Source organism: Rosa rugosa, chromosome 1 (assembly GCF_958449725.1).
Source record: "Rosa rugosa chromosome 1, drRosRugo1.1, whole genome shotgun sequence".
Classification (NCBI taxonomy): Eukaryota; Viridiplantae; Streptophyta; class Magnoliopsida; order Rosales; family Rosaceae; genus Rosa; species Rosa rugosa.
In genome coordinates, this window is record NC_084820.1 from 425,271 (window position 1) to 494,164 (window position 68,894).

General features: G+C 39.3%; 10 protein-coding genes and 2 pseudogenes across 10 annotated transcripts in view; 9 read left to right on the forward strand and 3 right to left on the reverse strand.

Moving 5' to 3' along the window:
- LOC133708173 (2-alkenal reductase (NADP(+)-dependent)-like) overlaps positions 1–1,666 on the forward strand; it is a 3,696-nt gene extending 2,030 nt beyond the window's left edge. The window contains exons 4-5 of the mRNA XM_062133631.1: positions 700–782; positions 1,115–1,666. Of these exons, the coding sequence (XP_061989615.1) occupies positions 700–782; positions 1,115–1,493 (462 nt within the window). The 3' untranslated portion in view covers positions 1,494–1,666. The remainder of the gene's footprint in view (positions 1–699; positions 783–1,114) is intronic.
- A 707-nt stretch (positions 1,667–2,373) lies between these two features.
- On the forward strand, positions 2,374–4,729 carry LOC133708175 (2-alkenal reductase (NADP(+)-dependent)-like). The gene is made up of 5 exons (XM_062133634.1): positions 2,374–2,780; positions 2,878–3,058; positions 3,642–3,808; positions 3,943–4,025; positions 4,127–4,729. Exons 1-5 carry the CDS (start codon positions 2,541–2,543, stop codon positions 4,503–4,505), a joined length of 1,050 nt encoding a protein of 349 aa, XP_061989618.1. The 5' UTR covers positions 2,374–2,540; the 3' UTR covers positions 4,506–4,729.
- Positions 4,730–15,771: 11,042 nt separating this feature from the next.
- LOC133726900 (2-alkenal reductase (NADP(+)-dependent)-like) lies at positions 15,772–17,463 on the forward strand (annotated as a pseudogene).
- A 586-nt stretch (positions 17,464–18,049) lies between these two features.
- On the forward strand, positions 18,050–19,712 carry LOC133708193 (2-alkenal reductase (NADP(+)-dependent)-like; annotated as a pseudogene).
- Positions 19,713–19,915: 203 nt separating this feature from the next.
- LOC133708186 (acetolactate synthase small subunit 1, chloroplastic) lies at positions 19,916–24,012 on the reverse strand. Its single transcript, XM_062133641.1, has 12 exons — positions 23,700–24,012; positions 23,403–23,619; positions 23,137–23,220; positions 22,970–23,038; positions 22,758–22,841; positions 22,499–22,651; positions 21,865–21,951; positions 21,461–21,565; positions 20,869–20,991; positions 20,529–20,681; positions 20,296–20,361; positions 19,916–20,172 (listed from the first exon to the last, which is right to left on the reverse strand). Exons 1-12 carry the CDS (start codon positions 23,954–23,956, stop codon positions 20,089–20,091), a joined length of 1,482 nt encoding a protein of 493 aa, XP_061989625.1. The 5' UTR covers positions 23,957–24,012; the 3' UTR covers positions 19,916–20,088.
- A 1,116-nt stretch (positions 24,013–25,128) lies between these two features.
- LOC133708202 (integrin-linked protein kinase 1-like) lies at positions 25,129–30,271 on the forward strand. The gene is made up of 12 exons (XM_062133655.1): positions 25,129–25,916; positions 26,117–26,191; positions 26,276–26,380; positions 27,007–27,092; positions 27,412–27,532; positions 27,631–27,710; positions 27,893–27,955; positions 28,073–28,191; positions 28,266–28,351; positions 28,691–28,815; positions 29,412–29,543; positions 29,711–30,271. Exons 1-12 carry the CDS (start codon positions 25,491–25,493, stop codon positions 29,715–29,717), a joined length of 1,425 nt encoding a protein of 474 aa, XP_061989639.1. The 5' UTR covers positions 25,129–25,490; the 3' UTR covers positions 29,718–30,271.
- Positions 30,272–31,486: 1,215 nt separating this feature from the next.
- LOC133726901 (small ribosomal subunit protein eS24z-like) lies at positions 31,487–33,506 on the forward strand. Its single transcript, XM_062154535.1, has 5 exons — positions 31,487–31,645; positions 31,833–31,874; positions 32,267–32,437; positions 33,068–33,154; positions 33,275–33,506. The coding sequence occupies exons 1-5, from the start codon at positions 31,571–31,573 to the stop codon at positions 33,305–33,307; spliced, it is 408 nt and encodes a 135-aa protein (XP_062010519.1). The 5' UTR covers positions 31,487–31,570; the 3' UTR covers positions 33,308–33,506.
- Positions 33,507–33,990: 484 nt separating this feature from the next.
- LOC133708208 (uncharacterized) lies at positions 33,991–40,208 on the forward strand. The gene is made up of 14 exons (XM_062133670.1): positions 33,991–34,668; positions 34,780–35,092; positions 35,465–35,611; positions 35,697–35,785; positions 35,872–35,964; positions 36,714–36,840; positions 37,055–37,119; positions 37,240–37,414; positions 37,773–37,967; positions 38,084–38,131; positions 38,566–38,715; positions 38,802–38,884; positions 39,455–39,570; positions 39,896–40,208. Exons 1-14 carry the CDS (start codon positions 34,202–34,204, stop codon positions 39,979–39,981), a joined length of 2,154 nt encoding a protein of 717 aa, XP_061989654.1. The 5' UTR covers positions 33,991–34,201; the 3' UTR covers positions 39,982–40,208.
- A 3,095-nt stretch (positions 40,209–43,303) lies between these two features.
- LOC133726853 (uncharacterized serine-rich protein C215.13-like) lies at positions 43,304–44,068 on the forward strand. Its single transcript, XM_062154499.1, has one exon. It carries the CDS (start codon positions 43,304–43,306, stop codon positions 44,066–44,068), a length of 765 nt encoding a protein of 254 aa, XP_062010483.1.
- A 460-nt stretch (positions 44,069–44,528) lies between these two features.
- On the reverse strand, positions 44,529–46,921 carry LOC133726902 (mogroside IE synthase-like). Its single transcript, XM_062154536.1, has 2 exons — positions 46,080–46,921; positions 44,529–45,395 (listed from the first exon to the last, which is right to left on the reverse strand). The coding sequence occupies exons 1-2, from the start codon at positions 46,857–46,859 to the stop codon at positions 44,664–44,666; spliced, it is 1,512 nt and encodes a 503-aa protein (XP_062010520.1). The 5' UTR covers positions 46,860–46,921; the 3' UTR covers positions 44,529–44,663.
- A 2,383-nt stretch (positions 46,922–49,304) lies between these two features.
- On the forward strand, positions 49,305–51,142 carry LOC133726903 (probable copper-transporting ATPase HMA5). Its single transcript, XM_062154537.1, has 6 exons — positions 49,305–49,318; positions 49,478–49,593; positions 49,829–49,837; positions 50,060–50,182; positions 50,308–50,790; positions 50,897–51,142. The coding sequence occupies exons 4-6, from the start codon at positions 50,132–50,134 to the stop codon at positions 51,056–51,058; spliced, it is 696 nt and encodes a 231-aa protein (XP_062010521.1). The 5' UTR covers positions 49,305–49,318; positions 49,478–49,593; positions 49,829–49,837; positions 50,060–50,131; the 3' UTR covers positions 51,059–51,142.
- A 13,898-nt stretch (positions 51,143–65,040) lies between these two features.
- LOC133708224 (mogroside IE synthase-like) lies at positions 65,041–67,224 on the reverse strand. The gene is made up of 2 exons (XM_062133687.1): positions 66,278–67,224; positions 65,041–66,014 (listed from the first exon to the last, which is right to left on the reverse strand). The coding sequence occupies exons 1-2, from the start codon at positions 67,064–67,066 to the stop codon at positions 65,277–65,279; spliced, it is 1,527 nt and encodes a 508-aa protein (XP_061989671.1). The 5' UTR covers positions 67,067–67,224; the 3' UTR covers positions 65,041–65,276.
- Positions 67,225–68,894: the final 1,670 nt, after the last annotated feature.

Genomic DNA, 68,894 nt, shown 5'->3' on the forward strand with positions numbered 1-68,894 from the left:
CTAACTAAGCTCACTTTCAATGGTATTATTAAGATGATACATGCACACATGATTCTTTTGTAAATTAGATATGAAATCAATTATGTTATTAGTTTACTACTTTATTTTTTGTGAAACATTTTGGCTGGTTAGTTTTCGCTTATTGTTCATATATCATTATACACAACATAAAGAATGGTAGCTTGCCATACTTTCTCGTCATTGATATAACATTATATATGGATCCAACTATCCATTGCTTAATTAAAGAAGAAGAAGAAGAAGAAAAAAAAAAAAACTAACCTACCAAAAACATCATAAGGATCTGTAAAATCTAAACAAATACTAGTAAATCAATCCATTAGAATCAATCAGAGTCCATATAGAATTTAAACAATCCGTGGATTAAGTAAATCCATGGATTATAAAAACTCAAACGAAGTCTTTTAAAATCTGAATTGAATATACCCCCCTTAGTCTTATTCTGGTACCTGCAGCACTCAATTAAAGCAGTTCTACTGTTGTGTCGCCTCATCTGATTGAACAACTCTAGTTATGAAAGTATAGCACATACATGATATGTCTCTACATGGTACATAGAAAGTAAATCCAATGACTTATATGGTGTCATTCTACGTTTAGTATCCAATATTCAATTGACCTTGTTACCCTTTTTATCTACTGTGTTAATATGTGGATATACTATTTCTTGGAGCTAAGGTTGATCTGCTGAAGAACAAATTTGGATTTGATGAGGCTTTCAACTATAAAGACGAACCTGACCTAGATGCAGCTTTAAGAAGGTGAGAATGTAATATATATATATATATATATATATATATATATATATATATATATATATATATATATATATATTCTTGGTCAGGATCCAAAATATTCTTAATGCTTTGACTTAGTCTAGGATTCTTGTTTATTCTAATTATGCTGACACTAGACTGGTTAGTTTGTCCAATATTGAATTTGGAGGTACAACCCCTCAACAGACTAATACAAGAGTCTGAATCCAATCCCAATCCAGAACACAAGGGGGAAAAAAAGTATCTTTAGTCTCATGGCATGTGCCTCATTATGGGAATTTACATCTTGTTTAAATGTGTTGTTTGCTTACCTGCAGGTTCTTTCCAGATGGTATTGACATTTACTTTGAAAATGTGGGGGGAAAGATGCTTGATGCAGTGCTACCAAACATGAGGCTGAAAGGGCGAATAGCTGTGTGTGGGATGATCTCACAGTACAACCTCGAGCGGCCTGAAGGCATACATAATTTGATGTCTCTGATTGTTAAGCAGGTCCGAATGGAAGGCTTCCTGGTCTTCAGTTACTATCATCTGTACGGAAAGTTTCTTGAAACAGTGTTGCCTTACATAAAAGAAGGGAAGATAACATATGTGGAAGATGTAGTTGAAGGCCTTGAGAATGCTCCAGCGGCTCTAATTGGGCTCTTTTCTGGCCGCAATGTGGGAAAGCAGGTGGTTGTAGTTTCCAGAGAGTGATTACGTACTCATCCAGCTCCATCCGTACTTCTGAAGTCCAAGTGTTTAGCTTTATGTTAAAAATTTAAGTTGTCTAAGCCTTCGTGTATATTAAGAACTTGTTAGCTTGCTCTAGAAATTGCATTTTGCGTGACGACTCTCCTTAAATAAATGTGGTATGATTTTCACAATAATATTTACACTATATTATGAAGTATGAAGAGAACAACAGTATGCGATATGAGAACAAGATATGAACACACACTCACCAATTTTTAAGCTGAATTGCAATTTTTGAAATGACACCATCCTTGTACATACAAGGTGAGTAGGCGACTCTTGTAGGTAGACCTAGTTCAAGCGAAGACATAACATGGTAAAACCCTTCAAAGCGAGTTTAGTGCTAAACAAGTAAAAGAATTTCCAAAAAGAGAAACGAAGAATAGTACATGCTCGGAAGAAAACGAAGAATACTGATAGTGCTAGGTTGATAGAAGACAAGCCCTCCGCCCTCCATTTCTGAAGGGAAATCAAACTCTTTTCTTCTGTGTTAACCGATCTCTGTGCAGTAATGTTATAAAATGGCAAATTGGCAAGTGGCAACTAATATTTTTTGTTTTTGTGTTTGTTTTTGGTCATAAAGGCCCATTGGTCGGTCGGGTTGTAGTTTATTTGGGCTCTGTAAGTTAGTCGGTAACGGCTGGGCTGGGCCCTCCGGAGGGATGGTGGATGACGTTGGCGCCAACGTCGTCTGAGTCTGAAGTGTGAACATATTTTTCTTTCGATAGCAAAGTCAAAATGGAGTAGCCATACCAGTCTGCCAGCGATACCCATATGTGGAATGTGTAACCATTCTGTCTTTTATCCATTTCTTTCCATATAAATACAGCTGACTACGTCTACACACACGTACGTACCAACAGCAACAACCAAAGCCTATCAGAAAAAACAGCAACAACGTACAAAAGCATTGCAATTTGATCACATCCTTTGTAGTTTGTAGTTTGTACCATCTCCATCTCGATCTCGATCTCGATCTCGATCTCAATCTCAAGAGCAACTAGCTTAATGGCGACTCCCTCTGAACTGATCAGCAACAAGCAGGTGATACTGAGAGACTATGTCACCGGCTTCCCCAAAGAATCCGACATGGAATTGCGCAGTTCGGCCACAACCACACTGAAGCTGCCACAAGGTTCCACCGGGGTTCTCGTCAAGAATCTCTACTTGTCCTGCGATCCTTACATGAGAAACCGCATGACCAAACGTGAAACTGCCTCTTATGTCGAAACTTTCCATCCCGGTTCCGTCAGTACTCTATCTCTACCTAATTTTCATTAATTTCGGAATTGATCGTATCCGGCATTTTGATATTCAAATTTTGTTTATATATATGCATGTGCAGCCTATAACCGGATTTGGAGTGGCTAAAGTTTTGGAGTCTGGGGATGCAAAGTTTGAGCAGGGCGACTTGATTTGGGGGATTACTGGCTGGGAAGAGTACAGTCTCATCACTGCAACACAGTCTCTCTTTAAGATTCACCACGACCCCAATATTCCTCTCTCTTATTATACTGGAATTCTCGGTATATGCCCTCCCTTCCCCTATTAATATATATTAATTTATTATATTGTACCTATTTCAAATTTGCAATTCAGTACTTGTGTCATTCAAAAATAAATCTTTTTACATAATTGTGTCACTGATTGCATGTATTGGATAATTGTTGTATGTTTATTTTTGAGAGTCAACTTTAATGGTCAGAATGCATGAGTCAGAATCTTCTCCTTTCCTTGTCTGATCAATGATGTTCCCTCTAAAACGAATTCTGCTCATTTTAATTTCCAGATGCCTACAAGTAACAACTAGTGTGATACTTAAGTAGATATCAATCCTCACACATCTTTCAGTGACCACATTCCTGTTCATATTCAAGTTAGGTAATTAAAGGAAATTGCTTCAGCATCAAAGAATTAATTTTGATCCTATTGGTCATGCTGCAATTTACTCACCTGGATGTATATGATATATTGTTCTCTGCTTGAGTGCACTTGTTGCTGTAATTAATGCATCCAACTAACTATAGTGAAAAGTGTATTCAACATGATATCTGCCTTCTTCAGGCTTGAGGCTTAAGGATCATCTACTCTATTCCTTCTGTTATGTAGGTATGCCTGGAATTACTGCTTATGCTGGTCTTTATGAGCTTTGCTCACCTAAGAAAGGAGAGACGGTCTATGTTTCAGCAGCATCTGGAGCAGTAGGTCAACTAGTTGGCCAGTTTGCCAAACTCATGGGTTGCTATGTTGTTGGAAGTGCTGGAAGTAAAGAAAAGGTGATCCATCAGTCATTGATTTTTGTTATCAATGCCAACTACAATATTAGTTTTCGTAAATCGTAATACAGTTTTACTATTTTCAATCAACTTGCCTTCCTGCTTTAACACTATATATCATTTCTGTGACTTAGGTTGATTTGCTGAAGAACAAGTTTGGGTTTGACGAGGCTTTCAATTATAAAGAAGAATCTAACTTGGATGCAGCTTTGAAAAGGTTAATATTCTTTATAGATATACATACTGGACTTCCCACATTGTCGGTGTTTTCTTGCAACTAGTCCTAGTCTGATATGTATCATTTGCTTTAAAAACCAGGTACATTCCTGAAGGTATCGATATATACTTTGAGAATGTTGGGGGAAAGATGCTTGATGCAGTGCTACTAAACATGAGATTCCGTGGCCGAATTGCAGTTTGCGGGATGATCTCACAGTACAACCTTGAGAAGCCTGAAGGTGTACATAACTTAATGTCTCTGATCTCCAAAGAGGTCCGGATGCAAGGTTTTGGTGCTTTTAATTACTATCATCTGTATGGCAAGTTTCTTGAAATGGTCCTGCCTCACATAAAAGAAGGGAAGGTTATGTACGTGGAAGATGTAGTTGAAGGCCTTGAGAGCGCTCCGTCGGCTCTGGTTGGACTCTTTGCAGGTCGCAATGTAGGAAAGCAAGTTGTTGTTGTCTCCCGGGAATGATCAAATCCTATTCCTAACCTGTACGTGACCCTTGATTAATTTTCTGTACTATTAGCAGTTATCATATTGTGAAGGAGTGTGAGAGCTGTATCATTTTCATAATTATAGATGTAAAAATATACATCTCCACCTCGTATGTATATTTGGAAGTTACTTCTACAGGTTTTGTGAGAGCTACGTTCCCTTTGAATAATACAATGTGTCTGGCCTTTGCAATTGGGGAAGTGGGGACTCTTTTAGAAATGCAGTTTTAATGAGGGAAATCTGATGATCATCCCGAGTAATGATCAAGTATCGATAACTGGTGTTCCAGTAGCTTAGCAAGCTGAATGGTCATAACAATATGTAGGTACAATTCTTGTACATATCGTATTGGCATTCCCATACAAAACTATGACAAAGCCCTTTACTGATCTCTGAGAGTCACAGGTAATTGCATCAGTTTTATGTGGAGTCCGATTTTGGAAAGTAGGTTTTAGGTTTTATGTATTTATGTCTTTAAAAGATTTTTCTGAGTGTTAAAATCGTGGTGTTGATGCCCTAGGGTTTTTAGGACTTGTCTATTCCTAATTGATTTCCCTTAAGATTTGTTGGAGTTCATATATGGGAAGTTTCTTTCCAAATTAATTGGGAATTAGGGTAGAATCTTTGCATCTGTTGAAGGAATATCGATTTAGTGTGCCTTATCAAACTAGGAGTAGCAATAGGAGAGAAGGTTCTAGATTTCCCAATCCTACACGGATTGGTATTCCTTGTAACATTAGAACTAGCACTTTGTAATCCCTATATATAGGGCTCCTATTCTCAATAATAATACACATCTCTCTCTACAATTCTCTCTCGAATCTATTTTACTTAAACACGTTATCAGCACGAGCCCAACCACAAAAGCCAAAAAGCCAAAACCCGAAAAGAATTTCATATCGCCAAAACTGCCGCAGCCCCTAGCCCGTGCTAGCATCACTGCAGCCTGCCCCGCACACGCCCCCGTGCGCACGCTCCCGCGCCTAGCTCGCTAGCCTCGCTAGCATCTGCGCCCAGCTCGCTAGCCTCGCTAGCATCTGCGCCCAGTTGCCCCGCGCTACGCGCCTCTGCGTCTGCTGCAGCCTTGCTCCACACGCTGCCTCAGCAGCTTCTGCGCACCCGTGTGCTTGCTGTCCCGCAGCTCCCGCGCACCTGCAACCCTTTGCAGCGCCTTCTGCCGCTGCAGCAGCCCCGCAGTCCTACCGCGTCCCACAACGTGCCTGCAGCTCAGCATCGCTGCCCCTGCAGCATCACCGCAGCCCCTGTTGCTTGTGTACCCTGCTGCCCCTGCAGCGTCTGCATCCTAGCTACGTTTTGTAGCCCCCGTTGGCCAGCAACGCAACCTGCCGGCCACACTCTCGGCCCCATCCCATTAGTACACAAGCCTAGCACCGCCGAGCCATTAGCCACGACCAGGATTGTAAACAAGTTACAATCCCAGGTTAGGATCGAACATCCACTTCAATCCTAGCTTAGGATTAAGGTAACATATGCAATCTCGACCCAGGATCGATAGCACACCTGCAATCCTACACGCCTGCATCGACACGCGCGTGATCCAAATACAAGTAAGTATTCAAAAGAGTAAGTTTTGAAGTTCCTATAATTCAAAATTTAATTTTTCCGGGGACTTACAAAATCCTTTCTTCTACATCCCACCTTTCTGTAACGTGGGTTCGATTTGCTAAAAGCGGAATCGTGGGGATTCACGCTACATACGAACTAAGAGCGTTCGTAATCTTCGGACTAAGAGCGTCCGTGAGCATCGATTTTTACGAACTAAGAGCGTTCGTAGGCTACGGACTAAGAGCATTCGTAAGCATAAAAATCTGACCATATAAGCGTCATTAATTGGTTTCAATCCATATCCAAAAATTTGGAAACTATCAACAAAGACAGTGGTTATAACTCTTTCTCACTAGGCGTACTCAAGAGTAATTGTGATGTCTAGGCAAGGTTTGAACTGAGAGAACGGTTTTAAAAGTGAGCAACGCTCCACCAAAATCTCGCCTTACCTTACCTGGTCACAACCAAATTGGAATTACCAAACGGATTGAGTAACTACTACTTGTCTAAGCTTGATTACCCTTTTTGGATTAAATTTAGAAACTTTGACGAAATCATTGGCTTTCATTGAAATAAAGTGTCGATTTTGATTTGAACTTTATTAATTTCAAGTATGTTTCCCGGAGAGCTAGAATGCCTCGTGGATAGTGCTACTACGCACACCATACTTTGAAATAGGCAGTTATTTCTTGAGATGACGCCTTGACTTGGTTCATAAACTCTCGCAAGCGTACGAATCGTTGTCAAGTAAGGGAAATATTTGGACCTTAGTTTATCGTACCTCGGGGATTAGGTGTTGGACCTAACCAAGATAATTGGCGGTAGGATACTAAAAGCACACACGAAAAATAAAAAGTAAAACAAAAAGTATAAACAATCAAGGCACCAAGCCTTGGCAATGCTCGGCTTAGCTCACACCAAGCCTATTCAAAGCCACTAACTTGTAGCCTCAAGATGGGTATACACAAATGAGTCGATGAATTTAATATTTGAGAGTTGATTTGAACTAAACAAAAAGTAATAAAATGCAAAGCGATTAATAAAAATGCAAGGAAATTAAACTAGAAAAGTGTGAACAATATAATGAGAATGTCGGGTGCTAGGGAGGTTCCTTCACCCAAATCTCATGTGTCGGAAGCTAATCTAATGTAGATGCAAATTTCCTATTTTGGCGGTAGTCGTATCCAAGGCGGTTCAAGGCTCAAGGACCGAAATTCCCTTTCATAGTATTCCTACTCCGGTTCAAGGGTCGTAGGAACTCACTTGGCATGAATTAGAGCCGGTTCAAGGGTCTCTAATTCACATCAAGAGGCCTAAAGATCGAGGAATTAGACTACTAAGCGACCCGCCCGCGCATTCACGCAACGGGTGTAAATCACCATGCTTATAACCCCTCGAATACGAAATTGAAGGTTTCTAGCTTAGGAATTAGAGGGGGTCAAGCCTCTAACTCCATCCTAGACATGCTCAAAATACACACCCTAGAGTTGACTAGGCTCCTAGACATGCATTTTAACCCAACAAAAATAGATATAAGCATCCATCATATGAAAATTGCATCATTACATTAAAATAAGCATCTTTTACACAAGATTTGGACTAGGGCACACAACCCTAGCCCCCAACAACAAAACTACTCACTACCCATCATTAAACAAACATCAATATACATAATTTAAAGAGAAAAGAGAAGAGAAGTGTAGGAGAAAACAAGAATAATCACAACTAGCTAAAAAGCTAGCATGACTAGTCTTGAATTACAACTCCTACAATTACCCAAGTCTTGAATCTTGTAGAGGAGATGCCTTTGATGAATCTTTGAAGCTTTGGGTGAGTAAATCCTTCAAATTCCTAAAATAAAACTAAAGAAAAGAGGAAAAATGGAGGAGAAGGAGGAGAGAGAGCAGCCCAAAGGGGCTGCCTCTGTTTTGAGGTGGTGCGGCTCTGTTAGGGTAAGAGAGGGGTTCGGGCCTTCGGAGAGAGAGGTGAGAGGATAGGGAATATATATGGGTGTGGATGATGTCGTCCCCTGCTGTTCTTGGACTGTCAACAAAACAAAAGGAAATGACTAATGGATAGCTGCCACGTTGGTGGTGGTGATGAGAGGAAAACTGGACAGAAATATGATGGGCTGCTAGTGTAGTGTAGCACGTGTAATTGGCTCCAAGCAATTAATGTTTAGGGGCTGTGACCAGTTACCCATTTTTAGCCCAAAAAATGCCCACTTACTCCACCAAGAGTTTTTTAACCCCATTTACCCAATCTTACATCTATTGACATTTTAGCCCCTGTTAATTAAATTAAAACTCATCCATCTCTTATCAGTCTCTCTCTCCTTCCCAAACTCTCTCTCTCTCCCCCCGATCTCCACCTCCACTCTCTCTCTCTCTCTCTCTCTCTCTCCCCATGATCTCCACCTCCGGTCTGTCTCTCTCTCTCTGATCGCCGCGCCGGAGATGCAGTCCAAATCTGAACACGACGATGAAGCTCTAGTCGGCGATCCAACGTTCTCGTCGCCGTTCGATTGATCGGCGATCCAGCCACTCCAACGTCCTCGTCGCAGTTCATCGGCAATGTGTCTACTGCCCCTAACGCTGCCCCTAAACCCTAAACTTAACACGAAGACATTATTTGGGGGCAGTAATGTGTCTACTGCCCCCCACTAAACCATTATTACTGCCCCCCACTAAACCATTAAAACTTGCCCCAGTTTTGTGAAGGGTTCTGACTTCGTATGAAGACATTATTTGGGGGCAGTAATGTGTCTACTGCCCCCCACTAAACCATTAAAACTTGCACCAGTTAAGTGAAGGATTCTGACTTCGTATGAAGACATTATTTGGGGGCAGTAATGTGTCTACTGCCCCCCACTAAACCATTAAAACTTGCACCAGTTTCAAGGATTCACAGTGTATTGCACTTTATCACAAACAAATCAACAAGAGATGATTACTGTCTCCTAAGAAAGACATTATTGGGTGGCACTAATGTGTCTACTGCCCCCCAATAGACCATCAAACATTACACCGCTTCCTATGTTTCGCAGATTATACAAGTTATTCACACTCAAAACAACAGATAATGTCTAAAAACCCACATTATGAGGGTCAATATTCTGTCTACTGCCCCCCCACTAGATTGACACAAACAACACAATTTTTTTCATTTATCAACTACTGCAATTTAACACTACATTTACTTTGGAATAGCAGTTTTCAGTCCGTCAATAAATAAAGCAGTCATCATTGGCCCCCAATACAAAGTCTACTGGGGGGCACTAATGTTACAACTTTTATGGTTATGACTGCACAATAGCAGATAGCCATTTTCAGTCCGTCGTCGATTCCTTCAGAAGGTCAACCCCGACCTCGCCGAGCTTCTCAGCGACGAGGACCGTCGACTTGGCGTCGAGCCTGGCAGCGGAGAGCACGACAACGAGTTTCGGCGCGGCGATGGCTAGAGCAGGCGTCGTGGGCGACCTGCCGGAGCGATGGAGGGAGGGAGAGAGAGAGAGAGAGATAGAGAAATCGGTGAGGGGGGAGGAGAGAGAAATCGGTGAGGGGGAGAGAGAGAGAGAGAGAAACTGAGAGTAGAGAGATTGAAGGAGAGGGCAAAAAAGTCCCAAAAATTAATAAAAAGAATTAATTGGGTAAAGGGGAAATAATCCCTTAGAGTGTTTTGGGTAAATGGGGTTTAAAAACTCTTAGTCGGGCAAGTGGGCACATTTTAAGCTAAAATTGGGTAAATGAGCATTTTCCCTAATGTTTAATTGCTGGCTTGCTGCACGTTATAACTGATACACTTGGTTAATTGATTAATTAATCAAGTTCATGATTAATTAATTAAGCCACGGAGTGATCAATTAATTGTTTCTTTTCATCGTTCATTTTCTTCCTCCGATCTTACAGCACAAAATGTATCATCTTGAAATATTCCGATTCGGCTCTCTCAATCATGTTGACTATGCTTGACCGAACTCAACTATTTCGTCCTCTTGTTGGAAACTCCAATTTGCTCCAATTTCGCATAATTTTCTCTCGTTTCCGCAATTCCGCTTATTTTCTACAAAGTAAATAAAAATGGATTAATTACATATTAATTGACATGGAGATTTGCTTATTTATAGTGTTTTAGATATAATTATACGCATATAAATGCGTATAATCACGCCTACTCGATCTTCTGTGACTACGATGGCTGGATCATCTCAATTGATTCATGGTCGAGGACCAGCTCAATTTCTGTTGCCAAATGGCACAATTTTAAATGTCACCGAAGCTCTTTATGCTCCTAGGGCAGGAAGAACCCTTTTGAGCTTCAAAGATATAAGAGCCAATGGTTTTCATGCGGAAACGCATTGTGAGAATGGACAAGAGTTCCTTTGCATCACCTCTAATGACTACGGACATAAAAGAGTCTTAGAGAAACTTATGTGTCGCTCTAGTGGGTTGTATGCAACCACTATTCGAGTCATTGAATCCAACCATGTCATGAGAGATGATTTATGGGATTCCGACACATATAGGCTTTGGCACGACCGTTTGGGACACCCAGGTCGTGACATGATGATCCGTATATTAAAGACTTCACACGGACATCCATTTTTCAAAACAAAAAGAAGTAAAAATCTGATTTTGGACACCGAAAGAGCACCTGCGCCTCACGGCGCCGTTCACCCCCAGGACCGGCCATCCTTGGCCGGCGCCGCCGTCCCCTTGCGGCCTCAAGGTGGCATTGACGCCACCAATGCTCTTTCTACTCCACATTTTGCTTCTAAAGTCAATTGTGACTTCGTGGCTCAACCAAAATCCTCATTGGTTGTTTCTAAAGCCCATCATTCGTTCTGCAAAGCCTGCTCTTTAGCAAAATTAGGATCGAGACCATCCTATGCAAAGGACCCTAAAGAAAATATACCATTCTTGCAAAGAATCCAAGGTGATATTTGTGGACCTATTCAACCATCATGCGGACCATTTCGATATTTTATGGTATTGGTTGATGCATCGACACGCTGGTCACATGTCATGCTATTGTCCACAAGGAACGCTGCATTTGCTAAACTCCTAGCACAAATAATTAAGTTACGGGCTCACCACCCTGATCATCCTATTAAGTCTATAAGATTAGACAATGCTGGAGAGTTTACATCAAAAACTTTTGATGAATATTGCATGTCCATTGGGATTGATGTTGAACATCCAGTTCCTCATGTTCACACCCAAAATGGTCTCGCAGAAGCCGCCATTAAACGTCTACAAATGGTTGCTCGAGCATTGGTGATGCGCACCAATCTCCCTATTTCTGCTTGGGGCTATGCAATATTGCATGCAACTGTGCTTATTCGTCTGAGGCCCACTGCCACTCAACCCTTCTCTGCGTCCCAGATGGTTACTGGGTATGAGCCTGATGTCTCACACTTACGCATATTTGGGTGTGCAGTTTATGTGCCTATTGCGCCTCCACAGCGCACCAAAATGGGTCCTCAACGACGATTAGGCGTTTATGTTGGATATGATTCTCCAACAATTATCCGCTACATAGAACCCTTGACAGGCGATCTCTTTATCGCTAGATTTGCGGATTGTCACTTCGATGAGACAGTCTTCCCGTCGTTAGGGGGAGATAAGAACATCAATGTTCAACAGGAACGACAGGAATTGTCGTGGTCTGTCCCCACTCTGTCTCATCTTGATCCCCGAACCGCACAGTCCGAAATTGAAGTGCGGAGAATTCTCGATCTTCAGAACGTAGCAGAATCGATGCCTGATGCGTTTTCTGATATCGCTAAAGTGACGAGATCACACATACCTGCTGCAAACGTGCCTGCAAGGATTGATGTCCCTAAAAGTAGAGGACATGACGCCAACTCAAGAATGCATGAGCATGGCGCCCACGTCCCATCTCACAGTGATGGTGACGTTTTGGCTAGGCCCATGGCTCCTGCCAGGAAGCGCGGGAGGCCCATAGGTTCGATGGATTCTCGCCCAAGAAAGAAAGCGAGTTTGGCACAAAATAATCCATTTATCATCGATGTGAATAATCCATCTCATGAGAATATTCCGGATTATGGTTATGTCCAAGAGACATCATTGGGGGACGCTCCAATGTCAGAACCAACTCCAGAGAATAGAGAGATCTCCATAAATTACACTAGTGTACATGAGATGATGGATAGAAATTCTATGGCGATTGATGATGCATTTGCATATCATATTGCAAAAGGAATTATAGAATATGATGATATCGAACCTCGCTCTGTTGAAGAATGTCAACGAAGAGCAGATTGGCCTAAATGGAAAGATGCGATCCAGGTTGAATTGGATTCACTAACAAAGAGACAGGTATTTGGGCCTGTAACACAGACACCCCAAAGTGTAAAGCCTGTTGGCCATAAATGGGTATTTGTTAGAAAGCGTAATGAGAAAAATGAGGTGGTAAGATATAAAGCCCGCCTTGTGGCGCAATGTTTCTCACAACGCCCTGGAATCGACTACGAGGAGACATATTCTCCAGTAATGGACATTATAACGTTCCGCTACCTTGTCAGTTTGGTAGTTTCCGAAAAACTTGACATGCAGCTTATGGATGTGGTTACAGCATATCTCGATGGGGATCTAGATTCAGAGATATATATGAAGGTTCCAGATGGACTTCAATTACCCAAATCAAGTGGCTCTAAACCACGGAGCGCGTTTTCAATAAGATTAAAACGCTCACTATATGGATTAAAACAATCCGGACGGATGTGGTATAACCGTCTAAGTGACTACTTGATTGGGAAGGGATATATTAACAATGAAATATGCCCACGCGTGTTCATTAAAAGAACAAGTTCCGGATTTGCAATCGTAGCAGTTTATGTCGATGACATGAACCTAATTGGAACTCTAGATGAGTTAAAGGAAACTGCTAAATACTTGAAATCCGAATTTGAGATGAAAGATCTTGGGAAAACACGGTTTTGTCTCGGTTTAGAACTCGAGCACCGTAGTGATGGAATTTTGGTCCATCAGTCTGCATATACTCAGAAAATTCTAAGGCGCTTTCATGAAGATAAAGCAAAGCCTGTGAGTACTCCCATGATTGGTCGTAGTCTTGAGCCAGGAAAAGATCTGTTTCGTCCAAGGGATGAGGACGAAGAATCATTAGAGGCCGAAGTGCCCTATTTGAGTGCAATAGGCGCATTATTGTACTTAGCTCAATACACAAGACCGGATATCTCATTCGCAGTGAACTTGTTAGCTCGACATAGCTCTGCGCCAACACGCCGCCATTGGATTGGTGTAAAGACCATCTTTCGATACCTAAGAGGTACGATTGATATGGGCCTATTCTATCCCTACAGAGAGAAAAGGAATGACGGAAAGTTGGGATCGGACCCCAAAAGGCATAACGCCTCCGTCCATGGAATGGCCGCCGGCCATGTTGCCGCCGCCGCTCATGGTGGCCGGCGTCCTCCTATCTCCCTCCATCAAAACGACAATGATGTCTTGATGGGTTTTGCTGATGCAGGGTACCTCTCTGACCCTCACAAAGGTCGCTCCCAAACTGGTTATGTCTTTACCATGGGAAGCACTGCGATATCTTGGAGGTCTACAAAACAGACCCTTGTTGCTACTTCCTCGAATCATGCAGAGATTATTGCTCTACATGAAGCCGTTGGTGAATGTATATGGCTAAGGTCTGTGATTCGACATATTCAAGGAAGTTGTGGTTTGAAGTCTACCACAGATGAACCTACATGCATTTATGAGGATAATGCAGCTTGTATTGAACAAATGAAGTTAGGTTTCATCAAAGGCGACAACACCAAGCATATATCGCCTAAGTTCTTTTATAATCAGCAACAACAATCACTTCTAAAGATTGAAGTGAATCAAATCCGATCAGAGGATAATGTAGCGGACTTATTCACTAAGTCGTTACCTAAATCCACCTTCGAGAAACATGTGAAGAGCATCGGATTGAGAAAGTTATCCGAACTCCCACGATTGTAGTAATCAGGGGGAGATATCGACATCAGGGGGAGTTATGATGTCTACATGTTCGATCTCGAAGAGTGAAGGACGTGTTGTGCTCTTTTTGTCCTTCGACCAGTGTTATTTTTATCCCACAGGGTTTTTGTTACCTGGCAAGGTTTTTAACGAGGCAACGGATGAAGCGTCACCACCAAGTTTGAAGCGGCACAAGGGGGAGTGTTGAAGGAATATCGATTTAGTGTGCCTTATCAAACTAGGAGTAGCAATAGGAGAGAAGGTTCTAGATTTCCCAATCCTACACGGATTGGTATTCCTTGTAACATTAGAACTAGCACTTTGTAATCCCTATATATAGGGCTCCTATTCTCAATAGTAATACACATCTCTCTCTACAATTCTCTCTCGAATCTATTTTACTTAAACAGCATCATCTTTGAGTAGTTGCCGCAGGTCTATTATATGAGCAGAAAATATACACGGTCTGTACACACATCCATAGAGGCAAGAATTTTGATAGAGTCTTGCATGTTTGTTTGAGTTTGTGTCTTCACAAAGAGTCAAAACACTTGGTCCATGTATAAGTGTTTGTGATCATAGTTTCATATGCATAATACTCTCTCGAGATCAGTAGGGAGACTGTGAAGAAAGAAGAACAAGATTTGAAGATCGTTCAAGTGAAGGAGTTCTAGAAGGAAGATAAACTTTGTATTAGATTTTGTGTGAATCTTATAGCCGAGCTAGTGCTATTCAAAGTTTGTAAAAGAACATATCCTTTTCAATATGATGATCTTTATTTTGGGTTCTCAAGAGTAAGAGCCCCGCAGTGTTTTTAATCTCATACTTGAGGTTTTCACTGCGTAACCAAAATCTGGTGTTTAGTTTGTTATTTTGGTTTCTGCTGCCCAGTAAGGATTGATCAGTGCACTGCAATCCTCGTTTTCCAGAAAATCATATTCTGTCCTTATATTTTCACAATCTCTATGTTTAACAGATTTACTATACTCTGTAATTTAGAAACTACAACTATTAAGTGAACAATCAAATGTCGCAAATCGCCGATCACACACGTGTAAATGGAATAAAGGAAAGAGAGCACCTAATATCAGGTTAGAACTTGATCCAAAAAACAGTTATTAGTTTAGAAAATATAAAATTTTCCATTTCTAATCATTCAACAGGTAAAAAGAAGAAGATTTAGAGGATCCCCCTGAACTAAATCAAGAACAAACTGATTATCCAAATCTTGCTCACTTATTAGAAACTATTGAAGCACATCTAACCAAAATCGGGTTAAAAGACTAGTCATTTTTGGTTAATAGGAGGAAGAAGATTTCAAAATGAAAGGCATGCATGCAAAAGGAAGTAAAGCCTGAAATCTGGGGAGGGAGTTAGTTTTGTAGCCGTCAGCAATTGATGGATGACATAAGCGACTTACGTCATCTCTATGAAAGGCATGTATGCAAAAAGGAAGGATGGCTGAGACCTGGGGAGGGAGGGAGGTAGCTAGTTTTGTAGTCATCAGCAATGGATGGATGCAATAGCTAGGCGACTACGTACCTCATCTCTACTAGAGTATGTACGTTCTAATTGTTTGACCGTTCTAATTGTTTACCATAATTCGATCCCTGTGTCTCTTATTATGTATATAAATAGACGAATTGAACTAAGTTTTGTGAAACAGAGAGAAGGAAATAGCAATGGCGAGTGGTATGGAAAGAGAGCAAGTAGTAATTAAGGAACAAGCAGGTGCTATTCAAAGACTATGTCACCGGCTTCCCCAAAGAATCTAACATGCAATTGACCACTAGTACAACCACACTGAAGCTCCCACAAGGTTCCACTGGTGTTCTGGTCAAGAACCTCGATCTACTTGTCCTGCGATCCTTATACTAAAGCCCATATGACCAAGGCTAGCTCTGATACTCCTTATATCAAAACCTTCGCTCCTGGTTCGGTCAGTCACTGACTCTCTCTCTCTCTCTCTCTCTAGCTTCTATTCTGTTCCACATTTGATATTGATGTACAAAGAAGATAGTGCATATTTAAATTTAAATATAGGATCGATTACTCACATGTGATATATATATATATATATATATATATATATATATATGCAGCCTATGACTGGATTTGGAGTGGCTAAAGTCTTGGAATCTGGGGATGCAAACTTTAAGCGAGGCGACTTGGTTTGGGGAATCACTGGTTGGGAAGAATATAGTCTCATAAATGTAACAGAATCTCTGTTCAAGATTCACAACACTGATGTGCCTCTCTCTTACTATACTGGAATTCTTGGTATGCCTGGACTGACTGCTTATGTAGGTTTTTATGAGGTTTGCTCACCTAAGAAAGGAGAGACGGTCTACATCTCAGCAGCATCTGGAGCAGTAGGTCAACTTGTTGGCCAATTTGCCAAACTCATGGGTTGCTATGTCATTGGAAGTGCTGGAAGTAAAGAAAAGGTCTTTCATGACTATTTTCTGTTTTGTGATCAATCAGTCCACTGTCGTTTTACGGTTTTCATTATTGCAATCAACTTCTTTTAATGTTCTAAATGTTGTATATTTCTTTCTGTGAGTTAAGGTTGATTTGCTGAAGAACAAGTTTGGGTTTGACGAGGCTTTCAATTATAAAGAAGAACCTAACTTGGATGCAGCTCTAAAAAGGTCATATCATTTGTATTGGCAAATAATGCTTATCTGAACTTCCATTATCCCTGGTGTTCATTTAGAACTGGTCCTTATAATTTGATGTTTATCAAAACAAATGCCAGGTACGTTCCTGAAGGTATTGATATTTACTTTGAAAATGTTGGGGGAAAGATGCTGGATGCAGTGCTACCAAACATGAAGTTCCGGGGGCGAATTGCAGTTTGTGGGATGATATCCCAATATAACCTTGAGAAGCCTGAAGGTGTACACAATCTAATGTTCCTTGTTTGTAGAGAGGTCCGGATGCAAGGTTTTGCTGTTTTGAATTACTATCATCTTTACGAGAAGTTTCTTGAAACGGTTCTGCTTGACATAAAAAAAGGGAAGATTACATATGTGGAAGATGTAGTTGAAGGCCTCGAAAGTGCTCCATCGGCCCTGGTTGGACTCTTTACAGGTCGCAATGTCGGAAAGCAGGTTGTCGTTGTTTCCCGAGAATGATCAAACTCCATTATTTCCTTACTTGCCTGCATGAACCAGCTTAATATGGTGTATCATCAATAATTATCACATACTAATGTGGTAAAATTATGTATTCTTAAAGGGGTGCGAGAGCTAGCTAGCTTTATCATTATCATACATAGATATAAAAGTATACATGTCCACCTTGTACTCCCTTAATTAATAAGGTCCGGAAGCTGATTCTTCTTGATAACTTTCAAAGTTAATTAATGCATATAGCTGCCTCTAGCTGATGTTTCTATGGTCTAAATTAGCTACTACTATCTTCATGTCAAACACAGAAACTTTACATTACTGTCAATACGCTGAACTATAGAGATTCCATATCAATGAAGAGAATCTATCAAGGACCATGTTCTTCTTTCTGAAATCATATATATGTTCGATCTCTTTCACACAAGATCGAGTATAAATAGCAACATGTAATGGTGATGTCTGTTGTTAAAATAAGAAATAGAAGAATGAGTAAAAAATGTCCCGCCGGAAAATGCAATGATTTAGGTGATTCTGATCGATCCATGTTTTATGATGTTGTCCATTTAACTTTTGAGTTTTGATCGAGAGTATTTGGTTAAAGTGGAAATGCGTGGTAGTAGCTTCTAGCATTACGGATGTAAACTGGCCGGCTCCATCTGAATTCCTCTCTTCTGATCTGATCCCATGCATATAGGCATTAGCTTTCATTTCTTTCTCAATTTGCACTAGAGAAATCAGAGAATTAATATATCACTCCTCATTAGCTTACAATTACCATTACCAATACCATTGTCACTTGCCTTGTTATTAGCAGGCAATATAAATAATGGAGGAAGTGAGTAACAAGCAGGTGTTATTGAACGAGTGGGAATCCTAAAGAGTCTCACATGTATGTGGCCACCACTAAAATCAAGTTGAAGCTTCCGGAGGGTGCCACCGGGGTTCTGGTGAAGAACCTCTACTTGTCCTGCGACCCCTACATGGCAGCTCGTATGAAGAAGATCGAAGCTTCCTCTTATACCGTTGACATGTACAAATCTGATCAGCCACTAAGTGGATATGGAGTGGCTAAAGTTTTAGACTCTGCGCATCCAAACTTCACGAAAGGTGACTTGGTTTGGGGTTTTACTGGATGGGAAGAGTACAGTACGTGTCATCACTGCAATAGAATCTTTGATCAAAATTCAACACGTACACTGATGTGCCTCTCTCTTACTATACTGGAATTCTTGGTAACTAATATTAGTATATTTTGATGTCTTTGCAATTCCTTAATTTCCTTAAGCGATGCATATAATGTGATGTATGCAGGTATGCCTGGTACGACTGCTTATGCTGGTTTCTATGAGGTTTGCAATCCTAAGCCAGGTGAGAGAGTATGTTTCAGCTGCATCTGGTGCAATTGGTCAAGCTGTTGGGTTGCTATGTTGTTGGCAGTGCTGGAACCAAAGACAAGGTAGCAATTGCTCTCATACTAGTTTAATTTGTTAACCACTAACAAGCAACAAACTGTCTTAATTTCTATTGCTGTCTATACATGCTATGCTATACAAGGTGGATCTATTGAAGAACAAGTTCGGATTCAATGATGCTTTTAGATATAAAGAGGAGCCCGACTTGGTTGTAGCTTTGAGAAGGTAAGGTTGAGGCTAAGTAGCTGGATAATTACATATATATGTTTCAAATCAAAATTCTGTCTCAGTTTTAGCTAAATTCATGGCACAGGTGCTTTCCGGAAGGTATTGACATATACTTTGAGAGTGTTGGAGGAAAGATGCCTGATGCAGTGCTACTCAATATGAGGTTCTGCGGACGCATTGCTGCTTGTGGGATGATCTCACAGTTCAGCAGTAGCCACACCGAAGGCGTTCAAAACTAGATGTACATGATTGGGAATCGGGTGCGCATGGAGGGATTTATAGTCGCTGATCACCTTCACCTCTATCCAAAGTATCTTGAATTGGTGATACCTTACATCAAAGAAGGCAAAATAGTGTCTGTGGAAGACGTGGCTGACGGCATTGACAATGCTCCCGCTGCTCTCGTAGGCCTCTTCGCCGGACGCAACGTTGGAAAGCAACTTGTTTTAGTTTCCCGCGATTAGTTAATTAGAGCATTTACCTTTAACATTTCTATATGCTTAGTAAGGGTAATTATTTGAGATTTTATCAGCCGCAGGCAACTCTGCATGGGACCTAAATCTTCGACATGTGTCATTATGGAATGAAGGAATTGTGTCAAAATCAAAGCAAAATGTAGAAGGCATGTTGAGATGGTTATATAGGGATGACTCATCACATGCAGATGTAGTAAGAAGTCGCAGTACAACAAGGCTAGCTTAGCTGCTTGAAAGCTGGTAACTTGATTATATGCTGCGACAGTGATCATCATGACAAAAAGAATGCAACTATGAGGAACAAGCAGGTGGCGTTGAGGGACCAAATGTGCCAGAGTCTCCTACTCTAAGAATCAAGGCTCGAGTCTGCCCCAGCAGCTCTGTTTTGCATCTTCAAAGGCCGCAAGGCTGGGAAACAGGTGGGTGCAGTTTCTCCTGAATTCCTGATTGACTGCTGTGCTATACATACAGGCAAACTGGAAAAACTAGAAATTATCTAGACTAACTCTTATAGTCTGTTGCTAATTATGTGTTAGGAGTTGAATATTATTATGAAAATAAAATTAAGACTATATATAGTGTGACAAACTTTTAATAATCTAATCAAAGTTGATGTGCAACAAAATTTTGAGGCAGATTTATTGTTTAGTCGTAATTGTACGCTTGATGATATGCATGTACAAGATATATGCATATTTGCCTTGCACACATTTATAACTCGCACTCACTCACCCTTGCAGCTTGTCAAACTAAAGAGGTAAAGAATATCCACGGAGATATCTAGAATCAACCCCTGACTCACGCACCAGAGCAATTCTTCCAGTACGCGCCACCTGCAAAACCCACAGACATAACCAGAATCATTCATATTTGAAAAGCAAGAATGAAGCCCTATTGGCAAAACAGCCTACCCTATATTAAAAGTTATGAGACAAGATTAAGATTGCAGGACAAACCTCACAAATCCCATAGGGTTCTAACAATCTCTGCAGTGCAACCATCTTGTTCAGGTCTCCTGTGAGCTGGATAAAAACATATTGATCAAGATGATCAGTGCTAATAGTGGTGGAATATTTACTGAAAACATGAGAAGGCAAAATCCTTCTGGCAGCATTCAACAGGGATCCAGAATTCCAATAAAAAAAAATCATAGTTCTAGTTAATTCTAAATATTGAAAAGTTGCTTCACCTCAAGGGTTATAGTGTGGTCAGAAACATCAACCGCCTTGGCCCTAAAGATCTTTCCAATGTCAAGTACATCTCTCCGAGCAACAGCATTGGCAGCAATTTTTATCAACATCAATTCCCGCTCAGCAAATGGCAAGTTGGTAAGATCTCGAACCTGAACAAGTCACCAGTAAGCCACAAAGAGTGCGGTGCAGAGCAGACAATGCTTGCATATACAGTTTTACATGAACTAGAAAGCATATCATTATATTCACTCATTGCATTGATCACAACAGATAAGTCGTGCTAATATTTTAATGCATCAACGAAATGCTTTCTTTAGAATAGTTAAACATACTCACGTCATGCACATCGACAAGCTTATAGAGCTGTTGCACCAACTTGCTAATCGATTCATCTGTACCAGGAACAACAGTAGTAATGCGAGATTGCCCCTCAACTTCTGCATGGCCAACAGCTAAACTCTGATAACAAGAAACCAGCATAGTTAGACAGATGCCTAGAACTTCAAACAGAATGGAAGACAGAAAGGAGAATATATCAGCCAAAAATAAATCTTTTCTGAATGGAGTGTCTGACGTTTTTGGAGTCTTAATTCTATAATGTCAACCAATACTTGATTCGGTTAAGATATGAGTGTCAATTAAAGAGTCAATCATCAACCTTTAAGTCTTCCAAGAGTCTTGATCATGATTCAAAGTGACATTTTAGTTTTCCTTGTTCTATTATACAAAATGTCAAGAACATTCCCCCTAAACAAGCAGCTACTTTTTACTCAGCTATAATAAACGTGGCTGCTTTCCTCTAACTGGTCGGACTTTAGTCTAGCTTCACATTTGGTCATTATTTATATATTCAATGTTTACTTTCAATTTTTGGGCTGAAATATAAAGATGAAATAAAAGATGAGAATACCAGTCTAAAAAGATATACCTGAATGTTATAACCCCTTCGAGCAAAAACGCCCGTAATAATGTAAAGAACCCCAGGAACATCATTTACAAGCATAGATAAAGTGTGCGATCGAAGTCCACTTGTCTGTAGAGAGTAGCTCAATAGAAAAAAGAAAGGAAATTAATTTGAGAAAGAAATTAGGAAAATGAACATACAAAATTACATTTCATAAAATGATAAAAAGGCACTTGATGGTAAGCTATTCTAGCTTTCTCAGACAGAAATATATTGCATATGTTAGTATTTGTGGACCACACTTTAGTGGTGAACGGTTTCGATACACTTGAACATAACTGAGTGATTGTTGTAGAGTATGACTTGCACCCTACTGAATGGGGAGGAAAAAAACCTAAATATGAGCAGAAATAAGATTTCTTGCTTACATCATCATCATTAAGAACACCCCAGTTAGCATTAAGGACTTGATTGACAGTAACGGTACCAGAAGGCTCCACAGGATAAACATCACCCTTCAGAAACAAATACAGATAGATCAATAATGACTTGCTGTTATACCATAAGAAAGAATATATCACTGCCTTTAAAGATAAAAGTGGTATATTCATGCAAAGAAATTATAGCAGAGATAAACAGATAATACAGCTATAGCATACAGCTAAAGTCTCATAACGTCTTGAACAAGATACAATTAAGTTTGAAGACATTCTTTGTTTCTGCATAGGTACTATGTACATCCACCTAGTTTAGCCATATACTCCATGGATAGGATTAGACAATACCTTATTAAACTTTACAGATTAGTGTGATTTGGAGTTCATGCAAGACGATATAATTACAACATGGATTCTATTTATTACATCAAAATAAAAAGAAATGTTAAATCAAGTTAGATACAAAACTGTATAAAGTCCCTATTTTTCTCTCAACAATTCCACTCTGTTTATGAGGGAAAAGGAGCAGCCTCATGCTACAATCCCATTGTAAAACGTAGAGGAAACCAAAATATATAAAGGAAATGTAAAGCACAAACTTTCTGTAGGCTGAGGAAGGATATACCCCAGAAGATGTATCAGATTCGGCGTTAACAACTCCCTTCTCAACTCCTGCAAGAGCATCAACAGTCACTGTTCTCTCAAGATCTGGATATGAAGCTGCTGAATAGCGCCAAAATGGAGCGGAAGCACCCAACTTTTCTCTCCTCAAAGCAATCTACTAGCAGGAAAGATAAAAGATATTAAAACATGCATAGGGTATGAGTAATTAGAAGTAGAAGAAAACAACTAAAATTGCCGCTTATGGTCATTGAAGTTGACACCTTTCCGGTTCTGGCAATTTCTCTGATCCCAAACTTGCTTAAATTTCTTTGCAGAGCAACCATTTTCCCAGGATCTCCTGTCACCTGAATCATAAAAAACCAAGTAACTCAGTCTAAAGACTTGATAAGTAAACATCAAAACACAAGAGCTACTTTCAGTCCTGGAGATACTGGAGAGATGATATCTGCATTAAACCTTCAAAAATGACTACCTCAATGGTCACTGAGTAGTCTGAGATGTCCACAATTTTTGCTCTAAATATATTCACCAACCACTTGATCTGCAAATTAGAAACAAACAAAAAGACAGATGATCATTATAAACAGAACAAAAATTCAAAACTTGGAGGAAAAGTTGTGATGTTCAAGGGATAAATACCTCAGCAAGGTAACTCGGATCTGCATTTACTTTTATAAGCATTAGTTCACGTTCTACTTGAGGCTCATTAGAGAGATCCTCAACCTACACATAAGATGATTTAAAAAAGAAACACTTAAGATTGATTGCAGTTCAACACATAATGCTGCAGAAATGACTGAAACACTTTTGTGAATTCTAATTTGAACTTAGAAAGAAAAAAAAAGAGAGTGTAATTTGGAAGGGGAAAATTGCGGTAGAAAAAAGAAAGAAAACAAAGTGAGAACCTTGATAACGTTGACGAGCTTGTTAAGCTGCTCAATGACTTGGCGCAAGACATTATCGGTGCCAGAAACGACAATGGTGAAGAGGGCTTTGTCCTTATTCAAACCAACTGCCAGAGATTCGATGTTGTAACCCCGCCTTGCAAACACCCCTGAAATCCGATTAATCATTCCGCTTTCGTCCCCAACGAAAACTGAAATAGCATGCCTCCTCACTCCCCTGATCGAGTCGATCAATATCAATAAATTGGATTGAAAAACAAATACTGACACACAATATGAAAATGTGCATGTACTTACTTGGCGCGGGGGGTTGGAGGAGGGGGAGAGCCGTTATCGGAGATGTTCTGGTGGATGCTTCTAGTAGCGGAGACGGTGAGTTTGTTGTGGTAGTAGTGGTCATGACTTATCGATCTCGAAGCCGATGATGATGATGATGAAGGGAAGGTAAGAGTTTCAGAGAAGGCAAAGCAGAGGCTGCCGGAAGAGGAAGACAGCTGTTTGGGAGAGTGAAACGTTGAGGAGGAGGGATGGGGTAGAGCTGAAATAGTTGCCATGCCCAAAAGACTGCGAGAGAGAAATGGGAAAACAGAGGAGAGGGAGTCAGTGACGTCTATTGACCAAAGATATATTTATCGAGTAATTTGACTATAACGCCCCTTGGGCGGCCATATGTCAGCTTCTTGGATCTTCGGTGGTCCCGGCCTGGCTGGTACGAGACGAGGGCCCAACAGACTTCTGATGGGTCTGGACTCTGGTACGTGGTGTCAGCCCCAAAAGGAGAAATTATCCAAGGAGGAGGAGTGATTTGAGCGGATCTTAATTCCACAAATCGAAATTTTCTTTTTTGTTTAAATGATAAACTTTCATTGAAATTATTAAAAGAAAGGGAAAAGCCCTGCATGGGTGCGTGTGTCGCTAACTTACTAACACTGACCTCCCCCGATCAAAAAAAGAAAGAAAGGGAAAAGCCAATTTGTGGGCACTACGGTGGCCGTAAAAAGTTGGTTGGTTGGTGGTGGTGAAGTGGTGATTGGAATTGGAGGCGGGCGGGTGGGCTGCTACGTGTTTATATAATCATAATGATGATGATGGGCTTCATTAGATCGAGATGGGCTGTCCTCAACTTACTCCTGCTACGTGTTAAAACTTATCTTTAACAATTTGGTGTGATAGTTGGTCGAGCGACCTAACATGAAATTTTCATATCTAGTGTTCGAGTCCTGACTGCAACCAATTTATGGAATATTAACTGACTGATTGCTGTAGGGAATTAGTCTGATTTTGTTGGAATGCTCTCGTAAACATCGGTCTGGATACTGACTGATTGACGAGGGTGTTACCGATTCAATAATATAATGAGATCACGTGCTATCTTATCCCAATTAAAACTTAAGGTTATTCAAACTGGGCGGACTACTGGACAAATTATAAAGCTTGTCGGCCGGGTTGACCTGCAAGTGGACTGACTTACGCAGAGCCCATCATGTAGATCTAGTCATCATGATTCATCCATCCCTCATTGTTCTGATTCATCACCTAAATTATTCTCAATCAACTTTTACGTATTAAAAAAAACAAGGACGTCCTTCTCATTTGTCAATCAAAACGTAATAACCACTTCTGCCACTCTCTGCAGAAGGCACAAACAGACAGATTTGTTTATAAAAAAAAAGGAAAAAAAGAAGAGAAGAAAAAATAAAAAAATAAATAAAAAGTAGAGGAGGAGGCTTTTGCGCACCAGTGTGTGGAAACTGGAGACGGATAGCACACCACCGTTAAGAAGTTTCTCTCTCTTCCTTGAATATTCAGATGACGCGCATCACTCGGATCTCTCTTCCTGCTTGTTCTCTTTTCTGACCCAATATCCATCTCTCATCTTCTCTCTATCGGCATCGAGAGCTTCGAACTCTCACTCCCATTCTAAGCTCTCGATCCGAACCACGTACCACCAAAGCCAAAGCCAAAAACAAGAGAGGCCGGCCAGGAGCGTCGTCGATCAAATGCTGATCATGTTTCGCTGACGCACGCCACCGCGATTGTGTGGAACAACATTAAGAGCAGCAGCCCTGGGATTGGTCATCGCTAAAAATGGAGAACATCGCGGCCCAGCTTAAGCGAGGCATTTCCCGGCAGTTCTCGACCGGCTCGCTCCGGCGGAACCTCAGCCGGCAGTTCAGCCGGCAATCCTCGCTCGACCCCAGGCGGAACAACCTCCGCTTCAGCTTCGGCCGCCAGTCCTCGCTCGACCCGATTCGGCGCAGCCCCAGCGAAGACGACTCCGAGCTGTCCGTGCCGGAGAATCTCGACTCCACCATGCACTTGCTCTTCCTGGCCTGCCGAGGCGACGTCCATGGCGTCGAAGACCTTCTCAATCAAGGCATCGACGTCAACAGCATCGACTTGGATGGCCGCACCGCGCTGCACATCGCCGCCTGCGAGGGTCACATCGACGTTTGCAGGCTCTTGCTCAGCCGCAAGGCCAACATCGATGCTCGCGATCGCTGGGGCAGTACGGTACTACACTATATATATATATATATATTCTCTTCATTACTATTTCTATTTCTATTCATTCTTGCTTTCCATTTCAATTCTAATTATTTGCCTAAACCAAGAGTTAAGGGCTCAACCTTCAAAGTTGTACGTAGTAATAGAATTTTATGATCGAGTTACTTTAATCTTCTCTTCGATCTTCTCGATCAATATATGGACAGGCAGCTGCTGATGCCAAGTATTATGGGAATACGGATGTGTACAACATTTTGAAGGCACGGGGAGCCAAAGTTCCGGTACACTATCAACTCGTTTCTTATTTTTGATGCAAATGCCGCCTGCATGGAGATTAACAAATTGGTATTTCTCCATTACTCTAGAAAACCAGGAAGACCCCGATGACTGTTGCAAATCCTCGAGAAGTTCCAGAGTATGAGCTCAATCCATTGGAGCTTCAAGTTCGAAAGAGTGATGGCATCACAAAGGTTAATTGTCCTTTTTCTCCACTATTTTTAGATTTCTGCTCTTCTGAAAGATCATGTATGCTTCCAAATTAGATACTGATATGTCAAGGTTTGGTGGGAATGGAAGGCAGTTTCTCTGCATCCAGCTCCCTATGGTGTGATCGATGTGAGAAAATTAAAAGTCTCTGTCTTCGATCTTTAACTGATTTCGGGAGGCATAACGATGCAAATGAGCCACAAACTTTAACTGTGCTTTCATGTTGTTTAAGTATTCAAGTGTGATGACTGATGACTGACAAAGGTCTCTTTTTCATCATTACTCTAATAAGGTTTATTAGGCATCCCTAGCTTGCATGAACTTTGGGATTCTACACAAAGATCGAAATGCTACTTTTTTTCCCATAAAGTAAAAACTTATGCATAAATTAATACCCTCGCAACAATGATTCCTGCTTCCTCAGCATTAAACATCACCATACATCCTTTAAACTGGAAAGGGGTTGGTCTTTCTGTTGCCTTTTCATTTTGATAAATCTCTATGGAGAAAAGGCTTGCATGCAATTTTATCTGGGAGAGCTACACAACTTTAATGTTTAGTGTGTTTTCTGATGCCTGATCAAGTATATGGTTTCTGTCCACCTCAACAGGGAACGTATCAAGTGGCTAAATGGAACGGTACAAAGGTATCTGTAAAGATAGTAGACAAGGAAAGCTATTCAGACCCTGAATGCATGTATGTGCTCAAACTCCCCTCACCTAACTAAGATTGTGCCAATAAAGAATTTATTTTGGCTTTAGTTTCTAATAAAATTATGCTCTACTGAATCATAGACACTTGTGGGTCAAACCTAGTCGGCTGATGAGTGATATGTTAAGTTCCCCTTTTGATGAAAAATTATGCACAAAATCAAAACTTATATATGTGAGCCTTCACCCTTTTCGTGTTGCTAAATTCTTTGCCATTCTGGGGACTTCCATGATACAGCTTTCTATTGTAGACTTCTGACAGTTCTTATGATATGCCTTTTGATATTTTTCTATAAATTGAACAGAAATGCTTTCAACAATGAATTGACCTTGCTAGAGAAGGTTCGGCATCCAAACGTCGTTCAGTTTGTTGGTGCTGTTACCCAGAATATACCCATGATGATTGTTGTAGAATATCATGCGAAAGTAAGAGATATCTATCTTTGCATGCCCGCGCACATGTGCATAAGCCACTTATATATCTTAAGCATGAATTGACAACTCTTTTGATGGTGATCTTTCAGGGTGACTTAGGAAGCTATCTTCAAAAGAAAGGACGATTATCTCCATCAAAAGCACTGAGATTTGCTCTTGACATTGCAAGGCATGTGCAATTTATTTTCCAGCCATTACTTCTGAAGTGCCTTATGGTCCCAATTGAATAGAGAGCCTCACACGTCATATGTTTAAGTTACTCAAGTTTGTTCTTTCTTCTGATGCTTCTGCAGCTAGTCTCAGCTTGATCATATATTTACATTTGTTTTCTATTATTGTTGTTATCTGCAGGGGCATGAATTATCTTCACGAATGTAAACCAGACCCAATAATCCACTGCGACTTAAAGCCAAAGTAAGGCAACCAACTGCAAAAGTTGGTTTAATGTCTGTAATAATTGCCTGTTGAATTTTGTTCGTTATTATTGGGATGTGCTGTTCTTTAATATTCGAAATTTTGGTAAGGTGCCAGAAATATTTTGCTCGATAATGGAGGTCACTTGAAGATATCTGGATTCGGGTTGATAAGGTTGTCATATATTTCTCCTGACAAAGCAAAACTGGCACAGCCTTGGGCACACAATCATTCAAGTAAGTTGTGTAAATGAGCCTCATCTGAAAATATTCATTATGGCTTGAGTTACAATTTTTCTCCTGTGCTGTAGGTCTCTATGTGGCACCTGAGACTTACAGAGAAGAAATTTTTGACAGAAGTGTGGATGCATATTCTTTCGGACTCATATTATATGAGGTACTTTTCTTTCTATCTTCATGTTCCGAAACATTATACATTGCCAGTTTAGCAATTCGGAAGGATTTTCAATTCCGTGGGTTTCTCATCCTGCCTGTCTTGTCTGTTCATTGCATATTCAGCTACACATTCACATAGTATATGACTTATGTAACCCTTTTTGAGGCATTGGCTTCTGATTCTAATTATAGAACCCTGGTAGTTTGGGGCACTTTGTGTATGGTGTTTACTGTTTACTTTCTTGTGGAGTTTGTTTTCTGGACATAATAACATAGTTGTCTATTAGTTGTACATAAAGTCTTGACTTCCGGTTTCACATTTGTTTTTATATTGGCATAGATGATTGAGGGTGTACAGCCATTCCATCCCAAGCCTATTGAAGAGGCTGTCAAAATGATGTGTTTAGAAGGGAAAAGACCACCGATGAGAACGAAGTCAAAAAGTTATCCTGCTGTAGTAAAAGAGTAAGTTTGATTTCTTGTTTCTCAGTCTAATATTTGTCCACTTCATCTAAAATTGGTGGGCAAATTGATGAATTTTTTTTTTACTGATTTACAATATCTATTTAACAACTCAAAAGTAAAGCGTGCAATGCACTGACACCTACAGAACATTTGGTCAGTATCCTGTTCATCATGTGTTTATCCTTTTCTTTGGAAAGATAGCTTAGGAACTCCAGGTTTTTTCTGGGTTTCATTTTGTTTCTTGGAAGGAAGATAATTATTTAGTTGGATCCTTCATGGATTTATAGAATCACCAGTACCTTTGGAATATGCAAATGATCTCAGTCACTCCCATCATTTGGACATGTGGGGATTTATCTTTTTCAGAAAAATGAAATGCAATTTTTATTCTACATATATAATGGCATTCTATGTCAAGTCATACCTTCTGGCTTGAGGTGTTGAATGCTGAGGGTGCTGTTGAACACTAGCTTATAATTTCTTATTAAACATATGATAGTGAGGAATATCTGTTCTAAGTTAATAATGTTAACTCGTTTCTTATGTTTCTTAAAAATGAATGATAATGCTCTAAATACTAATTAATGTATATACAGGTTGATTGAGGAATGTTGGGATCCAGAACCTTGTTGTAGGCCAACATTCTCTGAGATTATTATACGGTTGGATAAGATAGTTGCAAACTGCACAAAGCAGGGATGGTGGAAAGATACTTTTAAGCTTCCTTGGTATGTATCCCTTTTTAAGTATCTCCTAAAGCTTCTAGTGTTGGCCTAATACTTTGAGACATGCATGGAACATCAATTGGATGTCTAGAGATGTCTGGCATTTAGTTTTGCTCTCATGTACTCTGTTACTCTAATAATGTAATCCTTAATGATTTGATCACATGCAGGAAATAACAAGAGGAGGCACTCAGTTCCATCAGAAACAAAAAGAGAAAAGGATTGGGGTAGACTCGGTGTTCTGGGGCTCCATGCTGCAATGCTATTACTAATCACTGGAGAGGGGCTTGAACTGATCAATCGAGTCAGCATAAAAGTTGATTTATCCCATATTTGATGTTTGTGAAGGAGCTGGTACAGTTGCTTTCTATGTATCATCATGATGTGTGAAGAAGCTTTCTTATAGATCCTTTGTTTACATACACAGATAATAATGTACACAACATAATATCACTGCATCGGGATCCGGCCCTATAAACACCATATTTTGCAGTCAAAAAGAATAAATGTATGTATAAATATAACACGATTATGGAAGAGCTTTGTAAATGGTGTTGATGGAATGATGGGGCTGCACTGCTATGTATGGAGTATCAAAATTGTAGGAAGCTTCCGAAAATGGGAAGTAGAACTCTTTTGGATATGCTAGTAGGTGGAGCATTTAGATTGTTGTTGGTTTTTTTAAGACAGATATTTTAAAAAGGTAATACCCTCTACTGGAGAATCAAAAACTGGTTGTCTTTGTTTGTACTAGTGGAGCTTTATTGTAGGCACTACTCATTTTAATCTCTGCAGGTTTGCTTATAGCCTTGTGTTCTGCATTAGGAAACCTATTTCGGCTATCCCCCCCATCTAGCATAATAGAATGAACTAATTGAATTGGTGTGGTGATTGGTTTTCAGTTTTAATAGGATTCTGTATAAATCATCGGGTGGAAGAAGCCTAGAAGCCCTGTCGAAGTTGCCATCTTCCTTTTCCTTTGGCGGATCGATGTCCTTGCATGACTGATTAATCACACATATTATCGATCGTCCAAAACTTTTTTCGTTTTTGATCACATATTATATGATGACTCGTGAAGATATAGAAACTATGAATCACGAAAGGTGAAGTCTGTATGATTGATGAACCTTTCTTTTTCAGTCCTTATTGTCTGATAATGTTAATTAGGCTCTCGTTGAATTAGGACCCATTTGTGTGACTCCTTGTACGTGAACGAATTAAACAATCATTTTCGGATTAGGTTCATGGATTGAAACGCTATCCATCCAGATCGACTTGCATGAAGTACATGTTTTAACAACTGTACTAATGGGTTCCTTCAAGTTCAAAAGAAAGAGTAATGCTCAATCAATGATTCAACCAATCCAAGGCCTTGCTTGTAGTTGTAGGACGACCAAGTAATCCAAATTAAAGAAAAGAAGAATGAGCAAGAAAATTTTGTTACAGTCCCATAACTAATCGAATCTGCCTAAGCATGTAGTTATGGTATGGGAACAATTTAAAACATTTTAGAGAACTCATGATAGAAGCAACCCTATATGAATAGGCTCGTAACCTATGCTCCACACTTGGCGAAGGGTGAAACTGTGAAAGCTATAAAGGAGATGGAGGCCAAGGCCCAAGGGGATGGTCTTAGGCAGTTGCGCCTTGAAGACTATTATCTGATGAACTCCGTAGAGCTGTCATGTTGGAATAAGTTTCTTCCTCCAGTGGTAGACCAAAAACAACTGTAAAACATATTTAGAATTGCATTTGGGAGAGCCATATACATGCGCTTTTGAATTTTTTTTTTTTTTTTAAATTATAAATTTTATATTTCAATAAACAGGCCCATGAGCAATGGGTTATATTTATTAAAAGATTGGGTCCGGACCATTTCGTTGAAGATTGGCCCAACGATAAGGCCCCTATGTATTTGATACTATCAAGTATCAAACATCCCCTAACCCTAAATCTCACTCTCAACTCTCAAGACTCGAGAGAAACAAGAGTAGCGGGGGAGGCGCAGCCAGAAAGAGAAACAAGCCATGGCCGATAACAAGGCGGTTACGATCCGAACCAGGAAGTTCATGACAAATCGTCTTCTCTCCAGGAAGCAATTCGTGAGTCTTCTATCTTCTACCTACCACCAACTAGTCTAATCTTGTTTGCTTAACTAGAAACCATAAGCAATCGTTTTCCTCATTTCCAACTCAAATATTGATTACCAGATCCAGTATTGATCTGCTAATAGTTTTGTACATGCCAATCTAATTTTACTTTTTATGTCTTCTTCGCTTGAATTCACAGGTCATCGATGTTTTGCATCCAGGAAGACCAAACGTCTCCAAGGTTTGTTCTCTCTCTCTCTCTCTCTCTCTCTCTCTCGCCCTTTGATTTTTTTGACCGTCACTGATAATATATTTCAGTTCCACTGTTTTGATATTCGGGAAAATAATGGAATTGATATTCAGAAATTGCGTGTTTGTTCACTTTTAACTGTTGAAAACTATGCTTTGTTGGACTGATTGTTTTTATTATTCCAAAGAAAGATTTTGAAGCTGAGATTTGGCTGCTCAGTTGCAGTTTCTCAACCCTTTTTTGTTTTAGCCGTCTTCTAAACTAAACGGTGTTTATACTAACATAATGTGTTTCTAATCTCACCTTTTTTTTTTCTTCAAGTTTTGTTAGAATATGCATTCTGTAGTGTAGCTTTATTTAATCTGTTTCTTCTCATATTGAAGGCGGAGTTGAAGGAGAAACTGGCAAGGATGTACGAAGTGAAGGATACAAATGCCATCTTTGTTTTCAAGTTCCGCACCCATTTTGGAGGGGGTAAATCCACTGGTTTTGGTCTGATTTATGATTCTGTAGAGAATGCCAAGAAGTTTGAGCCAAAGTACAGGCTCATCAGGGTAACTTTTCCTTCTTGCCTCTTGTTCATTACATGTACATTGTAATTCTTCTTCAGACCTATGTTAACATCTAGGCTCAATTGGGTAGGTGTTCTTTCCTTTTCTAGTGAGAGCTCAGCTGCTCCTCAGTACAAAGGCCCTTCTGGCTATTAATTTATTTTTAACTCATGTTTACTAAGAGAGGTTCTTCTGTTCTTAGTCAGCTCGTTAGTGTATTTTGACTCTATTACCTTCCATGAGAAGACTTTTGGTAGCTTATTGATACACGAAGAATCTGTCCATAAGCCCATATAGGGATTGTATAATTGATGCAATATGTCATTAGGGCTAATTGCAACTCATATAGGCTAATCGTACTCATGCAAGTGAGGTTAAGTACACTGAGAGCATTAACTGTGTATTTTTACCACTTCTGCTACATACATAGTGTTTCTAAGTTAACTGATAATTGGTTATGGGTCAGCTAATGATACCAAAGTTTCTATTAGTCATTTCTTATGTATTCTACACTATTCAAAGAATCGATATTTGGTTTGGCGTGAAATGCACATGGTTCTCAGGGATTGTCTATTGGATCTTATAAGTTTAAGACACAATCTCTCCTCTCATTATACGTGGCTGCTTGTGCAGAATGGACTGGACAAAAAGGTGGATAAGTCAAGGAAGCAACTCAAGGAAAGGAAGAACAGAGCTAAGAAGATCCGTGGAGTAAAGAAGGTGAGAAATTTTGTTTTCTTATGTAATCTAGCAGTTGGTAAAGCCTAGAATGTCATTTACTTTACTGTCTTGCAGTAACTTGTCATTGATTTGCTGTATATTTGTAATTGTTATGTGCAGACCAAGGCTGGTGATGCTGCCAAGAAGAAATGAGCTTCAACACATTTTGAGGCTGCATGTCGTTCTTCTCATTTTCTTTTGTTAGTGAACATTCGAATATTTATTTTACTTTGGAGTTGAGGCTAATAGACAATGAGTTCTGTAGCTTGTAAGATTTGAATTTATTTTGAATTACTCTATTTTGTTCTCATTCTGGTAATTAAAAATAGTCAATATTATCTACATTTTGTCACACGGATAAGAGCCCTACGATTTGCTTCATCAGCCTAGTTTGCAGTTTTTGTTAATGGAAATGGTGGTTGTTGTATAGTTTATGGAGCTTTGCTCCAAACAAATTCACACCAAATAGAATTAGCATTGCTTCCTTTGCCCAAAATCAGAGTGCTGTATCGAAACTCTAAGCCCATAATGGTATATGTTGCCAAAAAAGAAAAGAAAAAAACCCACAGACATAAATAATCACAAAAACAGAGCTCCGTTGCAACTGTCACGTCCGTCAGTCCCATTCCCAGTTAGGCATATGTTTTTTTTGACGATTGTTAGGCATATGTTTGGTTAATAAGAATATCCTTTCGGTGGTATACCACCGTATTGGTCTGAAAAATTGAACTTGTAATGAAAGACACCAAAAATTGTTCACGGCGTCATTTTCTTGGACAAAAAGTTGTTCGTTTTCCGCGACGATCTGGTTGGTCGGTCAATTTCGGTTAACTCGGATTTTTCAAAATTATTTTATTGCGGAAAAATACTCTTTCGTTACGATTACATAAACATAAAACCCCTAAACCCTATGCAGAGAGAAGGTTTCCGGCTTCTGGTTTAAATCCGGACACTCATTTTTGTTTGTTTAACCTAATCCACCGCCTTCTGGAAACATCGAAACTCTCTTGATTATGCGTATCGGTGCTTAATCTGAGACCCAAATCCATGGCTTCGAGAGCGATTTTCAGGAGGAGCAGATTGGTCAGGGACTATGTGACTGCATCCTCCCGCACAATCCAGTGGCTCGGGCATTGCCACGGTGGCTTGAATTCCTCTTTCAGCACCGGCGTCAATGATGACGATAGATTTTCGATTTCCAAAGAGGAATTCCGGCGGCCACCTCCGATGGGTGTCAGATGGATCGCTCAGTCCGTTCGTACTGTCACCACCGCCACCGCACCGGCCAAACCGCCCCCGGACGATGAGGATAACGAAGGCCGGGTCTGCGACAAAAGAAAGCAAGCTTCGCCGGAGGATTGCGATCAAGCTGTGCAAGGCCTCAGCACCACTGCCAAAGCCGCCAAGGCCAAGAAGCTGCAGGAGTCTCAGAAGGTTTCCAAAATGTTGAAGAAAGTGTGGGCCACTTTTTTGGGGATCGGTCCCGCTTTGAGAGCTGTGGCTTCCATGAGCAGGTTAGGTTTATAATCTGTATCTGTGTTGTTTCGATGATTACCTGGCTAGCTATAAGCGAAACAACGTGATTTGATTACATTTTCGCACATGGTGGTGGTTGTTTGGTGCAGGGAGGACTGGGCCAATAAGCTTGCTCATTGGAAAAAGGAGATTGTGTCAACATTGCAGCATTACTGGTTGGGTTTTAAGCTACTCGGCACTGATGTGAGGATCTGTTCGAGATTGCTGCTCAAGCTTGCTGGTGGCAAGACTCTCTCCAGAAGGGAGAGGCAGCAGCTGACGCGTACAACAGCTGATATCTTTAGGCTAGTTCCATTTGCAGTGTTTATCATTGTTCCATTCATGGAATTCTTGCTGCCAGTATTCCTCAAGTTGTTTCCCAACATGTTGCCTTCAACCTTTCAAGACAAATTGAAAGAAGAGGTACTTAGTACTGTGTATCTGTTACAGTTGTGGCCTTTTGCTTTCGTGTATGCATTCTGTTTTCTCTTGTTTTGAATATTCCCGTATGAGAGAGTCTAATTCAGATTGACGTAGCCCTAACCTTGGTCATAGGAAACCACATATGCATGAATTTCCAGTCGTGGCTACTGAAGAACCTGTGGTGAAATTCAGCATTTACTTAGCCTACCATGATACATTTTGCCCAACTGTTGTGTTGGTGTGTTTACGTTTCTGTGACTGTGTTGATGCTTGCTTTGATGTGTGTCTGCATGCCTTTCACATATGATGGACTTGCATTTCCCCTTTCTTAGTAGTAGTGTGTTTAAGTGCAACTGAATTTTCAATGTATAGGAAGCAATGAAAAGGAAGCTAAAGGCAAGAATAGAGTATGCTAAGTTCCTTCAAGACACAGCCAAAGAAATGGCAAAGGAAGTTCAAAACTCAAGGAGCGGAGAAATCAAACAAACAGCAGAAGATCTTGATGGGTTTTTAAGCCGGGTGAGGAATTCTGTTTCAATAGTCCACTTTCCAAGTTCTTTCTCTTATATATTCTGTTTATATACCTGCTTATCTGCAACTGCAGCTGAGGACCGGTGCAGGGGTCTCTAATGAGGAGATTTTGGGGTTTGCCAAGTTGTTTAATGATGAACTTACCCTTGATAACATCAGCAGGTTTTCTTTTAACACTATTTACTTTATTATTTCCTGGTTGACTTGTAATTCTGCTGTTAACTTTCTTTGTTTCCTGTTGCTTTCAGGCCCCGTTTAGTCAATATGTGCAAATATATGGGTATAAGCCCTTATGGTACAGATGCATATTTGAGATATATGCTCCGGCAAAGACTCAGGCGGTAAGAGATATATTTATGCACTAGAAAGTAGATATCCATTATGTTTTTTGTTTTGTTTTGCGTTTGAAACAAGAATTTTAAAGTTCATTGAATCTGAAGTCAAATTTACTAGATTCTTAGTGCTGTGCCATGCTCAATGTTTGACAGCTAGATGGTAGTGGATGGGCTCAACTTATCTGCTATCTCATACCAGTCATTTTGCCTAGCTTTTCCTATGTACAAAATTAGACTTTGCGTGCAAGGGATTACTAATAAGAGAACTAAGACGAGAAAAGTGGATTTTCTTTTTTCCTTTAAAAAAAAAAATAGGAGTTGGAGAACACATAGTTATTTCTTGGTTACATCACACTTTTTTTTATTTGTCCTTTGGCAATCCTAATTATGTTTATTGGTAATATTATTTCTAAAAACTGCTCTATAAAAATCATTTACTCATCTGTTTCTGAAATGTCTCTTCACATTTATGTCACCATTTGAAATACAGTCGTCCTTTGAAGACGAGAATTTACTATCTTGAGTAATTCATTAAAGAGTTCTCGCTGGGAACATAAAAAATCTCTCCAAAATGCTGTTATCCTGATTATGCTTAAAATAGCTAACAGTGACCAGAAAGAGGAAATAACAAATGAACTCATGCAAGAGTTTACCAACCTTTTGTGTAAAAATACATCACCAAATATAAGTGTTTTTGTTTGGATTGGAATGTCTATCAACAGTTTTTTTTTTTTTTTTTTTTCCGTTAATGTCAGGATTAAAGCTGATGATAAGTTAATTCAAGCGGAGGGTGTTGAGTCACTTTCAGAAGACGAGCTTCGTGAGGATTGCAGGGAGCGGGGTATGCTTGGATTGCGTTCTGTGGAAGAAATGCGTCAGCAGGTATATGGTTGAAAAATCTGAGTTTGGAATTATTTTGCAGTTCCATAAGTAGTTGATGGAGGATGTAGGCTGTTTTTATATTTACTCACGTGTATTGTCTTTTGTATGAGGGGGTATTGTGTTGGTGTACATGGCCCTGAAAATATTGTGTATGAGTAACTTGGGATCATAAAGGTTTCTGCATGCTTATGAAATCACTAATGTCTTTATGTAGCTTCGTGATTGGTTGGATTTGTCTCTCAATCACTCCGTGCCATCCTCACTTTTGATCCTTTCCAGGTATTCTTAAGCTCCACAAAATGAGTAGCCCCCTTCACATTTTCTTTTTCTGGAGCATTCATGTTAATCTTGATAGGAGAGCTGGTCTTACTCAGTCTTTGTTTGACGTGCTCAATGCAGGGCCTTCTATGTGTCTGGAAAATTGAAGCCAGAGGAAGCTGTTCGAGCTACACTGACTTCTATGCCAGATGAAGTGGTGGATACTATTAATGTTACATCATTGCCGTCTGAAGATTCTGTTTCTGAAAGGAGGAGGAAGTTGGAGTACTTAGAGATGCAGGAAGAAATGATCAAGGTTAGTATATTTGCTTTGTATGCCTTTATAAACAGTTCTTTGGGTGCTTGAGGAACAGAACTGAAATTGCTTAGTTCCGTCTGCGGGGGTGATATGCACATATATATATATATATATTTTTTATTAGCCAGTTTTGATGCGTCTTATTTGGATCCTGCTGTCTGTACTCAAAACCAATTATTGGATGGATTGATAGCAATGTTTAGGAAGGCACTCCTGAAATAATGCTACGAATATCTGACTTAAGAAGTGTGGTTAGGAATTACGTCTAAGATGTACCAGTTCACTTCTGTCTCTAGTTTGTTCAGTGTTTATTTGTGCTGAATAACTTTATTGATTGTAATCTCTAATATTGCAGGAGGAAGAAGAGCGGGAGGAAGAAGAGCAACGCAGAATCAAGGAATCTAAAGCTAGTCAAGAAGATGTGGCATTGAAAGAGATGACTATTCCAACAGCAAGAGAAGCACAAGAGCAAGCCAAGGAAAGGACACTAGAAAAGCAAGAGCAGCTTTGCGAACTAAGTCGTGCTTTGGCTGTTTTAGCTTCTGCATCTGTAATGACTGAACTTAATATCCTTCAAAGATTATAGTTGCTGATTCTCCTCCCTTGAAATTTCATGCATTGTCATCTACACTGTATTTAACTATGTTTTTTGACTAAATATTTCAGTCAGTGAGTACAGAGCGTGAAGAATTCCTGAGGCTCGTAAGCAAGGAGGTAAATTAAAATCTTGGATTGCTCTTGGTTTGTCTTAGGCATCTTTAAAGACAAAATCATTTATCTTTGGTAACCCTCCCTTGTGTCTGCATGCTAGCCATCCCTTGCCAAAATTTTTGCAGGCATGTTTGAAGGTGTAACTAACAGAACTATACAATATATAATTTCCAGTTCTGACTTTTGAGTCGTTTCAGTATTTCTCCTGTGATATTCTTAATGCTTTTGTCTCTTCTGGTTTGGAGGAGGTGTAGATTAACAACTTTTAGTGTCATTTAATTACGAGATTGCTGTCTACATGTTATAAGCGTGCAACTCTAGTTTCATATGATTTCCAGTCGGAATGTTTTTACTTTTCGATGTATGCTTATGTTTCAATCCAATCTGCTTCGTCTTTAGAATATTCTTCTGTAGTTTGATTGCTCTGATGTGTCCAGATTGAACTTTACAATAGCATGGTGGAAAAGGATGGTACAGATGGTGAAAAGGATGCCTTCAAGGCTTATAGAGCTGCTGCTCGAGATGAAACTGATACTGCTGGTGTTGAAGATGAAGCTGATCATGTTTCATCAGCACTCATAGATAAGGTTGGATGTTCAACTCCAAATAATCTGTTTATGATATGTTAGTCTTTGTTCACTTTATGGATTATTCTTCTTCTGCTGGATTTCAGGTTGATTCGATGCTTCAAAATCTGGAAAAGGAAATTGATGATGTGGATGCGCAAATTGGTGATCGCTACCAACTACTTGACAGGTGAATTGTTATTTTAGATCTTGCTTCCTCTTTGGCTTTTTTTTGTCCCGTCTTTTATGGGCCGTGTCACATCTTGCCATCATCATGGAAATCCTATTATCTATTAGATGGAAGCAAATATGTTTGGTTCAAATATAGTCCCTTGTGTACGTTAGCCAATATTTATAATATTGGCTGTGCATATGCCAAAGTGAGCCAGAGATGGGACAACATGCATACATCCTAAAGTTATGGTAGTTAGTGATCTAAGTTCTGCCCTTGAGGTAGATTGTTATCATCGAGTTAGATCTTATAATGACCCAAAGCTTGTCAATCTTATTATTTATTTATTTATTGTATACCTGTAGATGTTTAGACACTAACAGCCTTTGTTAGATTTTCATGCTACTTGATTTTTCAAATTAGATTTGGCTGAACGCGTTTCAGCCTGATGTGCATCTACCATTTGATCCACAGTCGTTGGTTTGAATTTTGAACTGTTTTTGAGTGATAAAAATGCTCAGCTTTGATGTATGGTATTAACATTTTGTTCTCGTAGCAAAATTTATCAGCATTAAATTATGTGTGCAGGGATTTTGATGGGAAAGTAACTGCTGAGGAGGTTGCAGCTGCTGCAAACTATCTGAAGAATACTTTAGGCAAGGAAGGTGTCCAAGAACTCATAGGCAACCTCTCGAAAGATAGAGGTCAGTCCATTTGTTTTTTGTTGTGGCATATTTCAGCAAAAAAAAAAATGATTATTATAAAGGAACAGATGGTGATATGAAGCAAATCTATACTGGAAAAGATTCTTTTTGAAATTTATTTACTTGGGTCCCCCCCCGGTTTGTTCTGTATCCATGTGAAATCAGAAAGATGATGAGGATTTGATTAAGTTGTTGTGCTAGCACCTTTGGTTTACATTTTTGTTGATTATTTCAACTATTCTTTAGTCCCTTTTTCAAGAACTAGTATGGTTGTTTTTACACTTGCTTACAGTTTCATGTTGTTATTCTCTTACATGTGGCGCAGATGGTAAAATTCTTGTGGAAGACATTGTGAAATTGGGAAGTCGGACTGAAGATGCAAACAACCCAGATGAAGATGGGCGAATATAGATGGTAGCATGGTCACTTTTTACGACTTGTTTTTGTCATGGCAGCAGCGAATATGGTTAGCTATATACACAGGTGTTTTTGAGTCTTCTAGCAAATCCAAAAAACGAGACGATGCTATTGCTAGCTAGAGCTATAAAATCAGAATCAGTGCAGATGTATAAAAGTACAAATACTTATTGTTCGGCTTCCTCGAGGTTATGACAGTATTCTACTTGGCTTAAGAAATATATGCCCTATTTACTCAAAAAAAAAAATATATATATATATATATATATATGCCCTATAAAAGATCTAGTCACATGAAAATGATGAAAGTTATGGTCAGTCAATCTTTAGTTGAAAGTCAAGATGATTGATATGCTGTTGGCTGCTTGAAATTCAACGTCTGCTTGACCTATTGTTTTGTCATGTTTGGTGCGTGTCTCTGATTGGTAGAAAAAGAGGGGAATGGTGGTTTTTGTGCAAGCCTAGGGTTTGAATTGAGGCTGTGTGTCACTGTATATTGTTTTAGCATGCCCCATGTTTTTTATGCTTACAAAGAAAAACGTTTAACCCTGAATTGGCCTCTGAAGATGTGAGCATCATGATCAGGTCATATAAAGTAATGCATTCGGATCATTTATACAATCTTTGGGAGAATGACTGGCTTGTCGTGTGGTATAATGTTGCTTTGTTAACTTTACAAAAGTAATTCATTCTGTTTTTTGTTATTATTTCTTTTCTTGCGCATGGAACTAGCTAGGGAAGGCAAGTATATTATTACTATTACTAAATTATTAGTACTGTATTACTACTACTAATTGATAGTACATATATTTTAATGAACTTAAAAAAATAGGTCATATATTATTGGTTAATCCAACTAGTTTTATTGAAAATGTATGAAACTCTATGTCATATACGCAGAAAGAAAAATCAAAGATAAGTATATGAACACAAAGTTTTAAGACAATTTAGAAAATTGAAAAAAGAAATAGTATTATTTATTTTAATTTATGTTCTAAAGAAATATTTGTTCTAAGGTACTAAAATATCGGTTTCGATTACCCACATGGTCCAGTTCAGTTGGCAAGTTGACTGTGCTCCTTAAGCAAGTTGAGGGACTTGAGGCAGAGGTCTCAAGTTCGAGCCTTGTGTATGGAAAAGACTATGCGGGGAGGGCAAGCCCACCTATTTGGTGTACTCGATGCCCGGAGGGGGGGTGTCGCTGCGTCTTTGGCGCGGCACTGTGCTGGACTTCGGGTAAAAAAAGGCCATTGCGTGCCTCCTTGTGGTCCTTCCCAGTACCTCCTTTTTAAAAAAAAAAAAAAAAAATATCTGTTTCGATTACCAAAAAATTAGTTTATCAAACTTCAAATATCGGTGATTATCAAACCAAATGGCAGCGCTAACCAATTCCTAAAGTAATGAACAGGCGGCTGGGGTGAGTGGATTTGGAACAAATACAACGTTTGTTGCCATGTCAGCTTTGTATTGAGGGGGGAAATCGTTTTCACAATAAATAATTTTGCCCTTTGGGCACCTCCAGTGACCTACGGTGATGTTTTCGGTCTAGTCCGGTAACAGATTCGGATTTCAGCGACCGATTTCTGAATTCCGGCAACTGGAGATCTCCGATGAAGTCTCCTATGACTTCTCTATGTTAAGAGTATAGGTCAAAATCAACAGAGATGGTCAAAGGTCAAAATGATAATATCAAGTTAGTATAAATAGGGAGACTTATCTTTTACTGTAGTTAGTTAGTCATCTTTGTAAACACCAGAGAAAAAATATCAAGTTGCTCTCTTTGTTTTCTTGCTTTCCTTTCTTCGTCTTCTACCTTTTATCATCTTCATCAAAAATCTAACATGGTATCAGAGCCCATGACGGCCTGACCAGTGCTCATCTCACTCTTTTCCGCTGCAATTTTTCCTCTTTGTTTAATTACCAATAGAAATCTCCAAATTACTAGGTCAAGAACCCTAGAAATTGCATCTTCTTCATCTTTTCTGTATAATTATCAATCACCAAGGTAACTTCAAATATTTCATTGTTGTTGTCTGACTACCAAGATCGAGATCGTGTTCATCAAAATTAAGAATCAAGTTTTTCAGTTTGCTGTACAATTACAAGCCAAAATCACAAGTTTGATCTATGTTCATAGTTGTTCTTCATCAACTTTTGAGTTCGTCTTTGATTATGGTTCATCCCGTAGCAATTGTTCCTCAAGATTCAAGTTTTAAGTATCACAGATTCGTAGGCCCAAGTCTTCAAGATTCAGAATTTTGTTCCTCTTCAATACTCCGAAATCCTTTCAAGAAATTAGATTTGTTTCTCTTCAAGATATGAAATGGCAACCTCAAATCAACTTTGTAATGCAGTCTGTGTTCATCTTGATGATACAAATTACCCCACTTGGCATTTTCTGATGCAGCACTACCTTCGTGGTCTTGGATTGCTCAAGTTTGTAGATGGTTCTTATCCATGCCCTCCACAGTTTCAGAGGACCGATTATGATTCTCTCTCTGTTGATAACACTAAAGCGTATAAATTGTGGCTGCAAGAAGATAGTTCTGTGATTTGTTTGATTACAACTTCACTTTCTGCGTATGCACTTACTCTGGTTATTAGATGTCAGACTGTTTGGCTCCAATTTTGTTGCAGCTGGTCAACAGTCTCTTTTCTGCGCGGGCGTGCCAGCACCGTTCGGGTGCGGTCGTCGGGGGTGTCCCTTGACCTGACTTCTATCAAGCGATTGTAGACGAGGAGAGCACCAACCTCGTCGTGGGATTCGCCTTGTCAGGCAAAAATGCTCATTTTGGGTCCAAACACAGACATCGATGGAGGTATGGCTCACCCTTAAACAACGATACACAACTGTTTCTGAGTTCCATATTATGCAGTTGAAATCTAATCTACAAGCAATTCGGAAAGGATCAAATTCTATAGATAAATATTTGTTGCGGTTTAAACATGTTAGAAATCAGTTAGCTGTTATTGGTGTTAGTATGTCTGAAAAGGATATCAAACCATGGATTTTAGCTGGCATTCCTAGTGAATATGCTCATACAAGGCAAATTATCAGAAGCAAGAATTCTATAACTATGGAAAAAGTTAGGTGTTTGTTGCTCATGATCTCTCATGAGTTTCAGTTGGAAGTTGAACAGAAGGCACACCATTTATCTCTCTTTACAGCTACGATTGCACATAATGGTGTCTCAAATCCAACACATCAAAACATGCAGTATGGCTTACCTAATTCTATTGCACAAGCTCATGAATTGCTTTCATCACCATACCTTAGTAATGTGTTGTCTCTGCTCCTATACATCATAATGTTAATATGGTCCATGGAGTGTCAAGTGTGCATCACTACAATACATCACCTACTGCCTCCCCTACACACTTTGGATATGCTTTACCACAAAAATCTAGGTCGTCAAGCTCTGGATTTTCTATTCCCAATGTTCCTGCAAATTGTCAATCTTCATACAACTCTGGTGTACTTAGTCCTACATTTGGTGTTCCTTCAGCTCCTGATCCTAGATATGTGTTGAATAATTGTATTGGTAATGATATCCTTGCTGGAACAATTTCCCAAACACCCCAAGTTGCCAAGAAACAAACCGTTCTCTGTGATGTCACGAACCAAAGCAATGGGTCTCAAATTGGTTCACAGAGCTCTGCTTCCTTGTCAACCCTATGTTTCAGAACTTCTTCTCCTCCTGCAAGCTATAATCCAAGCCAAGCAAGTAGTGCTTCAGTTTCTTTTGCATCGTCTGCAAAACAGGAACCAAAGCTTTTTGATGAGTTTGATCCATGTGGTTCTGTTTCGGGTGGTCCTTTTGGTTCTGTTTCAGCTACCCCAACTACTTCAAACAATGCTGTGCTGGACTTACTTAGTTCCCTGTTATTGGCCTTTGTGCCAAGTACATCTACTACTACTAAATCTGAAGTTGATGGCCTTGTAAGTACTCCTTCAGTGACTACATTTATAGCAACTTCTCCAAATACTACTATGTTGAACTGTAAGCAAGCTTCCCGACCTATAGATGGAGCTATGGCGATCACTTCCCCTCATTCCTCCGGGTTGACACAAGTATTTTAGGCACTAACTCTCTGCTGCAAACTAGTTCTTGATTCTCCAAGCACTAGTTTGAGGGGGGGATGTTAAGAGTACAGGTCAAAATTAACAGAGATGGTCAAAGGTCAAAGTGATAATATCAAGTTAGTATAAATAGAGAGACTTATCTATTACTGTAGTTTGTTAGTCATCTTTGTAAACACCAGACAAAAAATATCAAGTTGCTCTCTTTGTTTTCTTGCTTCCTTTTCTTCGTCTTCTACCTTTTATCATTTTCATCAAAAATCTAAACACAGTCTATATGACAAAGGGGTGAGGGGAAAATAGTCTCAAAAGTAAATTTAAAAAAAATAAAAAAATTAAAAAAAAAATAAAAAAACTTAACTGGGTATTAGAGAACAACATATAAGAGTTGTTATGGGTAAGTGAGAAAAAAAAAAGTGAGCGGTGTAAAGGGGAAAAAAATCTTTAAAATGAGTGTAAATGGAAAAAACCCCTATCTTTAACTTAAAACGCTTAATCATCAAATTAAGTACATTATTACATTGCCAAAATAGTTGCAGATAATAAAAAAGGTCGACGATACATGCAATACATTGTAATTGATATTTAACTTCAATCAAGATAATAATCGAAGTTGTGCCGCAAACTCCTCAATGTTCCTGTCGGAACTTCCTCCTTCATCCACGGCCTCCTTAGCCAACTCCTTCCAAATTAGTGAAGCCTTTCTAATCTCCACCCCTACCTCCTTGTCCATAACCTGCTTAACACGCATTTCTAGTTCCTCTTTTGTTATAAACCCTTTCTCATTCAACTTTACTCTCACTCCTACTTTCCACACATCTGCAACAAACTTAGCATTCGTTGTTTGATCAGCAAATTGCGGCAATGTCACCATCGGCACTCCCAAGCTCAATGCCTCAAGTGTCGAATTCCATCCACAATGAGTAACAAAGCACCCCACGGCCTTGTGGGCCAAGACTCGAAGCTGGGAGCACCAACTCACAACAAGACCCTTCTCTGATATCTCCTCGAAGAAATTGATCGGAAGCTTTTGCTTTTCTGACTCTTTGATTACCCACAAGAAGTGGTAGTTGCTATTGTTTAAACCCCATGCTAGTTCTTCCATTTGCTCCTTCGTTAGGTTTGCCAAGCTTCCAAACGATACATAAACCACCGAGCCAGTTTCCTTGGAGTCTAGCCACTTCATGCAAGTCTCCACATGATCAGGCTTGAACAGGCTCAGACTATAATCTTTCTCATCCCCCAATCGTTTGTCCAGAAACGATGATGGAATTGTTGGTCCTATTGTTTTAACCGGCCAGTCCTGACTTGCCATCCATTTAAGTACCTGACGTACATAATATACATATGAATTTTATAAACAAAAAGAACATCATGGAAAAGTAAATTGATTATTTCCATATGTCACCCTAATAATCTAATATATATTGAAAAAGTAACCGTATGCTGTATCACATGAACGTACTGAGTCCTCATACCAAGACCGGTTTAAATATATAGATTGAGTTTATACTATATAAACACACAAGGTAATAAGTTGATGTCTCCCACATACCAATTAATATACGCAATCATTAATTGATCTTCAGGCGTTCGAGATTGCTGTTGTCGCGGATAATATTGACTATGAATTCAAGTAAATATAGACAAATGAAATGCATAGCCGAACGTATTTGTGCATATAACATACACGACTATTTCATGGGCAAATCCCTTCAAAACATCAATATATATTCTGATTATTGTTATTGTTATGGATCTTAAAAGAAAATAAAGATTGAAACACTAAAGCTTAAGGGGGAGTATATGGTGATTCGAACGTGCATGTTGGCAGCTAGATGGTAAATAAAATAAATATATGTTGTATAACTCGATCATATGTGCACAATATCCCAGTTATTTTTTCCTTTTATGTAGCTCACAATTAGTATAATGGAGTAATGGACTATACATGCATGTTGGAATTATATATTTATTGGAATTACAAATGGATTGATCATATCGAGCTTACCTGTTCCTCCAACTTCTCGCAAGTGTTGTGGAAGATCCATTTTACTTCGGCGATATTGGAGAATTGATTCATGGTAGAGTTAAGAAAACTTGAGTAGGCATCAACGTCAGATAGAAACGATGGTAGATCATTGAACCCTAGCGGTCCAGGCATGGAAGGCATTAGCATTGTGGTATTAGATGTTCTAGCTGCAGCATCTTTTGAAGGAATCTTCAATACTCCTTCATAGAAATGATGAAAGATGGCAGTAACCGCAGCTGCACACGTAAAAAATGGAGCTCCATCTATGCCATGTTGTCGCGCTATGTCTAACACCCATGGCATGGCTGAGTGGTAAATGACGCACTTGAGTGGGTAGTCATCCTCATCTTCATCACTACTATCATTGTCCCAGGCGTGATCCTTCTTGTTCTTGATGTTGGAGATGAGGCTGGATAAGTTTTGCGTAGCTACCCTATTGAAAACTTCGTCTTTGTTTTCCGACTTTTGAAGGTGTTCGGAGCCATCAGAGATGATCTCCACCCTTAAAGAGGTCTTATTTTTGGGTTCAGCTGCTAGCAACTGCTTCATGGACATGGTGGCTGCAGAAATGGTTGTGATCACGACGGTGACCCTAACACCCTTTGAGGCAAGGCGTTTGGAGAATTCAACCATCGGGCAAATGTGGCCTTGAAATGGATAAGGGAACACTAGCACATGAGCACTTTTACTCCTTCTACTTTGAGGAGTTTGAGGAGGAGCAGTGGTACCCATTTGCAGTGATTCCCTCTCCATTTTCATCCTTAACTTGCTGTAGCTATGCTAGTAGCTCTCTCTCTGCTTATTAGATGATCGATCATTACATTATATATAGAATATGTGCAACTAACATGGAATCAAGTAAGTGTCTAGTGTCTACTTGAAATTAAATGAGCAGAAAGATAGCTGACTAGGGCATGCAAGTGTGGTGTTTAATTAAGTGGTCGTTGATTGGTAGTTTCTTTCGGTCAGATAGGTTGATTAGCAGTTGGATTTCTTTCGGTCAGATCGGGAGATGATGAAAATCCACACAACTTCAAAAGTGACCATCAAATTTATTCAAATCCGGTGTCAGCTGTTTTCATTTTTAATCTGCCATGCATCCCTTTCAACATGCACCGTTTCTGTGGATCAGAATTACCATATTTTGAGTAGATAGATCCTACACGAGATTTATATATGCATGCCCAGCTACGCATAATTTCCCGGCCCTGTAGAATGTCTGGTGGGTGGAGTGTTCTTTAATTATTCTCACAAGTCACATCTACATATGATTAAACTAATGTCTGTAACTTGATCTTAGCATTTGTTTAGAGGAATGCAAATCAACCACACAATTCCGATACCGGCAACCGACGTCCGTCGACATTCTTGCCATCCCTTTCAGCATAGAATAGATTTTGTCATTTATGTTTTACAATTTCCATAGATAGGTCGCAAATGGGGCATATCTAACATGCATCAATATAATGTACGTTGGATCACATGAACATACAGTACGTATGCTAGTGGAAGTAATTAAACTTCTTTTAAATGCAGCTCACATTTTCTGCATGGGTTTCTAGAATGTTGGGTTTCTAGAATGTCTAGTTGTCTTGTCTAGGTTAGACTTTTAGAGATCTCTCAAGTTTTGTGCGTAATTGGAAATTATTGTGTAATTTGTTTTTCTTTGACATAATATTACATATATCACTACTAGCAAAACAGGCATCTCACACAGATTTAATTCACACAGATTTTATAAAGCCACAGACATCAGTGTGTATTGGCAATATATACAGAAAACCGTGTGAAATAAGTAAAATTGGGTCCACAAGAGTTTATGGAATAACAATAGCCACAGAAGTCTGTGTGAAATAACATCAGATACAGACTTCCGTGTGAAAATTAAAATATTTTATTATCAACTCACACGGTTGTCCGTGTGAAGTTTAATTCACACATATTTCTGTATATATTAAATATTAGTTTATTAAAAAATCTTTTTTTTTTTGCGCTATATGAATTGTACAGGGACGGTTGTCCGTAGCTAAAATATTTTGATACAGACATCTGTGTGAATTTTTTTCTCACACAGATATCTGTGATAAATGAAGATACAGACATCTGTGTGAGAAAAAGATATGCATACGGAATTCTGTGTAAATCTTCAAATGTGTATCTCACACGGATATGAGTGAGAGTTTTGAATGTATCTCACACGGATTTCAGTGGCAACAAAAAATTATATTGTTCTGAAAAAAAAAAAAAAAAAAAAACACACTCTGCCCTTGACAAATATACTAAACCTAATACCCTTTCAGCCTCTTTTTCCTTTCAAACCCGTGATCACAGGCTCCCACACCAACTCTCCGTCTCTGTTGTTTCTGACGCTTGCCCACGATCTTCAACACCTCACACCGCCATGGATGAGCTTGTTGGTATGAATTTCCTACCGCCGCGACTTGGAGTCTGGAGACTTGGACTCTTGGAGCACAGAGGCGCAGAGCAGTCCGACTCAGCGACCCGGCGATCTGTAAAAGTGCAAGGCTGGAAGCCTGGAACCAGCAACCGATCTCCGGTAGTCCGGTCTCCGAGCTCCCCACCGCCACCAGCAACCCGTCTGGGCCGTCTGGCTGTCTCCGTGGTATCTCACCATCCCTCTCTCCCTAGTTCTGATTTCTGAAGTTCTGAGTTTTAATTAGTAAATAATCGATTTCCTGATTTCCATTTGATGATTGATCTTGTGAAGTTGTGATTCTTGTCTTCCATTTAATCTATATCACTATATGTCTATATCAGTTCTGAGTTCTTGTTGGTTTTTAAGTTTTATAGTTGAAAACTTGAAAATTGAAATGGGTAATGGCCAATGGTTTCGATTTCGGTTGGTGCTACTGTCCTACTGATGTTGATGGTATAATTGCTAAATTGCAGATTTGCAGAAATGATATAATTGCTTGGCCTATGGAGTATGGAGTATGGATACTGATTAACTGATGGTGACATGGTGTATTGATGTTGATGAGTTGATGTTGATTACTTGATTTTAATAAAGGTAATGATACTGATTGAGTGATTGGGTAGTTAGAAATGGGTTTGATAACTTGGTTTCCGTATAATGTTGATTTCTTCTTCAATTGCAGTTTGTAACTTTGTATGATTCATGATTCATGAGGAGAAGGCCTCAGACCTCAGAAGCAGAGGGCCACAATTCGTTTGAGAAAGCTTGAAAAAAAATAAAGGTAATGACATTGCTCACATAATTCGTTTCAGAAGCAGGTCATCTTTTTGAGATTTTGGGTATCTTGTGGTAATAATGACATGTTTCTGGGGATAGATAGTTGCAATTGAGTTTTGAATGATCTTATTCGTTAAGTAGTGATGTGTAGTTGGTGTTGCAGGTTCTTGCATTGCTGAAAGTCAAGACACTGGGTCTTCGGCAACCTCATCAAGATTTGCAGTTGGCCAGTTGTCTACTTATCTGGCCTCAGGCCTGCAATTTCAATATCATCAACAGGTGCTTTCTGCATTGAATTTGGAAGTTCACTTTTGAGTAAAGAAATTGACAGCTTTTTGTGTTAGACAACATTGGTTTTTGTACTTGGGAATTGTATGGCTCTGGAGGATATTGAATATGCTGCCATGTTCTTTATTTGGCTCATTTGCGGAGTATTTGAAGGAAGCTTGTCCTTTTCTTTTGCTAGGAAATCAATGGCTAATAATTGTTACTTCATGTAATTTGATATCTGCAGGCACATAAGGTTAGAGAGCTTCATCTTTTTTGCATTTTCACCCATTATGAAGTTGCATCGACAAAGAATTTTTTTTTTTTTTAAAAGGTCTGAAGAGTTGTATATATTCATTTCAAGTTATAACTGCTGCTGTATATTTTTATTTGGTTCACCAAGTTGTGGACCTTGATGACCATGCCCTCCCAGAAAATTTGGGTTTGCTTCCTATGAATGTGATTATTGATGTTGTAGGTGGACTGCATTGTGTTCGACAAGACAGGGACTCTTACAATTGGGAAGCCACTGGTTGTTAACACACGACTCATGAAAAATATAGTGCTTCGAGAATTCTATGAACTTGTTGCTGCAGCTGAGGTAGGCTTTTAACCTGTGTAAGCAATTGCTATATCTACTTTATTAGATGGACTGAAATGTTTTTCAGAATCAAATCAACATCTGAGCATGTATGTTAACAGTTCTTTATGACGCATACATTTCAGGTTAACAGTGAACACCCCTTGGCCAAGGCCATTGTTGAGTATGCCAAAAAATTCAGAGAAGATGAAGAGAATCCAGCCGGGCCAGAAGCGCATGACTTTGCCTCCATTATTGGTCACGGGGTGAAGGCTATTGTTCAAGGCAGGGAAATAATTGTGGGGAACAAGAGCTTGATGGCGGACCAGAACATTGCAGTTCCACTCGATGCAGAAGACTACCTAGCAGAAGCTGAAGGGCTGGCTCAAACTGGGATTCTAGTAGCCATAGATGGAGAAGTGGCTGGAGTTCTAGCAATATCTGATCCACTGAAACCAGGTGCTCAAGAAGTAATTACCATACTCAAGTCAATGAATGTTAGAAGCATAATGGTGACAGGTGACAATTGGGGAATTGCAAATTCTATTGCCAATGAAGTTGGTATTGATACTGTTATAGCCGAAGCGAAACCTGATCACCAGAAAGCAGAGAAAGTGAAGGAATTGCAGGTACATACAATGACTATTACATGAGGAAGTCCTTAAGTTCATTCATGTTTATGTTAGTTATGCACTTATGCTAACAGGTTATAAACTTCAAATATCTTATTCATAGGCTTCAGGCTACACTGTGGCGATGGTGGGAGATGGCATCAATGACTCACCAGCACTTGTGGCGGCAGATGTAGGAATGGCAATTGGTGCTGGCACTAACATTGCAATTGAGGCAGCAGACATTGTGCTAATGAAGAGTAGGTTTCCTCTTTATTTTCTGTAAGAAAGACAAGTTTATAGAGGGAACTTGTCTCAGATAATTGGAGTAAATTGATCAATATATGGTTGAGATTTTTTGTTTCCAGTATTAATTTCTGATGGAAATGACATTAGTTAGTTGTGGGTACAATATTGATTGGGTTGTGAATTATGTTACTGTTTGGATTCTGATTAATGGAATTGTATATTGAAAAAAAATTATTCTGTAATAATTTAGCACCAATTTTTTTTTTGAATAGCACCACTCTTACACACTGATATCTGTGTGAGTTAGGAATATATTTCACACTGAAATCTGTGTGAGTTAGGCATATATTTCACACTGATTAGGATATCAAAATATCAGGAAAACAAGTGGGACCCACAAAAAATTTCACACGGACTCCCAAAACCGTGTGAGTAGAGCATTAGCGCCCCCTCCGAAGGCAACCGAAAAACAATCCGTAGCTGCACTGTAGGTAAAGCCCTTTACACACTGACATCCGTGTGAAATGCTAGTATTTCACACAGATTTAAATCTGTGTGAGTTGCCCGTTTTGCTAGTAGTGTATTTTACATGAAATCCAAGTGCGCAAGTTTTATTTATTTTGTGATATACCTATGAACAAATTAAATTAGTTTGGCACCAATCATTTGTGTCTCTTGCAGCTGGGGTGTCTTTATTAATTAATTAATTTTTTTTTTTTTTAATAATTTGATCGTGCCAGCTACGTTCTAGGTGAAGATGGAGGGATCGAGGAACAAGGAAATCTTCTCGCCTGTACAAGCTCGATCATGCCATATGCGTATTGCTGCTACGCACTAATTTCAGCTGCGTGCCCTTATAATTAATTAATGATTGTGCCCTGTATTATATAAACCCCTTAAGAAACACGAAGCCTATTAATAAACAGTTAATTACCTGCTGCTGCTTTTCTAAGTTTATATGTACTTCATGTTGTAATTAATAAAATAAAATTACTAAAGTAGAATGATATATCTTCTTGTTTGGTCTCATGGTTTACTTCATATACAGAAGGGAGAATTTTTCAAACAGTACATGAACTAAAGGTCACTGTGAATTAAAGTTCCTCACTTTACACTAATTACATTTCAGTACCCCGACACACTTTTGGTACCTATCGTTAATAACACCGTTAACCTTATGTCATTATTCATTTTCAAAAGGGTAATTTGGTATTTTCACTCTCTCTCTCTCTCTCTCTCTCTCTCTCTCTCTCTCTCTCTCTCTCTCTCTCTCTCTGTCTGTCTCTCTCTCGTTCATGATCAAATCTCAGCTTCAATCTCCTTTCCCTGCTTTCTGCAATCTAAGCAGCTCTCTCTGTTCATGATCAAATCTCAGCTCCAATCTCTTTTCCCTGCTTTCTGCAATTTAAGCAAAAAATAGCTTGTGCTCATCCGATCTCCTAATTCAAGACTCTCACTTAATGATTTGATCTCCTCCGCTTTGCCTTCACCTACTGCCCAGAAGCCCAGATAAACCGTAGTTGTCATTCCTCCAGGCCAAGTCGCCGTCAGCCGCCCTAGTCTCTCCGAGCTGAGCCTGCGTCGCAACCACGCCCCAGCCTCCAACCAAGCCGACCCAATTTTTCTTTCTCTTCTTCCTTCATTCCTCTTCTTCTCCCTCTTCTCTCTCTCAAAGTTTTGATCTTCAATCCATGGTTTCCTGACCCAGAAAACTGAATTGATAGCTTGGCTGCAATTGGAGATAAACAAATGAAGAAAAGGTTGAGTCTTTGAATCTCCAAATTGATAGCTCGGCCCCTCCGATTCCCTGACTCGGTAATTCGAGTTACGAGTGGTGGTCAAAGGCTCTTCACAGCATCGCTGACGTCGGTAAAGGCATCCATCTCCAGCGCCACCAGCTTCCCTCAAGTCATATTAACAGCTGCTTCGTTCAATGAGCATCTCTGGTATCGAATCGGTCAGGTAGTGAGTCCCGGCCACCGAGTCAAAAACGCAACTCGGTCATGGTCTTTACTCTTTTGGTAGAAACAGTCACACCCAACTCATTTTTTCAGTTCCTGATGAGAACCTCTATTGTCGTTTTTGTGTTTTTGATCTCTTTGAAGCGGAGATTCGAGTTGTGCTCCATGGAATCGGAGAACTGAGTTTGGAGATAGAAAAGAGAATGGATCTACGTGCAGTGGAATAACCCCAACCTTTTATTTTTTTTAAAAAAAAGACTTTCCAAAGGTGGATCTACGGTCAAGATCGCACCATCAATTTTCTTTTCCTTTTTATCAAAAAAAAAAAAGACTTTCTAAAGATGAATAGTCAAGAGACAACTTTACCCTTGAAAATATGTCATGTGGCATGCAAATTAACAGAGTTATTGACGGCAGGTACCAAAACTGTGTCGGGTTTTATAGTCCAGGTACCGAAATGTAATTAGTGTAAAGTGAGGAACCTTAATTCACAGTGACCTTTAGTTCATGTACTGTTCGAAAAATTCTCCAATCCCTATACAGAAACTATTCCATTTCTCAGAAGAAATACAAGCAAATCCAGATGGCCGGGGGTAAATCGGTCTTTTTGTCTTCATTAAGTGACTCACGTGCACCGCACGTGCAAAATTTTAACGGCTCCGTGACGGAAATTGGTCGTAGGTACGACGTTGATATGAAAAAATAAGTACAGGTATCACATTGATAACTTTGTAAGTTCAGGTATCATTCTGAAAGTCCCCTAAGTGTCCAGACACCGTTAGTGAATTTTTCCCTTAATAAAATTACTAAAGTAGAATGATATATCTTCTTGTTTGGTCTCATGGTTTACTTCATATACAGAAACTATTCCATTTCTCAGAAGAAATACAAGCAAATCCAGATGGCCGGGGCGAAAGGGATGCAAATTAAGAGAAACGTGTTTTCTTCTTTCCACTCTCTAAACTGGAAACATACTAATAATTAATAAACAAGTAAACGAGTTTTACGTTTATGTATGTAATATAGGTAGGTATGAGAGTGAATATCGAGAAATTAAGGCACAGATCGAAGGCAGTATTATTGACGCGGACTGGAATCTAGCTTTTGTCTAGCTTTGTGCATATATATTTGAGAGAGAGAGAGAGGGAGGGAGGGAGAGAGAGAACAAACTCGCATCAGTCGCATGCTTCATGTGTAAATAAAAATGGAGCTCTCCGCCAATATTTTATATGCCTCGTTGTACGTCGTAAGTATTAAAGTCCATTGGTACTACGAGTTTTGTCGGTAACGAAGGCAAGAAGCTAGAAAGAAGTCTATGATATTCAAATGCTCGAAGAAGACCTAATTAATTAATATGTTGCTCTAAGAGCCAAAAGTTTCTCATGCCTGTTTAAAATTTTCACTTTTCAAGAAGATTGGTTTCAGACCAAAAAAAAGAAAGAAGATTGGTTTCAAGTTTCATCAAATCTTAGCTTGTCGACCATAATTCTACATATGCTAAAGCATTGTTTATTACTGTTTATGGGACAATGAAGTGACGGTTTTGTCCCTGACTTTTGACTGAAATTACAATTCTATCATATCCTCTCAGTTATTTTTTTTTTTTTAAGGGAGAACAATTATATATGTTTTGTATTTATAAATTTCTACAAATTATGGAAAAAGTTTATTATTTATTGTATTACATTTGTTGCTAATCTATTATTAACAACAAAACAAATCATATTCTAATCAAGTAGCGCCAATGTTTTTTATTTGTGAGTATTCATCTATTATATATGAAACAAAAAAAAAACCCGCAACATCGCGTGGGTCAATTTGCTAGTAATTACTCATTTTAAAGCTACAATTAAGGGAGCTTGTTCATCGTCAGTAAAGTTGTATTGACAAAACTAACAGCCTGTGTAAACCACTCGCCGTTATCTAACGAAGTTACCAAATCAAAATTACTGGCCCTCTATCGAAACAAACTGGAACAGCTTTACTATACTCTTGAGTCTTGATCGATGTTGACCAGCGACCAAATCGATCTCCATTGCAACCACACCATGGAGCTAGTGTTGGGAAGAGGCCGGGATGATTAATTAGGTTGTGAGGTATAGATGAAGCAGGTGACTAGAATTCACACTTATAATTGAATAACAAGGAAGTACAAGCTGTTGTGCCAAATAGACACCAAGAAGACAAACCAGTAGCAGAAGTTCACAAAATTACACCAACAAATAGATACAGAACAACCCAACCACAATCCAAAGTAATATCAGATAAACTAAAATGCAAGAATGGAGAAAATAAGACAGCAAAGTGTTTACCCAGTTCAGCAATTTGCCTACATCTGGGGAGCAGATGGAACCACTCAATTTCACTATCAAAGAGAAGGATTTTGTACAATTTCTCTCACCCAATCTCAACAGAGAAGAACTTCCGTTTTTCTCTCAACTCTCTCTGTTTTCTCACACCCCCAAACTGCTGCAGTTTTGTAGTTTTATTCTATTACAAATGGGTAGTTTTTTTCCCAATTCAAATAACCAAATAACCTCTATATATACGGTTATTACATATCTATCCATTTAAAGACAGCAACCAACTACTTTGACTCAGACATAGGTTGAGCCAAAACCAACAATCTCCACCTTGGCGAGACCTGTGAGAAACCAAAAGAAAACCAACAATTGCAAAACAGCAATTTACAACCCTCCAAACCTTAACAAGAATCATTCTTGCTAAGTCAACATCAACAAATTCCATCTGCTCTTCCAACAACTATCAAACACTCACAACATGAACCAAGTTCAAACAATGAATGAACTTGGTAGCAATAACAACTTTTGTCAACATATCAGCAGGGTTATTCTCAGTACAAATCTTCACAAGAGCAATCCTTCCCTTCTCAACTTCATCACGAATCTTGTGATAACGAACATTAATATGTTTGGTTCTAGCATGATAAACCTGATACTTTGCCAAATGAATGGCACTTTGACTGTCACAATAAACCTCCACCTGATTCTGAGAAATCCCCAACTCATTCACTAACCCATGTAACCATAAAGCTTCCTTTACAGCTTCCGCAGCGGCCATATACTCAGCTTCAGTTGTTGATAAAGCTGGCGTATCCTGCAGAATTGATCTCCAACAAATAGGTGCTTGTGCCATAGTGAACAAATAACCTGTTCTAGACTTCCCATTATCCAAATCACCACCATAGTCAGAATCCACATATCCAACAGCAAAATTTCCAGAATTAATTTTCTGAAAACACAAACCAACATCTCTAGTCCCATGTAAATATCTCAAAATCCACCTAGCAGCTTTCCAATGCTCCATACCTGGATTATGCATATATCGACTCACCAATCCAACAGCATGTGCAATATCCGGTCTTGAACAAACCATAGCATACATCAAAGAACCCACCAGACTAGAATATGGAATGTTAGACATATCCCTTACCTCTTCATCAGTTTTGGGACATTGAATGGCACTAAGTTTGAAATGAGAAGCTAAAGGTGTACTTACAGATCTGGTATCATCATTTACATCAAATTTCTGCAGCAATTTATCCAAATATTGCTTTTGAGTTAAGCACACCATGCCTTGATCTCTGTTTCTTGTAATCTCCATTCCAAGAATCTTCTTGGCTTCACCAAGATCCTTCATTTCAAACTCCATACTCATTTGTGCTTTCAGCTTCTCAATCTCCCTCATATTATTTGAAGCAATGAGCATGTCATCAACATATAACAACAAATATATAAAAGACCCATCATGCAGCTTCCGTAAGTATATACAATGATCATAATTGCTTCTTTGATACTTTTGGCCTCTCATAAACTCATCAAACTTCAAATACCATTGTCTTGGAGATTGCTTCAAACCATACAAAGATTTCTTCAATCTACAAACACAATCTTCTTTCCCTTCCACATGATATCCATCAGGTTGAGACATATAAATCTCATCATTCAAATCACCATGGAGGAATGCTGTTTTCACATCTAGTTGCACCAATTCAAGATCAAACTGAGCAACCATAGCCAACATTATACGAACTGAACAATGCTTTACTACCGGGGAGAAAATCTCATTGTAATCAATACCTTCCTTTTGTGCATAGCCTTTAGCAACTAGTCTTGCTTTAAATCTCACTCCACTTTGTTCAGGAAAGCCTTCTTTCTTAGTATACACCCATTTGCAGCCAATAGCTCTCTTACCCTTCGGTAATTGAACTAACTCCCATGTGTTATTCTTCAATAAAGACTTCATCTCTTCACCCATAGCATTGCTCCAACCTTCCCTTTCAGGACTACTACTTGCCTCCTCGAAATTTGATGGAATACCAACACTCATGGTGTGAAAGGCAAAAGCAACAAAGTTCTTTTGCCAATTTGGCTTTCGGATTACTCTTCTTTGTCTATTCACAGCTATCGACCTTTGAGGTTCAGATCTTCTAGGAGGAGTTTCTTCAACTTCTTCAGCAATTTCATCTTCTGCTACTTCTTCCTCTTCCTCACTGTCTATACCAGCTTCAACTTGAATAGGTTTTGGAATAATAGAAGAGACTTCAAACTCCACCTGTTCAGCAACTTTTTCTTTTCTCTGAACTTCACCATTACTAGACTTTTTCAATAACATAGAAGCTTCATCAAAAGTCACATCCCTACTAATAACAAGCCTCTTCAGTTCTGGACACCACAACCTATAGCCCTTAACTTCACTGTTCAAACCAACAAATAGAGCCTTCTTGGCTCTTGGATCAAGCTTACTTTCATTGACATGAAAGTATGCTGGGCAACCAAAAATATGCAAATTATCATAATCAAATGCAGGTTTCCCGGTCCATACCTCATATGGTGTTTTTCCATTAATAGCGGCTGAAGGTAGTCGGTTGACAAGATGACAAGCATAATTGAGTGCTTCTGCCCAAAATGCTTTACTAATCCCGGATTGAGCCAACATGCATCTCACTTTATCAAGCAAAGTTCTGTTCAACCTCTCTGCAATGCCATTTTGTTGTGGTGTTCTTGCAACTGTGAAATGCCGCTTTATGCCTTCATCTTTACAAAATTTCAGGAAATCTCTAGAAGTATATTCTCCTCCATTGTCTGACCTCAAAGCTTTAATCTTCCTTTCAGTTTCATTTTCAACCATTCTCTTCCAACTGGAGAAAATATCTAGCACTTCAGTCTTGTGCTTCATTGTGTAAACCCAAACTCTTCTAGAATAATCATCAACAAAAGTGACAAACCAATGTCTACCACTCATTGAGGCTGTTTGTGTTGGACCCCAAACATCGGAATGCACATAATCAAGAATACCTCTAGTTTGATGTATTGCGGCACCAAAGCTCACTCTTGTTTGCTTCCCCAAAACACAATGCTCACAAAAACTGAGCTTACCAGATCTAACACCTTTTAGTAACCCTTGTTTTGCAAGCCCTTGCAAAGCTTTCTCACCGGCATGCCCAAGTCTCATGTGCCACAATTTGGTGTTATCAACATCGTCATCAACAGAAGCAACTGCAGCTGTACCTACGATGGTTTTCGCCTCAAGGAAATACAATTTCTGTACACGGGGAGCTTTCATCACAACCATAGAACCCTTGGTGACCTTCATCATATTATCTCCCAAGTGAGCATGGTAGCCCTTTTCTTCCAAAGTACCAACAGAAATCAAATTCTTAGAGAGTTTAGGAACATACCACACATTAGTTAAAGTCCTAACTACTCCATCATGGAACTTCAATTTGACAGTTCCAACTCCTTTCCTCTCCAAGCCATAATCATCACAAGTGATAACATCACCACTCACATTTGTATCCAAAGTAGAAAACCAGTCCTTTCTTGGAGTCATATGCTCAGTACAAGCACAATCCATTATCCACTTTTCTTTGTCATTGATGGGAGACACACACAAAACATAATCAGGTTCCTTCTCAACAAGTACTACATTAGCACTAGAACTTGCACCCTTGTTTTGTAGCTTCGGACAATCTTTCTTCCAATGGCCTTTATTATGGCAAAAGGCACACTCATCTCGTCCCAAGCTCTTCCTATCCTTTGAAACTCCTCTTGGACCAGAAAAGAACTTCTTCTTGCCCCCAAATTTCTTTCTTTCACGTGATCTACCTCTCACAATCAAAGGCTCCGAAGTACTGGAAGTACTATCATATTTATCCTTGTGCCTAACTTCATAGTTCATCAATGCATTAGACACTTCATCAAATTTAATAGTGTCTTTACCATATAGCAAGGTAGTAGCTAAATGATCATATGCATCAGGTAGAGAATTTAACAACAATAAGGCTTTATCTTCATCCTTAATTTCTTCATCCAAATTTAACAAATCAGCAATTAACTTGTTAAAGGCATCAAGGTGTTGAATCATCTTTGTACCTCTGAATTGGAACCGGTATAACTTCTTCTTCAAGTGTAGACGATTCTCTATGCTCTTCGTCATATACTTGTCTTCCAATTTCTGCCATAACATCTTCGCCGACGTCTCCCGCATCACAAAATACTTTTGGGCTTTAGCGAGACACAACCTTATCGACGAGCAAGCTACCCGATTCAGCCTCTTCCATTCTGCTTCTTCCATATCTTCGGGCATATTCTCCAAAGTCAGAGTCATATCCAAGTCCTATTGAGCCAAGACATCTCTAACTTCACATTGCCACATACCAAAGTTGTTTGTTCCATCAAATTTCTCCACTTCAAACTTTGCATTTTGCACAGTTGTTCTTGCAACTCGTGCTCCACCTCCACCAAATGGATTGACTTCGACATCTTGATTGTCTTCCATCTATACCAACCGGATCGAGAGCCGAAGCTCTGATACCAATTGTTGTGCCAAATAGACACCAAGAAGACAAACCAGTAGCAGAAGTTCACAAAATTACACCAACAAATAGATACAGAACAACCCAACCACAATCCAAAGTAATATCAGATAAACTAAAATGCAAGAATGGAGAAAATAAGACAGCAAAGTGTTTACCCAGTTCAGCAATTTGCCTACATCTGGGGAGCAGATGGAACCACTCAATTTCACTATCAAAGAGAAGGATTTTGTACAATTTCTCTCACCCAATCTCAACAGAGAAGAACTTCCGTTTTTCTCTCAACTCTCTCTGTTTTCTCACACCCCCAAACTGCTGCAGTTTTGCAGTTTTATTCTATTACAAATGGGTAGTTTTTTTCCCAATTCAAATAACCAAATAACCTCTATATATACGGTTATTACATATCTATCCATTTAAAGACAGCAACCAACTACTTTGACTCAGACATAGGTTGAGCCAAAACCAACACAAGCTTGTTCAAAATTACTTCCGGCATGGTTATTGGCATAAGAAAGCGTGGCCATTACCGAAGTACGGCAACACCGCCAACGGGGACCAAGTCGCCGGAAAACTAAGCCGAAGAACCGCGGAGCTGCCAAAGCTTTTGGCAACCGATTCTCCCTCCACACTCGACCAATCAACAAACCAAGACCACAGGAACGTCGGCGATGGAAAGATGAGTCGGATGGGACCGGTTCTCCCCCTCGACGTCACCTGACGGAGGAGATACGGTTGGGTCACCGTCATAGCTTCGCTGGTCGAGAAAACGGGTAGGGAGAGCCGATGCTTTTGGGCCCTTGGATCCACAGACGGAGCTACTGTTCGGCCTGACAGGTTCCGGACGCGGAAGCCTTTTCACACACATACATATTTATATATTAGTTATTAATTAAAGCATATACGTTCGTAATTAAACTGCTACTGACCCCCCCCCCCCCCCGCCAACCCACGTGATCATCAATTTTTTTGTAGTTACAAAAATATCATTTTATAAAGAATTAATATAATAAGAGAACAAAGTCAAAATATTCCCCAAATCAGTAACCAGGTTTTGGAAATTATTTCTATGGCTTCTCTATATTAATCGGAATCAATTGGTAATCTAGTTCTCTCTCAAATTCTCAACTTGCAAAAAGTAATAGAAGTACTGGAACATTAAATTTCTTATTCTTTAAATAATTTTCATAATTTAAAATTTTCAGAAAATCATAATAAATAGCTCGGGCTTCCGAAAAATTCTCACAAACTCGTCATATCGCATACTTTATTATAAAATCCACAAATTGGAGATTTCACATCAAGAAAAATTCAAAAAATATTCCCAAAGTCTGTAAACAATCACCGAAACTATAGACTCAGTTTCCAATAATTTCACTTTAATTCCTTAAATTTTTCTGAGTAGTAATATTTGATATTAGGGAGGGTGCACATGTATTTGACAATAGGATCAAAAACTATAAAGGAATGGAGATTGAAAAAGAGAGAGAAAACAATTGGATCGGAGAATACATGTATTTGACAACCATGTATTCCACTTTAATTTCTTAAATTTTTCGTTAAATTTATCAACTTTCATTTTCATTTTTAAAAAAATGAAATTGAAATGATTCACCAAATTCATTTTCGTAACGACTTCGATTCATTTAGTCAATCAAAGTTATGTTTACAACCAAATATTTAACAATTAGATTTTTCAAGGAGCAACTTCATCAAGACATAAGAAACTAGGAAGAGCGACTGTTAGATGAAAGAATTGGAATATTATATGAAGGTTATAAAAAATTTAGCTAATTTCATCGTAGTTTCGACTTCGATCCACTTAGTCAACTGAAGTAATATATATAACCTTTTGGTTGACCGATAACATAACGACCATGAACTGTTTCAATTTTTTCACACGACATATAGTTATGTATGAATATGTGTGAATGGTCGAAAACAAAAAAATTTTATTTTTATTTTGCAGACCATAAGAGATATCAATGTGCCTACTAATGTTGTATAACTTGTACCTTGCATATGAAGTGATGTGAATCTTTCAAAAGTGACAACAAGGTGAAAAATGAATTTAGAGAAACACGAAATCGACCAAAACCGTCAATCCTATATACAGCTGTATCTAAAAATTTTGTTAAGGGGGGTCAACTTTGTGTCGATGTTATTAGATTAAACAAAAAAAAATTTGAAGAGTAATTTTTAGTTAATCTATAAACTCCCAGTAATGTATAGAAAGAAAAATTTAATTAGCTGCCCCAGTTTTCATTGATGAAAAGTAGTGAATGGGAAAAGAAAATATGCAGATAGCCTAAACAAATTGAGGAAGGGTTTTCGACATTTTCCGCCGACTATTGACTATTGAGGAAGCATGAGATGAGAAACTTCGTCGACTCGATCATCAAGCTCTACTCGCTGGTATAATTGGTTTTCAATTTCATTGAGTTTTGATCGAATTGATATTTTGGATGGTTTGAGACACCACGGGTGGGTACTGTTCCGGCACTGTTCTGGATATCAGATTTCTCCCTTCTGTGGGTTTTGTTCTAATAATCTTACACAATACACGTCTTTTGAGCAACTTGTGTAAAATCAAAATCTTTGGCTTCTACGGTAAGGTATCGGATTTGGTTATTTGGATCCTAGCGAGCACGAGGGTTTTGGAGGAGGAATTTCAAAGCCCTTTAGCTGTTTGGTGGTGGTGAGGCTATGAGATATGAGATATGAGATCTGAGGTTAATCATAGCTGTTGGTTATGACCAAGTAACTTACTCTAGCTATTTACCGAAGCAACACATTTTTACCAAACGAACTGGATCTAACAGATCTTAACGTGCAATTAATGGCTAGATTAAATCTAGACCAAAATCAAGGGCTCAGATGTGTCAGTGTTAATGCACTGACGGTGCATGGAATCCATTTCCTACAATTAAAGGCTTCAAATCCGGCCCGCCGTTGATATCAGCCTAATGTTCAAATAAGATATAACGCAGGGTGTTTTACTGTACTACCCACGCTTCCAGTTCTAACCAAAGTCCACCATTCAATCCACAGATGTGTGGTAGTGATTAGGGGTTGATCATTAGTTTGGGCCTTGTTGTCCTTCTTTTTTCAATTCATGTACGTATATATTCCTTGATTAATTAGTATTTCACTGACGATGATCATTTTCCCTCAATCATTGCATACTGATCGAGATGATCCGAGAACTTCTTAGATAGGGGAAACGTACCAGCCACGTGGTACGCCCCAGCCAATCATATATCTCATTTTTTTAATTGAATTTCAAAACTACCCATGTTTAATTATAATGAAATACCTAAAACACCTCCTGCATAGGCAATGATTGGCTGAGCGTACGGCCACGTGGCACGCCTGCCCTACCTAAGAATCTCTTAGAACCGTCTACTAAACCCAGAAACCTAGCCCTCAAGCATCATTGCAAGTTTGAAACTCCATGTAATACAGTTTGCACTATCCGTACGTAACTCCGTAAGCACAATGAAATCGTTTCTGTTATTCAAATTAGGGTTACAATGATTAGAAACTAATGTAATGCTCGGTCACTGGAATTCAGGCACATAAGAGTTCCAACTCTTAATCAACTCAATATTAATACTAACCTCTGTTGACGAATGATTTAACGAGGTTATTAACTGTTAACTATCCTGTATTAATTTGATTTTTGTTTCTACATGATTTACTCTGTGACATTTCATGGTATAAATGCATGTAATTGTGAAACTATATATACTTCAATCTTAATGGTTTCCCATGCATGGTTTTTTTTTTTTCCCTATTTTTTTTTTTTTTTGGTGAAATGTTTTTTCTTCTACTTTCAGTTCAACTCAGTTGTTTGACACACAAACCATAAAGCAGCTAGTGAGCTGTAAGTCGCCCATGAATGATCGGCCTGTCAAATAGTTGATATTCAGTTGGTTGAGGCAATTAAAGGAGGGTGATAGCAACACAGGCTTTTTCCACCGTAAGGCAGCAAACCGGAGACGTAAAAATGTGATACATGGTCTATATGATGAGAATGGGGTTTGGCGTGATGATGATAAGGGAATGGAACAAAGTGTGACCTCCTATTTTACACAGATGTTCACTGCGTCTCCAATTGATATGGAAGCCATGCAACATACTTTGGAAGCCATTCAACCCTGTGTTTCGGCGGAAATGAATCTTCAACTTTGTAGGAATTATACAGAAGAAGAAATACGTGAAGCATTGTTCCAAATGTATCCTACAAAGTCCCCAGGACCAGATGGAATGCCTCCATTATTATTTTTTCAACATTATTGGGATACTATTGGCAAGGATGTAACAGAAGCTGTTCAGAATTTTTTACATACGGGTAATCTTTTGAAGCAAGTGAATTTTACCCATATTTGTTTAATTCCGAAAGTGAGCAATCCATAAAGAATGGCAGATTTGAGACCCATAGCTCTTTGCAATGTGATATATAAGATTTGCTCAAAGGCTATTGCAAACAGGCTTAAGATAATCCTACCTTCAATTATATCTCCGTTTCAATCTGCTTTTGTGCTGGGGCGTTAAATCAATCCTAGTGGCCAATGAAGTTGCGCATTTTGTACACAATAAAAGAGAGGGTCAAGAGGGAGTTATGGCCTTGAAGTTAGATTTGAGCAAGGCATATGACAGGATGGAGTGGTTCTTTCTCAGGAAAGTTATGGAAAGATTTGGTTTTGCTCGAGTTTGGACTGAGTTGGTAATGCAATGCGTCTGTTCAGTCAGATTTTCCTTCTTGATCAGGGGTAAGCCTAGAGGTTATGTGTCACCTAGCAAAGGATTGAGACAGGGAGATCCCTTATCACCTTATCTCTTTTTAATTGGGGCTGAAGGCTTTTCGGCACTTCTGCAAAAGAAGCAAGAGTTAGGCTCACGCCCTGGTATTGAGGTATGTAATGATGCCCCTGCAGTTAATCAAGTATTATTTGCGGATGACAGTATGCTATATGCTCAGGCGTCCCTTGAAGCTTGTTATGAGATTCAGGATGTCATTGAAACATATGGGAGGGCTTCAGGGCAGCTAGTGAACTTTAATGAAAGTTCTGTTGTTTTTAGCAAAAATGTTCCTCTTGAATTGCAAGAAGAAGTGACTTCTTTGTTGGGGGTGGAAGTTGTGGAGTCACATGAACGGTATTTGGGGTTGCCGACTTATGTTGGCAGAAAGAAATGTCAGAATGTGAAGTTAGGATAAAGTTCAAATATTTTTTTTTAGGTGAAAATGTCATCTATTATGTAATTCAACAGGTAATACAATAATGACAAACCCTTTTGGGGCAATAAGAATGGTTACGTAGAAACTATTGCAAATTAAGTCCACCCCTAGAAAGAAAGAGCAAACAAACTAGCAATCACCTAATACACCCACCTTTTAGGACTTAAGAAGGAAAGTAATACAAGTACTACATAGTAGGAAGATGAACATTAATTCAAATTAACAGAAGTTGTGCCACAAACTCCTCAATATTTTGATCGGAGCTTCCCCCTTGGTTGACTGCCTCTTTAGCCAATTGCTTCCAATTTGATAAAGCCTTTCTGATCTCCACCCCTTTTTCCTGTTCCATGACTTGCCTAATACAGTTAGCTATCTCTTCTTTTGTTGCAACACCTAATTTCTCATCCACTCTCACTCTAACTCCTGCTTTCCACACATCCTCAACAAACTTGGCGTTTGTTGTTTGATCAGTCCATTGCGGCATTGCCACCATCGGGGCCCCTAAGCTCAAAGCTTCAAGGGTCGAATTCCATCCGCAGTGAGTAACAAAGCATCCTAAGGCCTTGTGAGCCAAGACTCGCAGCTGCGAGCACCAACTCACGACAAGACCCTTCTGATCAGCTGAATCTGATACCTCCTTTATGAAATTCTTCGGAAGCTTCTCCTTCTCTAATTCTCTGACTACCCACAAGAAGTGGTAGTTGCTGTTCTTCAGACCCCAAGCTATTTCCTCCACTTGCTTCGTTTCTAGGCTACCGTAGCTTCCAAATGATGCATAAACCACTGAGCCAGTTTCCTTGGAGTCAAGCCACTTCAAGTAAGTCTCCACAGGCTCGAAGAGGTTGAAACTATAGTCTTTGTCATCTTCAAATCGCTTGTCCAGAAACATTGACGGAATTGTTGGTCCTACTGTCTTCACTGCCCAAGACTGACTTGTCATCCATTTGACTACCTAATATAATTTAGCAACGTCTTATAATCACATTCAACAACATATAGAAAGTATTATACAAATGAGATACCAAGTACATATATGTAATCTAATTTTCTGTGAAACATATATTGTGCTAGTAACATATGCATCTGCTAGTAAATATGCATTTTTCCTCTATATAATACTGACACAACTAATTCCTTTGGAATAAATCTTGAAATTAAAAATGTGACCACCACTCTTTTTCTTATCTATAATACATAAGTAGTACTGGTACTTACCTCATGTTCTAACGTATCAAAAGTGTTGTACAATTGCCATTTTGCTTCCCGGAAATTGGAGAATTGATTCAGGGTATGTTTACATAAAACTGGATAGGAATGAGTATCACATAGAAAAGATGGTAAGTCATTGACTCCAAGTGGTGGCATAGCCGGCAATAATATTGTGTCGGTAGATGGTGATGATCTTCCATGATTAGCAGCTTCTGAGTCGTCATCTAAACCAGAGGTGGGAGTAGTAGTACTTATCTTACATGCCCCTTCACGGAAGTGATAGTAGACGGATGCAACCGCGCATGACTGTGTAAAAAAAGGAGCTCCTTCTATGCCTTGTTGTCGCGCTATATCCAAAACCCACGGCATCCCTGAGTCGTAAATCACGAGCTTGAGCTTGAGCTTGGGTGGAACCTGTTCCACCGAGGAGGCATGATCACCATTGCTAGTACAGATAGTAGTAGTGGTGTTCTTGTTCTGGATGTTGATGATAAGTTCGGTTAGAGTTTGTGTAGTTGCCTTTTTGAAACGCTCAATAGCTTCGTCCAAAGTTTCAGACTTGTTTTCTTCTTTGGAACCATCCGAAATGAATTCTACTTGGAAAGCTTGGGCATGGGCCGGACTTTGCTGAATAGACTTGGCAGCAGAGATGGTTGAGACGACTGTGACTCTAAGACCTTTAGAGGCAAGTCGCTTGGAGAACTGAACCATTGGGCACATATGGCCCTGACCAGGAAATGGGAATACTAGGATCTCAGCTGGAGCAGCAGATATTGTTTCACATTCCCTCTCCATAGGAAGAAACTGTAGTTAATCTACGTATACTTAATTGAAATGATCGAAGAGATCGATCGATCAAAATTAATATTGGAGATCCGAGGAGTGAATAAGTTCATCATACATCGATCATATATGTAATAAAGAGCTCGATCGATAATAGTTGATTGGTAGACGTGGAAAAGTTCCAGACGTCTGTACTGGTAGTTGTATATATGTTCAAAATAAGCAAAACTTGTTGTGCTTGTCTTTTCCCCGTTCCGTTGTACAGGAGCCCAACTTCGCTTTCCATCTTATGTGGACTTCCAAGTGTGAGTACTCACTACTATCTAAATAACAATTTACACTGATTTAACTCACACAGATTATTTAAAACTCACAAATATATGTGCGAAATGTTTATACTAACGAATAACTGTATGAAATAAGCATAATTGGGCATACAATAATTTATACAATAACAATATTAACGGAAATCCGTGTGAATAATCAACAGTAACAGATGTCTGTGTAAAAGCTAAAATATTTTCACACGGTTATCTGTGTGAATTGATATTCACACAGATTTCACTACGTATTATAAATTAGTTTATTTAGAAATCGTTAATTTTTTATGTTATGTGAATTATAGAGGGACGAACTTCCGTGACAATAAGTTTTCGGTACTAATTTCTGTGTGAATTGAATAAAACACGAATATCTGTGTGAAATTTTAGAGAAAATGATGTTATCGGCTTATTTTGCTAGGAATTATGGAATTACAATTCTAGAGTAGGTGGAGATTTTGGGGATCAAGGTGAATTAAATCATAGGAAAAGAGTGTAATATTTTGATTCATGTCATTTCAACTCGTCCTCCTGTTTGGCTCCAATTTTCCTTGAGCTGGTCAACAGTCTCTTTTCTTGAGCGGGCGTGCCAGCACCGTTCGGGTGCGGTCGTCGGGGGTGTCCCTTGACCTGACTTCTATCAAGCGATTGTGGACGAGGAGAACACCAACCTTGTCGTGGGATTCTTTGTGCCTTGTGCTGGAGGACTTTGTCTTGTGTCACCAAGTCGATACTCAACGTTGTAGGTTAAGCAGAGCGAAATCACCGGGAAGTAGAGAGAACTTGCTAAAGCGTGACTTTAACTTGGTTGGTTTGCGAGGGCGTTACCCTTGCTTGGCTGGTTCCGTAACCATTGTGGTCGCGGTACTATAGTCGGCTCCCGAGGAGACTAGGACCGAAGCACGTTGACAGAGGGTTTGGTGGCACTGACAGTCGGCTCTTGAGAAGACTAGGACTGGAGTGTGATCACCGGTAAGAGAAAGAGAGGAGTTGCTCTTAGAGAGGGGTTGCTCTAGAGAGGCTTGGATGATCAAAGAGATTGATTCATGAATTGTGTGTGTCTAAGTGTTTCATTGTAACCTCTATTTATAGGCTACCATGCCAAAGTGTTTATTCTTAAACAACTGATAGTAGAGATAAGGAATGACGAGTTTTGGAGATAAGGAAGCATAATTGGAGATAAGGAATGATGAATTTCGGAGATAAGGAAGCATAATTAGAGATAAGGAATGATGAATTTTGGAGATAAGGAAGCACTTTCGGCTCCTTTATTCCTTCAATTATATCTCCATCAAGAATTCAGATTTTGACCGTGACTTCTTCATAACAAATGTTCCACTATGAGTGTAGATCATCCCGGTAAAATTTCAGAGCTTTTGGTATAGTGGTTGGGCCGGAAACGCTGCTGGACTCCTTACAGGTCCAGTTTTCCAGTTTTGCTTCTGCAGAAAATTGGATTGATTGTTTGAAGGCCTTCCACTCAAAAATAGCTCTGGCACTCTTCATAAGAAATGATCCTT

Bases quoted from the DNA above. Each gene is read 5' to 3' on its own strand.
- LOC133708175 (XM_062133634.1), top strand. From the start codon at position 2,541: ATGGCGACTCCCTCTGAACTGATCAGCAACAAGCAGGTGATACTGAGA. The intron at 3,059-3,641 runs GTATATGCCCTC...TCTGTTATGTAG, and splicing joins TTATTATACTGGAATTCTCG to GTATGCCTGGAATTACTGCT. The intron at 4,026-4,126 runs GTTAATATTCTT...TTTAAAAACCAG, and splicing joins TTGGATGCAGCTTTGAAAAG to GTACATTCCTGAAGGTATCG.
- LOC133708186 (XM_062133641.1), bottom strand. From the start codon at position 23,956: ATGGCAACTATTTCAGCTCTACCCCATCCCTCCTCCTCAACGTTTCAC. The intron at 23,039-23,136 runs GTATTTATCCCT...TCTAATTTGCAG, and splicing joins ATCCGAGTTACCTTGCTGAG to ATCAAGTGGTTGGTGAATAT. The intron at 21,952-22,498 runs GTATATCCTTCC...TTGTTTCTGAAG, and splicing joins AATCTGATACATCTTCTGGG to GGTGATGTTTATCCTGTGGA.
- LOC133708202 (XM_062133655.1), top strand. From the start codon at position 25,491: ATGGAGAACATCGCGGCCCAGCTTAAGCGAGGCATTTCCCGGCAGTTC. The intron at 28,192-28,265 runs GTAAGTTGTGTA...CCTGTGCTGTAG, and splicing joins TTGGGCACACAATCATTCAA to GTCTCTATGTGGCACCTGAG. The intron at 28,816-29,411 runs GTAAGTTTGATT...ATGTATATACAG, and splicing joins TATCCTGCTGTAGTAAAAGA to GTTGATTGAGGAATGTTGGG.
- LOC133726901 (XM_062154535.1), top strand. From the start codon at position 31,571: ATGGCCGATAACAAGGCGGTTACGATCCGAACCAGGAAGTTCATGACA. The intron at 31,875-32,266 runs GTTTGTTCTCTC...CTCATATTGAAG, and splicing joins GAAGACCAAACGTCTCCAAG to GCGGAGTTGAAGGAGAAACT. The intron at 32,438-33,067 runs GTAACTTTTCCT...CTGCTTGTGCAG, and splicing joins CAAAGTACAGGCTCATCAGG to AATGGACTGGACAAAAAGGT.
- LOC133708208 (XM_062133670.1), top strand. From the start codon at position 34,202: ATGGCTTCGAGAGCGATTTTCAGGAGGAGCAGATTGGTCAGGGACTAT. The intron at 34,669-34,779 runs GTTAGGTTTATA...TGTTTGGTGCAG, and splicing joins GCTGTGGCTTCCATGAGCAG to GGAGGACTGGGCCAATAAGC. The intron at 35,786-35,871 runs GTTTTCTTTTAA...TGTTGCTTTCAG, and splicing joins ACCCTTGATAACATCAGCAG to GCCCCGTTTAGTCAATATGT.
- LOC133726853 (XM_062154499.1), top strand. From the start codon at position 43,304: ATGGTCCATGGAGTGTCAAGTGTGCATCACTACAATACATCACCTACT.
- LOC133726902 (XM_062154536.1), bottom strand. From the start codon at position 46,859: ATGAAAATGGAGAGGGAATCACTGCAAATGGGTACCACTGCTCCTCCT. The intron at 45,396-46,079 runs GTAAGCTCGATA...TATGTACGTCAG, and splicing joins GCGAGAAGTTGGAGGAACAG to GTACTTAAATGGATGGCAAG.
- LOC133726903 (XM_062154537.1), top strand. From the start codon at position 50,132: ATGAAAAATATAGTGCTTCGAGAATTCTATGAACTTGTTGCTGCAGCT. The intron at 50,183-50,307 runs GTAGGCTTTTAA...CATACATTTCAG, and splicing joins AACTTGTTGCTGCAGCTGAG to GTTAACAGTGAACACCCCTT. The intron at 50,791-50,896 runs GTACATACAATG...TCTTATTCATAG, and splicing joins AGAAAGTGAAGGAATTGCAG to GCTTCAGGCTACACTGTGGC.
- LOC133708224 (XM_062133687.1), bottom strand. From the start codon at position 67,066: ATGGAGAGGGAATGTGAAACAATATCTGCTGCTCCAGCTGAGATCCTA. The intron at 66,015-66,277 runs GTAAGTACCAGT...AAATTATATTAG, and splicing joins TTGATACGTTAGAACATGAG to GTAGTCAAATGGATGACAAG.